This window comes from Papaver somniferum, chromosome 1 (assembly GCF_003573695.1).
Source record: "Papaver somniferum cultivar HN1 chromosome 1, ASM357369v1, whole genome shotgun sequence".
NCBI lineage: Eukaryota > Viridiplantae > Streptophyta > Magnoliopsida > Ranunculales > Papaveraceae > Papaver > Papaver somniferum.
In genome coordinates, this window is record NC_039358.1 from 141770721 (window position 1) to 141842809 (window position 72089).

Consider the following 72089-nt stretch of genomic DNA (forward strand, 5'->3'; position numbering starts at 1 on the left):
TTGCATACTTGAGTGGGTTATGTTCTAAAATCAGTTTCTTCATGAACTAATACATTTATATAATAAGGAATGCAATCTTTTGAAAACCGTGGATATAATGTTCATGAATTGATTCGAGTGAATCAAAATCGATTTTTCTTCAATTGCGTCTTGTATAATTCTATGAGAATATAAACAATTGAACAATTCTATAACTAGTTTCATTTGAGTTATTTGAACTAGTTATGGTTAAGATGAATACGGTTGATATGAAAGTGTTCATATGGCTAACTTCGGTTAACTATTGTTGAACCAACAAAGGTGCACATGTTTAGGTACAGTTACTAATATCTAAATGAAGTCACTTTTAATTTGTGTGTAACAAGCTAAGTTCGATCTAACGGTTGAAAGATATTAGCTTGAGTCTAATCAGGTTTTCATCTAACGGTGAATATTGAATGTTTTGTTATCAATGTAGCATTGATTGCAAATCCTGATTTGAAGACTATATAAGGGAGAACTCTGGCAACTGGGAAACCTAATCCCCACACCTCTTATGTGATAGTAGTTGCGACTAGAGTCGATTCTCCTTTAACCTTAGGTTTTTCACGGAACCCTATAGGTTAACGACTTGAAGACTTCATTGGGATTATGAAGCCAGACCCAACTATTTTCTTTGTAGTTGCGTATTCTGATATTTCCCTATTCTATCGTATTGAGTACTATCTTTTCTAAGATTTGCTCGAGGTTGATTCTCTGATAGGCAAGATAAAAAGTAGTCACAAACATCTTCGTCTCATCGTTTGTGATTCCACAATATCTTGTTTCGGTACCATACGATTAAGATTATTGTGAGGTGATTGACATTACTAGGTTTTTTTTCGGGAATATAAGTCCGGTATATCAATTGGTTCTTGTTCACCTTTATTTATCAAAAGACATAACAAAACTCATAGGTATCTGTGGGAGACAGATTTATCTATTCAATAGACTTTTCTGTGTGAGACAGATTGGTTTATCAAGTCTTCGACTTTGGGTCGTAGCAACTCTTAGTTGTGGGTGAGATCAGCTAAGGTAATCAAGTGCGCAAAATCCGACGTGGTTCTAGAGGCGTAAGGAACACGATTGTACCTTGATCAGTATGAGATTGGTTAGGGCTCAACTAAATTCCAGTCTGAAGTTAACTTGGAGTATGCTAGTGTCTGTAGCGGCTTAATATAGTGTAGTGTTCAAATCTGGACTAGGTCCCGGGGTTTTTCTGCATTTGCGGTTTCCTCGTTAACAAAACTTCAGGTGTCTGTCTTATTTTTTCCGCATTATATTTGTTTATATAATTGAAATATCACAGGTTGTGCGTAAGTTCAATCAATTGTGAATCCAACCTTTGGTTGTTGATTAAATTGATTGCCACTTGGATATTGGTTTTTGATAATGTCCAAGTTATTTCTTATATTCATTCGGGTTCGCAAATTCCTATTTGTTTTATTGCGGATTGAATTGAGAAATAGAGATATAACTCTTTGACATACTTTTCTTAAGATTGAGTCCGACTGTCTAGTTGATTCTCTTGAAAGTATATTGGAGTTAGTCCATACAGATTGCTAAACGAAATATTGTGTGGTTGTTAGACCCCCGCTTTTTCACTTAGTACTCAAGGAGATCCTGGTCCGAAATAAATTGAGAATCTTTTAATTAAGGTTTTTGGTTTTATATGCTTTAATTACCAGCAATTAAATGCATATCTCCAGAGAATAAAAATTAGTAATGTGCATTTACTAATTGGAGATTTTCTACTGAGATATTTCGGAAATTTTGGACAAGCATTTATTGGAATTAGGAAAACCGAATTTTTTTATTCATTGCATATATTGAGAATATTTTCTCTTTTGGAAATTCCTTGGTGTCCAAACATCCTTGGTCTATAAATACCTAAGTTTGCATTTCTAGCAAAGTATCTTAAGAGCCAGGCAAACTTCATTCTTGTTGTTTCTGGTGGAGCCGTCTATTTGGAGAGGAAAGTATCCTAATTGGGTGAAATATCCTACGACCGCTCGTTTAAAGAGTTATGTGGGATCAAGAAGCTCTACGAGTACCGTTGGTGGGAAACTAGATAATTGTAGTGTTATTAGTTTTCGATTGTTTTGATTAACTAACGATTGTTGAAACTTTGATTGCACCTAGTTTGTTTATTCTTGAGAATCTTCTCTTCTGATATAAGATTCACTCAAACTAAATCGAATTATAGACATGATCTTTAGAACTGTTTGTAGATATAAAGATATTTTATGATAATTCATTGTTAACAGACTCCGTTCTGTGTGTGATTGATCACAAGATATTCAAGTAGTGTTGTGCAGGTGTTTATTGAAGATCAAAGAAGATTTGAAGACGAAGAAGATTTAGTTCTCATATATTTGGTGTGCACGAATCTTGATCGGCTGGGATCCAACTAGAATCATATTTATTCGATTGATTAGTTGCGTGAGATCGGCATTCTCAATATATCTCTTTGAGATCTATTTTGATTGAGTGTGAATCTAAACTGGACTACTTTGGTAGTTATTGGATTGATTGATCTAACCAGGAAAATGAGTTTATTAGATTAAATGGAAGAGCCTTTGTGTATGACTTGAGATATCTTTATCTTGAAAGAATCGAAGAGTTGTTACCAAACATATTTATTGTTCGTTTACTGTTTGGAATACGATCCCAAGAAATTGTTCCAGTGCGCGCACTAATTGAAGTCAGAAGCGCATGGATACTGAGGAAACTAAGTGAACTAGGGATAGTTGCTTGGTCTCAACTATACTAAGTTGTTGTATATTTTGTATAGCGGCTTAATTCTGAGAGTATTCAATTCTGGACTAGGTCCCTGGGTTTTTTCTGCGTTTGCAGTTTCCTCTTTAACAAAATCTTGCTATGTCTTTTACTTATTTCCGCAATTATTATACACAAACATTAACTCGATATAATTGATAGTGATCCTATAGAGATTGGTTAAGTCCGAACCTATTATTAAGTATCTCACTTTGGTAGTTGTATTGTCTCGATCTCGTATCCATAGACAATCACACAAAGTGTGATGCCGATTTGTTGTATTGTCTCGACTTTGTCCATAAACGATATTTTCGGTAAGAGGACTTATAGGTGGATAAATAAAAGATTGTGGTGTATTTGGGTACCCTCGTGTTTTCAATTGGTATCAAAGCATGCAAACACGAAAATATGTAACAATCTGTGTTTGGTGCGATCCAACCTATAAGATCTGAATCAAAATGATTACAGTTGAACCTGTAAATGATTCAGTTAACGAAAAACAAGATGAAGAATCAACGCCTAATAAAATCATCCTATGTGAATCTACTGAACAAAGTGATCAGTATAATGAAGATTCTGATGACTGGCAAACTTGCGTTGAAAAACAACTTGATGAAATTTCCGAAGACGGTGACTCAGCAAATTGATCAAGATGTAGAAGAAGATATCTCTGTATTTTTTTCAATATTAGGTGTTGTTTCTACAAAAAGGCTATCCACCTCAGATGTTGTTGGACTCCTTGCTCCTCTATGCATAGAAAATAGGAAACTGAGGACGATCTTCTCTGGATTCTATTCTGGATATCAAAATGCTCGATATCTTCTGAAGGACTACAAAGAAAGCCTAAACTCAAAGACTCTCGATTATGAGAATCTCTACAGAAAACATTATCTGTTGAATAAGAAACTTATTGAAACTGAAGCAAGGATTAATTCTCAACAGGTAATGTGTGGAGAAAAGGATGAGTCTGATTCTTCCAAAGAGAGTCTTCTTAAGGTCGACCTTGTCAATGCTCTTGACAAAGTTAGGCTACTGGAAGAAGAAGTTGCAAACTAAAAAGGCTCAATGATAGCAAAACCAACTTGTCTTCCTTCTTGGAAACAGGAAGAAGTCACTGTAATATGCGTGGTTTGATATATCATGGAATCAATACTTCTTCAACCAACAAAGAAATAAAATTTGTAAAGGTTGCATGTTCTTCCACACTAGAGGATCTACCTAAACCAACTGATATTCCTGATCCTCCAAAGAGCTCAAGTGAGACTTTAAAGAAAATAGTTCCAGATGCAATCATGATAAGTATCCGATCAAATATCGACATACATGGAGAACATCTCACAAAGGTAATCCTAAAAACTATACTCCTCTCAGTAAGCATTGTTATTATTGTGGAAATAAAGGTCACATGCAAAGGAGTTGTAAAATTCGAAATATGCAGAATGCTCTATCATTTATTTCAAAAGAATTGAGTAAATTTATCTCAAAAAATTTCTCAGATCACCATTGTCCTAATTTAAGACAAAAGAATTATTCTAATAATTCGCATTCCTATCCTCCAATGTATATTCCTAAAAGGAAGTGATAAAAAGGTTAACACCTTTGTCAACAGGAATATGAGATCTGATGTTTCAACTTGGAAAAATAGAATGTTGCAAGAGATGGAAGATCTTCATCCCAAATCCACCTACAAGTGGATGCTCAAGTCTGAAGTGAAAGTTAAAAAGAGATCATCTAAAGAAAATGTTAAGAAAAACAATCATGTTGTGATCTTAGATAAAGATGATTATGAATGTCTAATTTTTAGACTCAGAAAGGATTTAAAAACATCCAGTGATATTGATTCACAGGTATCTTTCGACAATCTACTGCAAGGTCAAAAAAGAAAAAGGAAGTCAATAAGGAATCTCTGATTATACAAATCTTATTAATATGCGTTTATATATATATATATATAATATTTTTATGGTCGCATATATAAGATGGGCTTTTGATTTAGGCATCAAAAGGGGACTTTCCTTTCAGTATAATACTTCTGTATTTTGAAGGTTTCCTTAAACCTCTTTCGAAATATATAATATATGTTCGGATCTGTTCATTCTTCTTATAATTTTACAATGATCTATTCTTATGTAGAGAGTGAGGAAGATCTAACAGAAGAAATTTCGGATGTAATTAATCCTGCAGTTTTAAACCTCGTTCGAAAGTACTACACATTATTTCTTTCTTAGTAAAGGAAAAGGAATGTAGTGATGTTGTCTGTGATTTTTGTGTGGAAAAAATTGAGAGAATTCTTGAGTCAAGTTCCACATTCTTTGAGAAGGGAAATATGGATTATGTTCCAAATATTGTTCTTTTCCTATCAAGACAACTCTCTCAAAAGTCGTTGCTTTAAGCCTGTTCGAAGGAACAATGGAACTCATTGGGAGAAGAGATTTACTCAAAGATGATATTGCTGCTGCAAAGATGTGAATCTTTGCATATGAACATTGTATGGATAATCACAGGTGGCCTGAAGATTATGGAGAATATAAAAGAGGGTTAGATCACTATAGAAGGAATCTAACATAAGCTGAGAACCTTCTGAAGGAACTCTCTGAAAAGGCATACAAAGCGAAAATAAGATTAAATTCTTATTTAAAAGTAGGCTACTCGATGCATTAACCTTTGTGCAAGGTCTATTTTTGAATAAAACTATCATTATTTATGAATAAAATTATTTCTATATAATTTTTCTTGTGATAGTTACCGATTACATAGCCTGTAAATTAATGTTTATATTTTTGCTATGTGTATTCGGTTTATGGATGTCTGATTTCGGTTTTCATTAACCTTAATATTCGATCTCATATGATGTAACCCTTATGGTTTGTGTGGCTTTTTGATTTAGCGAGATTAAGTTTTATCCCATGTTGGTAGGCTTTATCAAAGGATCATAAGGTGTTCTGATTGAAACTCATATGTGAAAAGTCACAATATGTTGAATCAATTTATGTTTACATGAGTTATATTAAACATAAAATATGTTTCGGGTTTTCAACTTTTGCTATTGGCACGCATTAGTTAAAACTGTTTCAACCTTTCTCTGGTAAAGGTTGATTTTTTTGTTGTACTTGTTCTTGCAAGAGGATAACAACATATTGCGGGAGAGTTCTTACTTGAACTTGCGCTTAATGATATATCTATATGGGGAGAAGAGGTTGCTGAATCTCAGGTAATGAATTTGTTAGTTAATCATTGACCCGTTTAAGAAAAGCCTGTTAATATGCATATATTTTGCTTTTGCTTAACAAAATTTCAGTACAATTGATATGTTCCATTATTGTGTATGGATGTGTGTGTGTATGATTCAATTGTTTCCGGCTAAGAAAAACTGTGTCAATTTATTTGACTTATTGTTTGGCATCTTCTTTATTGTTGGGTATCAAGTGTTTTTGCTTAACGTAATTCTCTATGTTTGTTTCAATTGCTTCCGGTTAAGAAAATAATTGTGCAAGTCAATTTATTTTTGTTTGTATTTATTGTTTATGGCTTAACGAAATACGGGATCATTTGTTTAGTCCAAATCGATTCCGGATAAGAGAAACTAAGTTAATTATGATTTTAGTTAGACTTATCAAATCGGAGGATTCGGTTATTCAAGTCTAACCGAATGCCTTGACAAGAAAAACTAGTTAACTAACCTAGTGTTTGTCTTATCTAAAGATAAAGGTCTAAGTTGTTGTTTGAATAATTAGAGCCTAATGATGAGAAAAATAAAGTTAATTATGATCTTTGTTTTGGTCTTATCGAAATAAGCGATTGTATGTTTGCAATCGGTTTAACAAGGGAAATAAGTTTCTTAGTAAATTTGTTAAACTATTAGGGGAAATTTCTTCGGGCAATTGTTTCCTTGATAACATATTAAAACTAAATTACTTGTAGTTTCGGTTTTAATATTGGTTATCTAAAGTGGTATGTGAAACCTTCGTGCTTAACTCTTATAGGTTGTTTACAAGTCTTTTAGATTTGTAAGATCCTTTTGGTTTGTCCTTTATTTGCTCGAACCTTTGTCATTTTGTGACAAAAGTGGGAGAAATATATGGAGTAATCAAGTGATTTGAAATCACTAATGAAAAAACAATTTTGCTTAAACGTTATATCTAACAAAAGAGTAAAGCATTGACTAAGGGGGAGAAATATATCATATTGTTGTGTAATATTTCTAACTACAAAAGGGGAATAACAAAGATGTCCGGATTGAATATTTACCTATCTCACCTTTATGGGGGGGTATAAGCTTTTGTTATTCAAATGTCAACAACGACATTTATTGATTGAATATATGCAGGTTATTGTGTTGTTGAAACTTGGAATCAAGCATATGTAAAATGAATTATTATGTAATTTGTTTATCCATATGTAATAATAGTTTTGTCACTAAATTTGACAAAGGGGGAGATTGTTAGAGCATAGATCGGCTGAACACACCAAGCGTTGGTATGTCAAGTTTGGTTGTCATATTTTAGTGTGTCAAAACTCATTTAAAGTCGCCTGATTATATACTAGAGTCAACTTCGTTTAGGTTAGACTAGAAAGTCTAAGAATGTTGAGACATACAAGTATTACACCGAAGACCTGAAGAATGTGAAGAACAAGCGAACTACAACGAAAACATCATCCTTCCTCTTGAGGTTAGTAATGTTGACTTGAACTGTTTCATTCCTAACGTATCTTTCAAGTCGTGTTATATTGAAAACATAACTGCGAAGCTGTATATGCTGTACATATTGTATAATACTCTAGTGATGTGACATGGTCATATTTGTATGATCATAGTATTAGGTAATTAGACTACGAAGTATAACGCTTATCTTTTGAACTTCGTAGATATGACATCGACATAATCTTGTATATACTGTTATGATTATGTGAATGGGTTATGGTGAAGATTTCATCCTAGGAAACAATGTTTTACATTTGTTTAAAGGAAGTACATTCATGAACTTGATTTTATGAATCGAAAGAGAATCATTAGGTTTATTGGTACGGCTATTCATGCAAATCTTTGGATTACCAATATGTGTGAGATGGTAGAACCTATCATAACTTTGTTATGTATCTTGGTATAACTAATCACAAGTGCCTGACTTATGATTTGGTATGACTAGTTTTTATTAATTAGTGTAACTGATCCTAAGTAATCACCATGAGATGGTGTGATCGATATTTGTAATTGGTGTGACCGATCCTAGTAATTGGTGTGACCGATCACATAGTGTTGTGTAATCGATCCTTGTAATTGGTAACCGGTCCTAGTAATTGGTGTAACCGATCCTGGTAACTGGTGTGACCGATCACAAGCAATACCATGAGAATATGGTAACCGGTCCTGGTAATTGATGTAACCGATCCTGGTAACTGATGTAACCGATCCTGGTAACTGATGTAACCGGTCACGGTAACTTGTGTGACCGATCACAAGTATTTCCATATTAAGGTATAACCGATCCCAGTGATTGGTAGAACCGATTGAACCCATCTATGTGATTTGATATTTGATCAATCACATAGTTATCTTGGAATACAAGTGAAACAATTCTAAACTTGTTTAGAAGTGTGTTATAACCGATTCCAAGAATGTAAATCCATGTAAATATGAATAAAGATTTACAGTGAAAAGATGTCAACATACTTTGAACACATACAATAACTCTTATCATTTATTGTTCAAAGATATTCCTTAATACTCAAGGAGATCCTGGTACGAAATAAATTGAGAATCTTTTAATTAATGTTTTTGGTTTTATATGCTTTAATTATCAACAATTAAATGCATATATCTAGAGAATAAAAATTAGTAATGTGCATTTACTAATTGGAGATTTTTCTATTGAGAGACTTCGGAAATTTTGGACAAGCATTTATTGGAATTAGGAAAACCGAATTTTTCTATTCATTGCATATCTTGAGAATATTTCCGGTTTTGGAAATTCATTGGTGTCCAAACATCCTTGGTCTATAAATACCTAAGTTTGCATTTCTAGCAAACTATCCTAAGAGCCAGACAAACTTCATTCTTGTTGTTTCTGGTGGAGTCGTCTATTCGGAGAGGAAAGTATCCTAATTAGGTGAAATCTCTTATGACTGGTCGTTTAAAGACTTATGTGGGATCAAGAAGCTCTACGAGTACCGTCGGTAGGAAACTAGATAATTGCAGTGTTATTAGTTTTCAATTGATTTGATTAACTAACGGTTGTTGAAACTTTGATTGCACCTAGTTTGTTTATTCTTGAGAATCTTCTCTTCTGATATAAGATTCACTCAAACTAGATCGAAGTATCGACGGGATCTTTAGAACTGTTTATAGATCTAAAAACATCTTGTGTGTTCCATTGTTAACAGACTCCGTTCTGTGTGTGGTTGATCACAAGAGATTCAAGTGGTATTGTGCAGGTGTTTATTGAAGATCAAAGAAGATTTGAAGACGAAGAAGATTTATTTCTCATATCTTTGGTGTGCACAAACCTTGATCGGCTGGGATCCAACTAGAAACGGATTTATTCGATTGATTAGTTGCGCGAGATCGGCATTCTCAATATATCTCTTTGAGATTTATTTTGATTGAATGTGAATCTAAACTTGACTATTTTGGTAGTTATTGGGTAGATTGATCTAACTAGGCAAAGGAGTTTATTAGATTAAACGGAAGAGCATTTGCGTATGACTTGAGATATCTTTATCTTGAAAGAATCGAAAGAGTTGTTATCAAACAGATTTGTTGTTCATTTACTGTTTGGAATACGATCCAAAAGAATTGTTCCAGTGCGTGCATTCATTGCAGTCAGAAGCGCAGAGATACTGAGGAAACTAAGTGAATGAGGGGTAATTGTTTTGTCTCAACTATACGAAATTGGTGCAGATTTTGTATAAAAAAAGAGTTTACCATCCACCTGGATGGGCAAATGATCAAATTAACTAGGCTCCATTGGACTTGCTCTGAAAGATGGTTAGGCAAGCTGCACCTGAACCATGGGGGACTGTTGGCATAATAGAGAAGTACCGCTTGTGGTGCGGGTAACTTAAGCTTGCTATCCAATACACGGTGCCCATCCAAGTCTCATCACATCCGTCGGCAATCTTGGAGACAGAAAATTAGTTATCATGCTCAAGTTGAGCTCTTGATTTGACGGCAAATATACAAAATCCAATTTTACCATCTGAGATTTGGACAATCATCCTACCCTTAATCATTCCAATCAGGTTAAAAAATAAACAATGATGTCAAAATTAGTACTTTCCGAATCAATTAATTTCTTAACTTTACACATGTCATTCATTCATGAAACATGAAAGAAAAATAAACACCAACCATAAATGGAGAAGGTATGCGGTTTACTGGGCCCTCAGTCTTCGCATGTCCATACGACGAACGGTTTTGTCTCTTCCTTTCTCTCGTACTCTTCGTCTCTTTCCTTCCAAGAACAACAGGAAACAAAATCTAATCTGATTTTCGAGAAATAGATTAGTCAAACATATGCAAATTTGTTCAACATGATCAACCTTTGATTTCTCTGAAGGTATGCATTTCTTGACTTTCCTTATTTTCTTATTTTTCACATTTCCATTTCCTCTGTTTTTGATTACCAACTTAATTTGCATGTTTTATTTGATCTTCGGATTAGTGTGAATCCAATAAGTATTTCCACTGCCCGTTTGCTTACGGAAACATCGGCAAGATGTCCAGTTTCGTGGGTGTTGTTGTCTCGGATCCATGGCTTCAGAGCCAATTTACTCAAGTCGAGCTTCGTTCTCTTAAATCCAAAGTAAGAATTCATCTATCTTTCTTTCTCGTTTTAATTGATTGTTTTGAGCTTTTGACGAAGTGGTGTTTTATATGTGAATTTGTTGGGTTTTACAGTTCGTTTCACAAAGGACTCAATCTGGTAAAGTCACGGTTGGAGATTTGCCTCCAATGGTGGTAGGTTTAAAGGGTCTCCACGCAATGTTCACAGTGGAGGAGATTGCAGAAATCTTAGGCGAGTCGAATTCAGACAAGAGCGAGGAGATAGATTTTGAGACATTCCTTCGGGTGAGTCTATGAAATGTACAGGTGGCATGATCCGTAAGGAACAATATGCACCTTGCAATTGGAATAATAACCTTCAGAAAAATCAGAAATTGGACAAATTTTAAAGTTTTTTTTTTTCTGATTAAGCTGTATTGAGTCGCAGGCGTACTTGAATCTTCAAGCCCGTGCTACAGCTAGAAGAAATGAAAGAGGTGATCCAAGGATCGGAAGGTCTACAACATTTCTCAAGTCCTCCTCGACCACTCTTCTTCACACCATAAGTGAGACGGAGAGAGCTTCTTACGTAGCCCATATAAACAATTACCTTAAAGACGACAAGTTCTTGAAGAACTATCTTCCTTTAGATCCATCCAACAATAGCCTTTTTGATCTTGTGAAAGACGGAGTTCTTCTCTGGTATATACAATTGCCTGGACTAATGTGTGCTCTTTCAGGCTGCCTTTGATATGTGGTGTTTCCTTATATGTGGCTTTTTCGCAGTAAGTTGATCAATGTTGCAGTGCCGGGGACAGTTGACGAGCGAGCAATTAATACTAAACGAAAACTCAACCCATGGGAGAGGAATGAGAACCATACACTTTGTCTTAACTCTGCAAAAGCTATTGGATGTACCGTGGTTAACATTGGAACACAGGACTTGATTGAAGCAAGGGTGAGAAAAGCTAGTCAAATAGACCCGTATGAACATTGTTGATATTTTCTTTGAGAAATGATGTCTTGCTTGTCACTGAAATTGCTTGCATTTTGTTTCTTGTGTAGCCTCATTTAGTACTTGGATTGATTTCTCAAATTATAAAGGTATCACTTGAACTTCTTTTGTGTATTCCAAATTTTTTAATAACATGAAACCCGTAGGGAAGAAAATACAATTCATTGGAGGTGATGCTTACATTTGTAATTTTTTTTAATACCTACAACATGTATAATATTGGTGTTTCCAATATCAGATTCAATTATTAGCGGACCTCAACTTAAAGAAGACTCCTCAGTTGGTGGAATTGGTGACCGATAACAAGGTTAATCATAAACCCGTTTTGTTTATGAACATTGTTTTTTATGGTATCCAAACATCCTTAAAATTTCTTGTACAATTAAGGAATCACAAATTTTTACTATTCTGTTTCGTATTCCCAGGAAGTGGAAGAGCTTATGAGCTTAGCCCCAGAAAAGCTCTTGTTAAAATGGATGAACTTTCATCTGAGCAAGGCAGGCTATAAGAAACCTATCACCAATTTTTCTACCGATCTGAAGGTAAGAGAATAACAATCTTTTGGAAATGTATGTTCCATAGCATTTAGATATTAATTGATGTTGATTGGAGATCTGTCCTTAACTTAAGTCGTTTGTCTTTGACATTCTAGTCCTACTGCAATGACATTAGTCCATTTTTTCCCACTTCTGAAATGACAGTAGGACAACTATTTTTCATTTGCTTGAGTAATCTGTATCTTCTATATTTGAATGATACTCTACATACCCGCAGGATGGAGAGGCTTATGCATACCTGCTTAATGTTCTTGCACCTGAATTCTGTAACCCGACCACATTGGAAACAAGGGATCCGATTCAAAGAGCACAGATGGTTCTGGACCATGCAGAGAAAATGAACTGTAAAAGATATATAACACCTAAGGACATTGTTGATGGTTCGACAAATTTAAATCTTGCATTCGTCGCACATATATTCCATCACAGGCAAGAACATATATTTGCTTCTTCTTTTTTCCGGATACTATTAGAAGCTATTATACATTTTTTAGTCAGTGAAACCAACCATATGAGTCCTGTGGCAGATGCCTTGGGAACTATCCCTCAACTTATAATGATGTTTTCACCACTTCGTTGATTTTCTTTCTTGTGCAGAAATGGGCTGACAATGGACACCAACAAGATCTCCTTTGCAGAGATGATGTTAGATGATGATCAAGTGTCGAGAGAAGAGAGATGTTTCAGATTATGGATCAATAGTCTTGGAACAGAAACATATGTGAACAATGTGTTTGAGGATGTCAGAACTGGGTGAGTTTGCATTTTCTTACTTTATCACAGAGTTTGGATTATCTTCTATCCAAAAATTAACTGACATTCTATACATTTGATGCAACGCAGATGGGTTCTTTTGGAAGTACTGGACAAGGTATCTCCAGGATCAGTACAATGGAAGAAAGCAACAAAACCTCCCATTAGAATGCCATTTAGAAAAGTAGAAAATTGCAATCAAGTTGTGACGATTGGAAAGGAGTTGAATTTCTCTCTGGTTAATGTAGCAGGAAGTGATATTGTACAGGGAAATAAGAAACTTATATTGGGTATGTTCTCCCTCATCTTAACCTTGTGCAGGATGCATATATAGAATACGGTGTCATCATGTTAGTATTCATCTATAATAAGTAAAGCCAAATAAAATCTGAACAAATTATCGTGTCTCATCTCTATCTATTAGTGTCATAAGGTTATTGAGGGTTCTGAATTGATCAGAGATTGCAGTGACGATAAAGATTATTGTTTCAAGTTCGCTGAACTATAAATATTTTTTCAGCATTTCTATGGCAGTTGATGAGGTTCAATATGCTTCAACTCTTAAAAAACTTGAGATTCTCCTCTGAAGGAAAGGAATTGACTGATGTCGATATTCTAAATTGGGCAAATTCTAAGGTTAAGAAAAGTGGTAGACAAAGTCAAATGGAAAGCTTCAAGGTGCGAAACCGAACCTTAGCCTGGTCGGTGTGTCTGCATTTTATTTTATATCACTGGGCTCATGAAATCTGAAAATGTTATAGGATAAAAATCTATCAAGTGGGAGATTCTTCCTTGAGCTTCTTAGTGCTGTAGAACCCAGGGTCGTTAATTGGAACCTTGTCACGAGAGGAGTAACTGGTATGTTAGACTCTCTACACCTTTTTCATCTTGTGAGAGGTTGGCGAATTATGATTCTTGCTTAGAGCAGGCAAGAAAGTTACGGCATCATACAACTAACAGTTCTTTTTACCGCTCTTTTCTTAATGTGGTTCTGCAAAAATCGCAGATGAGGAAAAGAAGTTGAATGCTACATATATCATCAGTGTTGCACGAAAACTTGGGTGTTCCATTTTCTTGTTGCCTGAGGACATTATAGAGGTATGGAAAATAATGTAGCTACATTTATCTTTCTTGAGTGGGTGAAAAACACGAATATTGATATCAGTAAGTCGTATCATTTTTATCAAAAACTATATAACACTTCCATGAAAGTAATCTCGATATTATTATGCAAGCCTTTCATTTGCTGCAAGAATTCTTTTCAGTGCAAGGCATCTGGATCTGTGTTTGCACCTGGATCAGTTACAGGCCTAAACTTACTAAGGTTTTCAAAAATCTTTGTGGTTGCAGGTAAACCAGAAAATGCTTCTCACACTAACAGCCAGCATCATGTACTGGAGTCTCCAACAACCGGCAGACTCAGAGTCATCATCTGTTGCTGAAACTATTCCAGAATCACCAAATGCCGCGTCACCTCTATCAGAAAGTTCAACCCCCCTTTCAATGGATGTCTCAAAAATGACAATCAAAGAGGATGCATCGGATACCAACACACCCAAAGCAGAAATTGAAAATGAGTCGCCAAAGAGTGACTCTTGAAATCCCTATTCTTTTGTTCTCTATCTTTGAACTTTAGAATATTAAATGAAAATTGGCGTGAACCTAAGTTGGTAGATTCTCAAATTGTGTCCTTGTGATCAGCAACTGGTGGGCTGGTGTGGAGTTCATGTCAAGGCGTTTTGGTTACTTAAAACTTTTTTTTCTCTTTGAATGGGTGCAACGCTTGCACTGTTTCTTTTGATAAAGATAAAAGGTTTCCCGGGAATTTTATTTATTAATTTTTGTAATTATAGGTGTTGTATTTTAGATGTATTCACTAAATCAATAAAACAAGTTTGTGGATTATATAAAGATCATTTTTTTGTAGTAAGAGCATCATAATCCAAACGATGCTTAGTGACACTCATTTCATTTGCATTCGCACTCTTAACCACTTTTTCTTTTCTTTTCTTTTTGAAAGGAAGGGGTAAAACTTTATTAACGACTTACTAGCAACTTGTGCAAGCATTAATAAAGATTTATACCCCTAAATGAAGTCCACAAAAAAGAACAGAAAAGTATTTTAGATTTATGAGATGTATAAAAGTTTTCAGAAATTGGCAATACTGCTCTAGTCCCCGATCAGAAGAATCAGTAACAACATATTCTCTCTATCTAAAGAGGGGTAATAAAACCTCCCTTGGCATCCTTGAACCTTATTAGGCAACAGCAGCACACCTTGGGAGTGCTGGTACCACATCTTTTGAACAACATTATACCACTTTAGCCATCAAAACCCCACAGACAGCTACTATACACAGATGAATACGGCTTTTCAGCAACAGATACCACCATCCAATCCTCTTTCCACCATCAAACACTCAGATACCATCAATGTGATCATCGGTACATTCTCTTTCCGCTATAGTCATAAGCATCTCCAGTCGTTTGTCAAATAGAGCTGCACTTTCATCTCTCTTGTCAAGCTCAGCAGCTTCAGCTTCCAGCCATTTCTCCCGTAGGTCGTCAAGCAGATTTCCTTGGTTGGTATTCAGACCAGCTCCTGGAGCACTTGGAAGGGTGGTACGAAGCGAGGAATCTCCAGAGGGTGGTGGGAGTGTCAGAAGCATTGCCCTAAACTCTCGGGTGTCAGCAAAAGTCTCAAAGTTGCAAGCGATTAAATCAAGACAGTATTCGCGTATCTTCAAAATTCCATATCTAAGAATGCAACAAAACCACCAGAATAGCATTAGGTTTATAAAAGAAACGAAAAAAATGTGCATCATCTCAGTAACATATAGAAAATAATCCCGTACTTGGAATGCGACCCCATCTAAAAGTAACCCAAATGGGCTTTCCATTCTCCCTTTTGCTCTTCAATAGGGAATGCTTTTGTGTTTGAAATAGGGTTTTCCTCAGCTTTTGATAACATTCAGAAAAAAATGCCACCAACCACTGAACGACCCTTATGTTGCCTAATCCTACTGAGCGGAGTTGCCTAAAGAGGATGGCATGCTTGAACCCTACATCCTCAACTAATTATTGGTACTTGGACGATTTAGCTACTCTAACTTATAAACAAGTAGGAAAACAACAAAGTAGATAAGAAAAGACCATACAGTTCAGATAGTGCCAGCCAATGGCACAGCTCTGCGGGCGATACCATTTCCAAGTGTGGCAACAGTACATCAGCTACAGCACGTTTTAGAGGAAACAGTAAATATCTGGAGGCAGCATCAAACATTTCTTCTGCCTGCCCACATTCATAATGAGACAATGTTAATACATTAGGAAATCAAATATAAGCAGCATGTGAAGTGACAGTTTCCAATGAGTCCTGAGTTGGATGAATTAAACAGTATACCTGATCTGGGTCAATATCCTTCAAACAGTCGGTGTACCTAAATTTCCAAGAAAATCTTAGTAACAAGTCCATTAATAAATATGAAAGAAGAGAAACTATCACACCTACAAAATGAAGTTTATCGTCTGATAGCAAACTACTAAACATAATAGATGGTCTAAAAGCATTTAGTCGATGCTGTTACAATAGTGTGTTTATCCTCGACCACTATCAAGGCCCAATAGTGTTGAAACCAATAAGGATACTTCAAAAATATCTAGAATGAGTTCCAGAATGTGTCAAGCATAACTTGAGCACCAAGAATACGTACATATATTCGATCATCTTTTCGAAAGCCTCGGTACTTAAGTCATGTTCTTGAAGAACTGGAAGAGTTTTACTAGGTAATCCATCTTTTCCTTCAAGAAAATTTGTCATACGAGATAATCTTGCTTTGAAGTACTCAGATCGTGACGCCAAAATCACCTGGTGACAGCGAAAAATCCTTTCACCAACTCTAATGCATACATCTGCCAGGTCAGTTTCATATTTGGTTAACTGAATCGTTTCGATTCCGGATATTAGTGCATCAACTCCACTACCTACGTCTTGTTTCAAATTAGACTTGGCCAGGGAAGTTTGAAGAATTTGATGCAAAGCAGCAGGAAGTCGGTCTTTCTCCAGAAGTGACTGTCCCTGCAAGATGAACCGCTTTTGAGAGTTATCAATATCTCTTAGTGCCTTATAATCCGCATATCTTTGGTGAACCAATTCTTTCTCGAGGACCCTCTGTAGCTCTTCACACTTACAGACTTTGCAAATGCGCACGAGATCTTCCATATCATCCACAGCAATCTCAAGTCTGTCAGAATAGAAGAAATGAAAGAGGCTATAGAGGGCCGGGTAAGATAACTTTTCTCTCGCCAGCCTCACTTCCCTACGATCTCTCCAGGTAGTCTCAAAATTCTTCTTAAAGAATGGTGACCGAGCACTTAAGATGATCCTATGAGCTTCAATGGGTCTTCCATGCACGAAAAATACAACATCTGGAGGGAAATGACTGTGATTGGATCCATCACTTTGTGAAGGACCTGTTCATGCACCCTTTTCACTGTTCAGCTCAATGAATACATTACAACAAACAAAAGTCAACTTTGTTCATACATCACCTTTTTCCAACAATTCCAACTTATGCCGCAAAATTGATAAATGCACTGTTGGTTCATGAATTTGCTATGCAAGCACAACATAAAAAAATATAAATCCTTTCCATTTTGACGAGGTTACAATGCGATTCCAAGTCACCATTTCAGGAGCAATGGAAATACTCAGAACCCAGGTATGATAATTCATCAGTCAGACTCAGAACTCCATATTCAAAAACCCACTCATTGTAAATCTGGCATCTCTAGTTTTCTAACTACACGAACCTAGATACAGATTAAGCACCTAAACGAAATGAAATCCATAGACAAGCAGACGGTCAACTGGTAGCACTAAAGTTCCATAACTCATCCTACCTCATTATCTAATTTAGCTTTGTAATAAACTAAAGATTAAAACTATATTCGAACACAACAATTTGCAAGTAGGACAATCAACCAAAGGAAAACCTTATAATCGGTAAACTCACAAAGATGACTACAGAATTTTCACATTTCTTTATCTAAAATAAACAAGTTTGTACATAGCAGATGAAAAACTGACCTAGAGGTTGAACAAGGTGCTGTTCAAGATGTAGCTGATTAGCCCTGCAACTCAAAAAGGTATCTCTCAATGAAGATTGTAATGGTAACAATGGAGGTGGACGAGCTTCAAAAGCTTTTAACAATTTCCGAACTTTCAAATTCAAAGCAGAATAATGACATCTATCACCATCGAAAGTATGTTCAGAACAGATAGCACCATTTGCAAGTAACATTCTTGCTACATCAAGATGACCAGCTAAACAAGCATAATACAATGCAACTGAATCCCATTTATCTCTTTCATTAATATTAACTCCTGTTTCAATTAGATATTCAACTCTTTCTACGTCTCCAGCTCTCGATGCTGAGAAAATATCACCAGTTGGTACTTTCTTTAATGGCACTGAACAATTGAAATCTTCTGGGGTTAAATCAATTCCATCTAATTCTGAATCAACTGTCCATGATTTTTTGTTGGATAGCATTCTGAGGATTCCACTATTGATGTTTCTAGGGTTCTAATCCTCTCCTTCTGAGGAGATTAATTGGTACTAGTGCCTTTTAATTTTTAGGGATCCGGATAAAAGAAATTTTTGCACACATGAACGCATCATGTTCTTACACATAATAGGGCGGCCGTTTTATTCCGAGATGAATGTCTCTGACTCATTTGTAGTCTGACTCATAGATGAAACTTCCAAAAAAAAAAGCTCTGACGATCGGGCGACTGCCGAGTCAACTCATATCAAAATCGGTTTTTAAATCTCATGATTTTTCTTTGGTTCTTAGTTTTCTTTTCACTAATTTATGATTAGCAATCTCTTCTACATTTGATTTTAATTGATGGTCGTGGAATCACGCTATTTAAACCTCTCTAATTTCTCTCTGATTATTTAAAACTCAAAATTTTCAAATTCTGAATTTTAAATTTGCTAATGGGTTTGTGAATTTTACAGATATCTGATCAATCATTCTGTGGGATTACCAGTGGTGGATAAAGCATGAAGATTACAGTTGGGAAAATAATAGTGGTGTGGCCAGCAGTGGTGCTAACCATCTTCTTTGTGATGATGGTTCAATTTAGTAGTTCAGAAGGTTGTTTGATATTATCAAAGTATGAATCTTCGTCAAGCCGGATTGATAACCCAAGTAAGGATACAACTATTCATTCCTATCAAAATTTTCAATCAATTTTTCAATGGAAAAATCATCTTTCTCAACCAAAACTTCACATCAGTAAATCCAACCAGAAATTTCAAAAAAAATTGGCTCTCAAGCTTCAGTCAACTATTTTCCGAGATTTTAGTAATCAATCAAGAGAAATTCAGTCAATCCTTTTGTTACCATTCTATTCAAAATCTCTAAAATTTTATCCTAGATATTTTGGAACTGCTTATGGTTACAACCTTAATCTTGTTTGCTCCCATATCTAATCAAATCTAGGGTTTCCCAAAACAAAAGATACTTAACTAATTTTCCAAATATCCGCAAAAACTATGTCAATACCCATTGGTGTATTAATACTGAGGAAAAGATTGGAAAGTCACAATCCAAAAATCATTTTCTTAGAAAGATTCAGAAAATCTATCTCTTAGAGAAAACCATGTCTTCTACTCAAGGTGATCGTATCAATCAATTATCTAGGCAACTAAGGAATGCAAATATTGATTTATCTGCAAACCAAAGAAGAACAATGGGTTCATTACAGACAATCAATGAAGTTGCGGATCAATGGACATATGAAATCTTAGGGAAGCTGAAAGAGAAGACTAAAATGAAGATGAGAGTCATAAGATCGGAAATCAACTCTCTTTGGGGAAAATATCATAACAAAGAGATTAGAATTATGGATCACAATCTGGTTAGGTTAAACAGTGAAGCTGAAAGAGATGAAGTAATTGCAGATGGACCTTGATTAATTGATGGAGTCCTTTTCCATGTTCAGAAATACTACAATCATATTCCTCTGAAGGATTATGTTTTTGATAAGCAAGTTTTCACTATTCAATTCAAATACTTGAAGCTGGAGCATATGAATGTAGCTGTGATAGATGAAGCAATTGGATATATGGGAAATAAGATTTCAACTAAGCCAAAGAATTGCAGGCCACGTGCAGGAAATACTGTTAAATCTAGAATAGAAGTGGAATTGAAAAATTCCCTTCACATAGGAGGTTGGTGGAAGACTTTAACTGAAGAGGATGCATGGATCAGATACCATTGGGAGTTACAACCTAAGAACATCTGTCCAAAATGTTTTGTGATTGATCACAATGATGAAACTTGTGAGTATACCTCCCATTTACTCTATTTAGACTCCCTCACTAAAGCTGAATATGAAGCTCTCCTTAAGGAGGATGATGAAGCTAATAAGAAGAAAGATGACAGTAGTTCAACTAATTATATGGAAGAGGAGATGGTTGATGAAGGTAACATAGAAGATTCAATAAATGTTAGAAGGATGAGAAATTATAATCTCAACACTGAGCCAGCTATGAATCCCCACAATATCCACATTCAACTACCTGCAATTATTCAAGGACATGATACTACTAACTTGGACCATCAACACAACACTATGATGGAGTCGGATGAACCAGCTGCAATAGTTTCTGCACCCATAAATGATTGTGTCAGAGATACCTCTCTGTTAGAGCATAGCTCGGTCGAACTCGCATGTGTTGCTATCTCAAGCATGTTTTTCAATGTTAGTGATCAAAACTATGAGTCTTGATTTCTAGCCTACATAGCTAACTCTCAGACTAGGATAGAAAAGTGTAGTTGAGCTCAAGGACTTCCTGGCGATTCATCATACAACGACGAAGATCTACTCAAGGAACCGTGGAACTTCATCAACAAAAAGGTATGTGGAGACTTAAACTTATCTATCACTCAAAAGTCTATCTCTTCTATCTCCTACTTCTTATGAGACAAAAGTCGTATACTATATAGACTGGATCATACACATTTGATATTTCGAGCCGAGTATATCTCGCCTATCTATATCTTGAAATCATATGTTGGTAAAGCGTTTCGCTTTGATCAAGTTTATCTTCACCTAATGACGAAAGTCATGAAAAGTTTCAATTATTTTGAGAATTGCTCTGACGCGAAACGGTCTGTGAATAACTGCAATATAACATCCTCTGAGAATGTCTCAATGATTGGAATGAGAGTTTAGATTACATAACCATGTATTCCTTAATCCGAAGTTTTCGAACTTTGTTGATTGAGAGAAACCGGAGGAATTGGCTTTGCCAAGTCAGCGAACCCAGTTCGCGAACTGACGGAAGTTCTTGTACCGAGAATTTCTGTTGGGATTTTCCAAAAACTCGTTTGCGTGTAAGTCCACGAACTTATTCCGCGAACCTAGTCCGTGAACTGGCGAAAGTCTCTTTGCCGAGATTTTCTGTTGAGTTTGGAAAACTCCACCGGTTGTCTTAAGTCCGCGAACTTGTTTGTGAGCTTAAGAGGTTATGATATAAAAATGTGCTCTAAACATGAAACTTAAATTACTAAGGAATGCTTTATGAAAACCGTAGCTATAAAGTTCATGAGCCGATTCAATCGAATCGAATCGAATCATCTTTGTTTTAATTGTGTCTTGTATAGTTACATAAGACCTCATAGCAATTGAACAACTCTTTAACTAGTTCATTTGAGTCAATTGAACTAGTTATGGTGAAGAAGAACAAGGTTAATATGAAATGCTCATATGGTTAACCTTTTGGGTTACTATGTTGAACCAACATACACGTACACGTTTGGGCATGGTTTTCACAAACCCAGTAAACGTCTACCCAAGTGTGTGTGACAAACTAAGTTTTCGATCTAACGGTTGAGAAATATTAGCTTGAATCTAAATCAGGTTTTCATCTAACGGTGAATATGGATTTCTTTGTAACTAAGGCAAAACCCTGATTTGAAGGCTATATAAAGGAGACATCTAGAATTGTGCAAAACTAATCCCCACACGTCTGTGTGATACTAGTGCGCTCGCTAGAGTCGATTCTCCTTTAACCTTTGGTTTTCTTCTCTAAAACCAGGTTAACGACTTAAAGACTTCATTGGGATTGTGAAGCCAGACCGATACTACTTTTATCGTAGTTGTGTGATATGATCTTGCATCTTCTATCGTACGAGTACAATCTTTGATTGGCTTGAGATCGTAAGAGTTCTCCGATAGGCAAGATAAAGAAGTCACAAACATCTTCGTCTCACTGTTTGTGATTCCTCGACAAACCGCATGTGTAGTCAGAAAGGATTGTAGAGAGGTGATTGATTAATCTAGGCTGTTCTTCGGGACTATACGACCGGATTATCAATTGGTTCCTGTTCACCTTGATTTCATATCTTAAGACGGAACAAAACCTAGGGTTTATCTGTGGGAGACAGATTTATCCTTTGATAGACTTTTCTGTGTGAGACAGATTTGTTTATTATCAAATCTGCGATTTTGGGTTGCAGCAACTCTTGGTTGTAGGTGATATCAGCTAGGGGAATCAAGTGCGCAGTATCCTGCTGGGATCAGAGGCGTAGGAGTACAACTGTACCTTGGATCGGTGGGAGACTGATTGGGGTTCAACTATAGTCCAGTCCGAAGTTAGCTTGGAGTAGGCTAGTGTATGTAGCGGCTTAATACAGTGTGTATTCAATCTGGACTAGGTCCCGGGGTTTTTCTGCATTTGCGGTTTCCTCGTTAACAAAACTTTTGGTGTCTGTGTTATTTCTTTTCCGCATTATATTTTATATAATTGAAATAATACAGGTTGTGCGTTCGTGATCATCAATTGGAAATCCAACCTTTGGTTGTTGATTGATATTGATTGATCCTTGGACATTGGTCTTTGGTACCGTCCAAGTTATTCCTTGTATTTGATAAAGACTCTCTATTGATTTTAGCTTGAGTAAAAATCAAATCAAGAGAGAGATATTAACTCCTTGAGATACTTTTATCTAGATTGAGTCTGACTGTCTAGTTGATTCTCTAGCAAAGTATTTCGGAGTTAGTCCATACAGATTGCTAAGCGAAATATTGGGTGGTGTTGTTAGACCCCCGCTTTTTCAATTGGTATCAGAGCAGGCAAACACGTTTAAGACCTAACAAGTTCGTGTTTGTAGCGATCTGACTCTATGGACAAGAGTAATATCTCTGACAACGCAACATCAGTACAGGACTACTCAGATAAGTTTCAAAGATCTGAAACCACTGAGGAAAACTCCTTCTCGTCTCCTTCATCCGAATCTAAATTCAACTGGAGGAAATCTCTTGATGAACAGTTGGATGATCTCTCGGATGATAGTGATTCTGAATAAGGACAGAGTCTTGATGAGGAAGTTTCTCAATACATCAAGTTGTTTAATCGTGAATTGAAGGAAACAAGGATAACTGCTTGCTTGAGAAAGTATACGGGTCCTCTCTGTCAAAAAAATAGAAAGTTGAGAAAACTCTTCAAAGGTTATGATGGTGGATACAAACTGTTACAATCTACCGTTAAAGATCATGAAGAAGAGGTTCGCTCAAAAAAATCTGAATGTGATAATCTTCTTCGTAACCTCTGTATATTAAAATAGAGGCTTTCCGAAACTGAAGCAAGATGTGAATCTCAACAGAAGAGTTTCAACGACAAAGAACGCAGTCTTCTTATCAAAGAGAAATCCTTGGAAACCAAACTCACTGCTGCTCATAATAAGGTAAAATCACTATAAGAGAATCTAAATAGGTTCGGTTCTAGCTCTACAAACTGTCTTCTATGCTGGGAGCCTGTAAAGAACATCATGACAAACGTGGTCTGGGATATAAAGGAACAGACACTCCTAACAGTGGTAAGACTAAGTTTGTTAAAGCTGTTAATATTTGTCAATGTGAAGAACCTGTGTCAGCTTGCAAAAACGAGGATTCTACTTCTTCTAAATCTTCTCAAAAGAGAACTACTGAACGTAAGTCCTTCAACTTCTATTACTGCGGAAACAAAGGAAACTCTGAGCGAAGGTGTCGTCTTCGGATAAGGAATGAAAAACTTCACAACATTCTTAATTGGATGTCTAAATAAGTTGTTGAACCTATATCACAGATTGGAATCAACCTTGTTCGATCTCAAAGGATATACTGTGATAAGGCTTTTCCTAGTTATGTCTTCAAACCGAAGGATGCCTATAATGGTGGAAGGAAAGACAGCGAAAGTGTGACAGGTGCTGTGAATCAGTCTGGAAGAAGAAAAAGGAACAAAAGAAAGAAAAACGAGTTAAGTTCCTCTAATTTTCTCAAAAAGGACTGTGAATCCAATTCAGATTTCTTACATGTCAATAATTGAGTCTGATATGAAGATTCACATAAACAAACTAAGACGGAATATCAAGAAAACATGGAATGTTGTTAACCCAGGTACTTCTAAATCGTCTCTTGATAATACTTCTTCAACTAAACCAGGTAGTTTGTTTAATACCGATGAAAAGGAAAAAGAAGAAGTAAACAATGATGAGCAAGATGCTCATCTCATTACACCCTGACATGTTCATGTTGCATCTCTTTTTAATTTTTGTCCTGTTAAAAATGGATGCTCTTGATTCTCAGGATTTTGCATCTTGAGAAAGCTGTCAGGATTGTACTGCATTCTATGTTACTTTATTTCTGTTTGCTCCTCAACATCTATTTTTTTTTCTTTGGGATTCCTGCTCTTTCATAGGCCCGTTTCTCTAGTACACGCACCAACCCTCACAAACGTCATGTTTCCTAGGATTTGATGGAATTCCTTATATATATAATGTGTTCCAGAGGTACAAAAAGATTCTCTAAAAATCTTTTTGGTGCACAATGGAGGGAAGCAACAAGTTTGATGATGTTGAGCTATGTCCTATTGATATCTCATGCTTTCATGCTCTTGATCATGAAAACGAAGACAAATTACCTGTTCAGATTTCTTCACAACTGGTAGGAAATCTTCTTGGAGACTTTAAGGTCGTAGGCGAACAACTTGGTATCGCAACACGGAATCTATACTACCTAAAAGACGAACTAAGGAAGGCAACTGAGGAACTCGTTCTTGTTCAATCCTTTGTTGCAGACAGGATTTAGTTTTTCGTCTGATCTTGGGTCTAGTTGGTTGCCTAGTATGTCTTCTTTTTGGATTAGTTGGAAGAATAACTAGTGTTTTCAATAATGATGATTGTGACTACACATAGCTATTTTTGTTTTCATCTTCTTATGTTATTTTTTAGGTTTATTGGTTTCTAAATTCTAAAAATATTTGGAGGATGATGTTATTGCAGTATTTATCGTTATGATTTTATGATATTTCAATTTGATTATGGGATATGTATTGTTTGCGTCCGTGAACTTCAAGATCCCATATGGTGTCAAAAGTAAAGTCGTTCATGAATTGGTATTCGTATTAATGAAAGGACGAATGGACTTTTGACAATTACAAAAGTTATACCTATGCAGTCATGTATTTGATGGAAAATAGGATAAAATCTTTTGTTTGACAAGGATAAAGTCTATTATGTCATTATGATGGAAAATAGAATAGATCCTTGTATGTTATCCACGGTATTGATCTTCATTGATCCATTTTGTTATGTTTTACCGTGAAGGCTCCATTGTGTGTCTTATGTTGGGCACGACACAACTAAGTCGATTATTCTTATTGGCTTTCCTAGTTGTTCCATAAGATGCTATATGTTGAGCATTATGAACTAAATTAACCATCTTGGTTGGTTATTTAGTTATTTGCTCCGAAAGTCTTCTTTTTTCAAGCAAATCCTTTGACAATTAAATTGATTACTTTTGTGATTAGTTTGGTTGTTTGTTTTCCAATTAGACTAATTATAAGTTCTCTTATAACTAGTCTAGTTGAGTTTTCATATATTCCACAAGTTCTTGTGTTGAGTATATGAACGGCTATACAAATCATGTTCTATTGGTTGATGTAGTCGTATATTCCGCAAGGTTTTTCCTTATGTTGAGTATGTGAACGATTAAGTTAGTCGTCTCCGTATGATTTACCTTAGTCGTAGCTCCGTAAGTTTACTTATGTTGAGCACCTTCAATTAAATTGATCACTTTTGTGGTTTGATTTAGTTGTGTATTCCAATTAAATTAACCATGGGTTTTCTTGTGATTAATTTGGTTGAGTTTGGGATATAGAAAATCATTTCTACGGTTTTTTTTGTGTCCAATTTAAAAATCCTTCTTTTCTTTCGAAATTAAGGTCGCTCTTGTTGTTCTATCGGGAATGACATCAAATGGGGGAGAGTTCTTTTGAACATATGCTTAATGGTAATATCTTGCGGGTTGTGCGGCTGTGGAATTTTATAGGGGTTATCTTGTATCTTAAAACTCCTTGATGAATGCATTTAGCTTCGACTTTATGATTGCATCTAAATTAAGTTGGTATTTATTTTTCTTTTAGTCTATGAAATGTCTCTTGTGGAAATTTCATTATGATCCCGTTCTTGTACCTTTGCCAATTTTATTGACAAAAAGGGGGGAGAAATATTGTAGTTCACACTACAAATACATATGGTTTTTGGATCATGGTGTAAGGGGGAGTGGTTTCCATGATCGAGATGGAGTATTGACTAAGGGGGAGTGATACATATCACCATACTATTATTGTTAAAGTCGTGATACAATTGGATTTTGATGTTACATAATAATACTATGACACAGTATAATAATGATCGAGAATCTCGATTTCTCTCATTGTTATAGCTACGGATCTTCAACAACGGTGATGCTAAACTTACAACCTTTGGGATCATTAGAGTACTTGGAAGGACGAAGATTTCAGGGAATGTTGAATATTAGACTATGGAATAGGAGCCACTAAAGTTTATCTTTTTTGTATTCCATATGTAGTAATAGTTTTGTCACTAAAATTGACAAAGGGGGAGATTATTAGAGCATAGCTCGGTCGACCTCGCATGTTTTTCAATGTTAGTGATCAAAACTATGAGTCTTAATTTCTAGTCTACATAGCTAAGGTCTCGGACTAGGATAGAAAAGTGTAGATGAGCTCAAGGACTTCATGGCGATTCATCATACAACGACGAAGATCTACTCAAGGAACCGTGGAACTTCATCAACAAAAAGGTATGTGGAGACTTGAACTTATCTATCACTCAAAAGTCTATCTCTTATATCTCGTACTTCTTATGAGACAAAAGTCGTATGCTATATAGACTGGATCATACACATTTGATATTTCGAGCCGAGTATATCTTGCCTATCTATATCTCGAAATCATGTGTTGGTAAAGCGTTTCGCTTTGATCAAGTTTCAATTACTTTGAGAATTGCTCTGACGCGAAACTGTCTGTGAATAACGGCTATATAACGTCCTCTGAGAATTCTCAATGATTGGAATGAGAGTTTAGATTCCATAACCATGTATTCCTTAATCCGAAGTTTTCGAACTTTGTTGATTGAGAGAAACCGGAGGAATTGTCTTTGCCAAGTCCACGAACTCAGTCCGCGAACTGACGGAAGTTCTTGTACCGAGAATTTCTGCTGGGATTTTTCAAAAACTCGTTTGAGTGTAAGTTCGCGAACTTAGTCCGCGAACTGGCGAAAGTCTCTTTGCCGAGATTTTCTGCTGAGTTTGGAAAACTCCACCGGTTGTCTTAAGTCCGCGAACTTGTTTGTGAGCTTAAGAGGTTATGATCTAAAGATGTGCTCTGAACATCAACTTAAATTACTAAGAAATGCTTTATGCAAACCGTGGCTATAAAGTTCATGAGCCGATTCAATCGAATCGAATCATCTTTGTTTCAATTGTGTCTTGTGTAGTTATATAAGATCTCATAGAAATTGAACAACTCTTTAACTAGTTAATTTGAGTCAATTGAACTAGTTATGGTGAAGAAGAACAAGGTTAATATTAAATGCTCATATGGTTAACCTTTTGGGTTACTATGTTGAAGCAACATACACGTACACGTTTGGGCATGGTTTTCACAAACCCGGTAAACGTCTACCCAAGTGTGTGTGACAAGCTAAGTTTTCGATCTAACAGTTGAGAAATATTAGCTTGAATCTAAATCAGGTTTTCATCTAACGGTGAATATGGATTGCTTTGTAACTAAGGCAAAACCCTGATTTGAAGGTTATATAAAGGAGACATCTAGCATTGTGCAAAACTAATCCCCACACGTATGTGTGATACTAGTGCGCTCGCTAGAGTCTATTCTCCTTTAACCTTTGGTTTTCTTCTCTAAAAACAGGTTAACGACTTAAAGACTTCATTGGGATTGTGAAGCCAGACCGATACTACTATTATCGTAGTTGTGTGATCTGATCTTGAATCTTCTATCGTATTGTAGATGGTGGATTTTCGACAAAGGATAAATTCGTAAACTCATAATTATACGAAGCTCTGATTCAGCAATCAGATGTGAGTATCGAGACACGGGTCTCTCATCGAATTCTCAACGGAGAGTACTTTCTCTCAGAGTACATGTAGATATGCAGTCTCACGACTGGACAACGACATATCTCATGAATACTGAATACTTTCAGTGATTATTTCTATATAGCATCACGAGATGGACGGCTCCTAGACAGCTTCCTCTGCTAGTATAGAGCGATGACGTCTTCTGGAACAAACAACAAGTTTACCCTGACTATATAAAGGATATAACTTACCGGCAAGCTCGTATCAAGATAATTAATGCTCCTAGACAGCTTGCTATGCTAGTATAGAGCCACAAAGTTAATTATTCCTAATTGCAATCGCTCCTATTCCATGGTCGAATCCACGACTGGTCCCATGGAATGACAATAACAATTGTTCTGATTCTATGATCGAATCCATGACTTGATCTCATAGAATAGCAATAACTATATTATCTCATTACTCCGATTTCATGATCGAATCCACAACCGGTCTCATAAATGGTAATAGATAAACCTTAATTAATCGGATTCTATGGTCGAATCTACGATCCCATGAAATGGTAATGCTCATTTTTGTGAATTGTTCTGAATTCGTAGTCGAATCCTCGGCTGATCCTATGAATTAATAATAAACATCTTATTACTCAGTTTTGTGAATTATTCTCCACTGAATTCCACAATTAGTAATAAATAATCAACAACCGGGCGTCGAGCAACCTCTAAGTAAGCCCCGATTCAAATGGTGAAGGTGTATTCAATGATGATACACTAACAGTCACCGCACGAACGAGTATTTCAAAAATACAACGAAACGATGAACCTATGCAAAATAGAGAAGAAAATAATAAATAATTAAAAATATTGATCAGAGTGCTGGGAGCACGGACACACGACCGACCGACCGTGTCGTGGTCAATCCCACGCCAGTTTTATATTTTTAGTGCATTTTTATTATTTTCCATGATTTAATGAATATCCTCTCGTTTTATCAAATCTCCTTCGTCTCGAGGAAACTCCTCGGTTTCATGGTACTTCCATAAATCCATAAAAAATAATATAAAATTAAGGAAAGGAGTGTGGGGCGTGACCATTTGCCAACCGGCCATGCCTTGGTCCCAACCGGTCCCACATCCACGGTTCCTTATTATTTATTATTATTATTATTATTATTTCTCTAATTTCATGAAAAAACTCCTTGATTTCATGGTATTTTTGCACAAATCATCAAATAATAATAAAATAATATAAATTATGAAAACTTGTGGGACCGGGTCTTGGCCGGCCGGCCATGCCCTAGCCGGTCCCACACGCCCCTTTGTTTTATTATTTTATTATTAGTTTTCCTTGAATTCATCAAATTCTTTGATTTCATGGTATTTCTCTCAAATTAGGAAAAATTCCCTCAAATCATCAAAAATACCTAAAAAATATTAAAAAATTATGAAAACTCGTGGGACCGGGCCCAAGCCGGCCGGCCATGCCTCCACGGTCCCACACGCCCTTGTTTTTTTATTTTAATATTTTTTGCTTCCCTGAACTCATGAAAACTCCTTCAGTTCATGGAAACTCCCTAAATTCATCAAATTTCTCAAAATTCATGAATTTTTCATAAAATCATCAAAATATTATAAAATTAGGGAAACTCGTGGGACCGGGCCCTAGCCGGCCGGCCATGCCTTCCACGGTCCCACGTGCCCTTATTTTTATTATTTTAATATTTTTTGCTTCCTTGAACTCATGAAAACTCCTTCAATTCATGGAAACTCCCAAAATTCATCAAATTTCTCAAAATTCATGAATTTTTCATAAAATCATCAAAATATTATAAAATTAAGGAAAAGGCACCACGGGACCGTGGTCATGACCGGCCGACCATGCCTTGACCACGGCGGTCCCACGCCTCCTCATTTCTTATTTTATAATTATTTTTCATCATCTCATGGTGTTTTCCTCAGTTTCGTCAAAACCCTAATTTTGGCATATTTTCTCGAATGGATGCTCGATTGCACGCCAGAAAATATCAAAATTCTCAGGACTGAGATGGGGACGCCTTGAGGACACGAGCACGCTATCTTGACCGACCAAGATTGGCTCTTTGGCTCACGGAAGCCGGTCCCATCAATTTTCACAGTTTTGACCTAATTTGCACAATTGCTCGTATTAGGTCCAAAACTCTTCCAAACACTTTCAATTTTCATGAAGTGATATTCAGGCGGTCACGTGACAACCCAGGGCCGGTTTCATGACTCCATGGTCGGTCCCTCGCCTCGTCATAATTAATTAGGTTTTCTCACCTAAGACGAGCTTTTTAGATAAATGATTAAGCCAGCATTTAATCATTCTTCCACCAACAAATCGTCAACTCTTCAGGAGTTCTTCGTATTTGGCTCACGTGAGCATATGGACACTACATGGTTGATCCACAGTCCCATGTAGTCGCTCCCTCCTTCGTCCCATGGTTAAAATTCCGACGAACCATGAATTGATCATCAATTGATCAAATTAGGGTTTCTGAATCCAAGGGTCATCATTCAAGATTCCAACCTTAATAATTTTACGACGACCTCATGGTCATTAATCTTATTAATTATGCTCGGTTCAACAACCAATACTTTAATTAATATTTTGGTCACGCTGCCAATAATCCATCAGATGAGCAACACTTGCTCAGACGATCAAATATTCAACAATTCATCACATGAGCAACACTTGCTCAGATGATAAATATTTTCTCAAACCAAGGAATATTGGTTCAACGATCAATATTCAACGATCCACGAATGAGCAATACTTGCTCACCTCATCGTAAGAACTATACCTCTGTCTCATGACATGTTCAATTCATGAGTTTCAGAACATAATGTTCAACTCAGCAACTACATGGACTCAATCGTCCCATCAAACCAAGAAGTCATCAATTGACTAAAAAACCACGAGACGTCAATCGTGTCACTTGGGGGGATATCACTTAGGGTTTTGGTCTGGCGGTCTACGACACGTGTGTTCAAATACACGATGGAATGTGAGCAAGTCGTGCAATCAGTTGAAGGAATTCACGAGGTAGTGGGTGGAAAATCAACCAAGTCTCCACACGTTGAGTAACTGGTTTCAAACACGATCTCCACTTCCCCACTCCTTGATTCCATCAACTGTCACACTTCATGGAATCATGGTGTCTACAATTCCAGCAATATAAATAAGTCTCAAAATCATGATTGAATCATCATCAGTATCATTAATCTCACGTCAAACTGACAACACGAGATCATCAACTCATCAATTGAGAAACTACTCTAAATTGAGCAATTTCAATCACTCAGAGCTTATCGTATTCAGAATTCATACACCACAATCTTTGATTACCATCGATTCCACACATTTCTCAGCTTCCCTCCTACAGATCAACCCATCCTCTCTTGTGACCGAATTTACTCTGTAAAGGTCATTGTCTTGATTTAGGCCGGATTACTACAGATTGATCTCTCGAATCTAAAGCACCCCCTTTGCAGCGGTGCATCTGTATGAGGTTTAACATTTCGCTCGGTTCGAGGAGTCTCCTCCGCACGGTCGTCTCCTCAATTCCTTAAAAACCAGCAAATCGTTTTTCCCCATCTACAGATTGGCGACCACAGTGGGAGATCATTCTCTCGGTTTCAATCTAACAATCTCACAAGATGGTTGGTCTTAGGACTAATCCAACTAATTCATATCAGAATATTTCAAACGGCGACATTCCCCATGTTATATCTGGCGGCATGGAAGGCAGAGGGGTCCCGACTTTGGCAGAGTTGGCTCAAATCCTAGAGGTCCATACCAGGAACATGGACCTGATGAAGGAGACGATAAACCACATCTTCGACTTTCTCATCAAATTAACATCCGAGTTAGGCGATACCTCCGCTCCAGAAGTCTCAACACCGGGGACTGAAGCATCATCTGACCCTCGAATCAACAGCTTCACCACATACGAGAATCCGGTGGAACAAGAGGTCACACATTTGATCAAAAATCTATGTGAACTCCTGCACTTATCCAGGGATCAGCGCACAGACACATTTTCAGCACTCAACCAGATACCATCCAGCGTGCAAATAACGCCACCAACACCATCAGTTGAAGAAGTCTCCCTAGTGCCTGAGCATTCGATCGACAACATCTCTTTTGGAGAAGAAGATCGCATGACGGATGAAGGACACAATCAAGCATTGTATGTCGCTGGTTTCATCAAAGGAACCGAATTTAGAAGAGCTCTTGTTGACACCGGTGCTTCTACCAGCATTGTCACCATGAAGACTCTCAGGATGGCCAGGTTCCCACAAGGTAAAATCGTTTGTTATCCCATCCTAATGACAGGATTTGAAGGAAGTCAAAGCCACACATATGGATATGCATACATAGATTTGACGGTAGGGCCGATTTGATCGAAAGCAAAGTTTCATGTGATCGAGAAAGAACCTGACTACCATATAATACTGGGACGCCCATGGCTCCATGATAATAAGGTGGTTCCTTCAACATACCATCAATGCATGAAGGCCCTGCTCGACAACAAGATCGTTCGCATTCCGGCTTCATCCTCTCCTTATGCTCCCATCTATGATACTGAGTTCCTTCAATCTCAAAAAGGCATCCCGGAACCGCCAAGCAGGATTCACAATACGCCACTTCCAAACTGGAAGACTATCGAGAAGGCTGATAACGATCCGTCATCCTCAGCTGCTAAAGTGATCAAGTCACCTACTACACTGAATAAATGCCATAATGATCAAGTCTCAACTCCAGGGAAAAACTTCACGACCGATCGAGACGTAGAAGGGAGAATCGTTTAGCGCCGACGGAAAGATTAGCAATTAATCGGGGAGAACGATGAAAAGTCTCCCCACCATGAAGAATCATGTCAGAGTGAGCAATCACTTGAAGAAGTCCAAGATGCCCCACAACAACTACAGGAAGGCACTGACTCTACCACTGACGATCTTGAAACAATCAACATTGGGGCTGAAGACGATCCAAGGCCAATCCTGATCAATTCAGCGCTATCACCAGAGGAGCGGACCGAGCTGGTGAAATTATTAAAAGAATATCAAGATGTCTTCGCCTGGACGTACGAAGAAATGTCGGGTCTGGATGACAAACTCGTCACCCATCACCTGCACATCATCCCTGGTTCCAAAGCTGTCAAACAACCGCCCAGACAATTTAGACACGAAGTCGAGGAGCAAATCAAGGTCGAAATCCAGAAACTGTTGGCAGCAGGGTTCATCAAACCTATTCTTCATCCAACATGGATAGCAAATATGGTACCTGTTAAGAAGAAAAATGGTCAAATAAGATGTTGTGTCGACTTCAGGAACTTGAATAAATGTTGTCCGAAGGATGATTTCCCTCTACCAAACATTGACATGCTCGTCGATGCAACCAGAGGTCATGGTATGTTCTCATTCATGGACGGCTATAGTGGGTACAACCAGATCAAGATGTATGAACATGACGCCAACAAGACTGCGTTCCGTACTCCCATTGGGAATTTTCACTACACCGTGATGCCCTCTGGATTAAAGAATGCTGGTGCCACCTATCAACGAGCCATGACTGCCATATTCTATGACATGACGCACAAGCAAGTAGAAGACTATGTTGACGATGTGGTGGTAAAATCGAAGACTCGAGCATCTCATCTCGAAGTTCTAAGGCAGGTGTTCGAAAGGTGCAGAGAATACAAATTAAAAATGAATCCTTTAAAGTGCGCATTCGGAGTTTCTTCCGGAAAATTCTTAGGATTCCTGGTCACAGCTGAAGGGATCAAAGTCGACCCCGACAAGGCAAAAGCTATTACCACCATGCCTCCTCCACGTACCGTGAAGGAACTACAGAGCTTTATGGGCAATGTAAATTATATTCGACGCTTCATTCCTGGATTAGCTCAACTCATTGCTTCGTTCACGCCTCTGCTGAAGAAAGGAGCAAGCTTCACCTGGACAGTTGTTCAACAAGAAGCTTTCCATAAAATACAACAGATATTATTGTCACCGGCCGTCATGAGGTCTATAGTGCAGGGACGAGCTCTGATTCTTTACACAGCCTCCAGTGACGTCGCCATCGGCGCACTCCTCGCTCAGGAAGATGACAAAGGCGTCGAACGACCGATTTACTACTTCATCCGCACGATGAGAGATGCTCAACTCCGATACCCAAAGGCCGAAAGGGCATGCCCGGCATTGGTACATGCAATCCAGAAGTTCAGACATTACTTACTATCTAACAGGGTCGTACTCATCTCCAAAGCTGATCCCACAAAGCCATCCTTGATAGGAAGACCAGCGAAGTGGCTACTCCAGATGTCAGAATTTGACATAGCTTGCACGCCACCTAAATCCATCAAAGGTCAAGCGGTCGCAGACTTGCTCGCTGCTTTTCCAGGGGAAGACACAACAACACTACATGAATAAGTACCCGACGAATTCCCAGACATCTTAGTCATCAAGGAAGAAACATGGCTTCTATACTTTAATGGATCCGCCACCCCTAGTAGTGACACCGGAGGAGCGGTCATAGTGTTGGTGTCTCCATCTGATGAAGTTTTCTCACATTCGTTCAAGTTGGATTTCCACTGCACCAACAACTCAGTGGAATATGAAGCCTTCCTATTAGGATTATCCTTGGCCAAGCAAACAGGAGCAACACACCTCGAGATAAGGGGAGATTCAAAATTATTGGTCAACCAGATGAATGGAACGTATTCTCTCAAAGAAATCACACTTTCTCCATTCAGAACCGAATCTCAGTGACTATTGACCTATTTTGTTGACGCAACGATCGTCCATACTGGACGGACTAACAACATGCATGTTGATTGCCAAGAAACTCTCGCCTCCAAGCTGAAATTCGAAGGGCACAGAAAACGATCACTGTACAAAGACGTACAGTATCATCAACTTGGCCCACTCAGATCGAAGACATTCCAGCAAACGATTGGCCAGCACCCATCATTCATGAATTGAGCAGCTCTATTTCAGAAGGCTAAGTCAGCCTCAAGGAATTGAAAAACTACTTCTTTCTTCATGGAGGGCTATACTATCGAAACCCTGATGGATCTCTATCACGATATCTTAGGAGCGACGAAGCGGAAGAACAGCTCAAACGCATACATGAGGAAGTCTGTGGGCAAACGTTAGTGATAACACTTTACAAAAAGCTTCAAAGAATGGGGTACTACTGGCCATCCATGGAGACTCAATCGAGAGATTTACAAGGATCTTGTCCTGATTTCCAAACACCTCCTCATCACTTGGAGGTTTTGACGATCCACCACACTGGGGACTGGAGGGAGCCTTACATCAAATACCTTCGGGACAACGAACTACCACTGGAAAAGAAGCAAGCAGTCAAACTCATTCAGAAAGCTAAGAGATTTGTCCATCTCGATGGGATCTTATACCGCAAAAGCTTTGGTGGAAATTTACTAAGGTGCTTAGCCGAACATGAAATCCCTACAATCCTGAAGGAAGTACATGATGGAGAACATCAAGGAAAGAAGAAACTATTTCTTCAAATTCATGAGAAATATTATTGGCCAACCATGGAAGATGATGCAGACGCACACGTTCAGAGGTATCACCAATGACAAACTCATGGTAATCTCATCCACACTCCTTGTCTCCTATTGAATTATGTGAATAGCCCGTGACCTTTCTACAGCTGAGGACTAGGTATTATTAGGAAGATCAATCCAGCATCTTCAAAACAACATGAATACATCATCACTGCGACAGAGTACTTCACCAAGTGGGTCGAATCTATTCCTCTTCGAAGCACCACTGGAGTTACGATTGTCGCCTTCATCAAAGAGCACATAATATGCAGATTCGGAGTTCCTAAGCATATCATCACAGATAACGGAACTCCTTTTGCCAATCAAGATGTTGAGAAGCTTCTCAATAAATATGGGATCAAACAAATCTTCTCCACGCCTTACTATCCACAAGGAAATGGTCAAGCAGAAAGTACCAACAAAACTTTGGTCAGGATTATCAGTCAGACGATTCATGACAATCCTCGATCATGGCATGAGCAATTACCCATGGCTTTATGGGCTTACAGAAATGCTTCAAGGATCTCGATCGGTACTTCGCCATATTCCCTTGTCTATGGAGCCGATGCCATACTTCCAACAGAAATCAAAGTTCCCTCAGCCAGGATTGCAGCATCCGGTGGTGTACAATGGGATGAGGCCGAAATCTGCAGATCAAGAATCGCTGAGCTAGATATGCTGGAATCAAGGAGAACCAAGGTGGAAAAATATGTGGAGCTACAACAAGAATCTCCAGAGCCTACAACAAAATGGTAAGACCTCGAACATTTCAAGTAGGAGATTTGGTATTAAAGACGGCAAAGCACATTCAACAAGACATGTCCGCTCCTAAGTTCTCTCCTAAATGGGAAGGGCCATATGTTGTTATCAAAGCAGTGTCTAGCGGATACTACAAAATTTTAGCAATCAATGGAGGAAAGGAAGGAAACATCATCAATGGCAAATGGCTCAAAGCTTATTATGCCTGATCCATGAAACAAACTACCTCTTCATCATTTCAAGCATTTTCAAAAATGTAATTTCATTCCTCCAAAGAGCATGCGAATGCTCCTTTGTTCATTAAACATTTCAAAATGAGCAAAATTCGTTCATACCATGATCAACTGTTTCACCTAACTAGAAACTCAGATTTACTAAAAAAAAACAACCACAAATGCTCACTCAGAGCAAACCATCCAGCAACGGATAATCCCTGTAAGAAGCCTCGTCAAGCTTCTTCTGAAAAATCTTGGTCTTTGAAGTCTTCGACCGCTTTCTCAACCCTTGCTGACTCCAGAGCCAGTATCCTCTCCTCATCCAGTAAAGCTGCATTCATGGAAATTGCATCAGCAGCCTCTGCGCCTTATGAACCTTGATTATCTCAAGACGACGGAGCCAGCTTACATTGAATCGCAATATCTCACAATTCGAGATCATTTCATCCCATTGGTGCAGCTCATGGTTTTTGACGTCTCGCAAGTGCATCTGATTCATTTCCTCGATGATCGGCAATAACCCCGCTACCGTGGTTAAAAGGGTTGGAAGAAAACCTTTCCACACTTCTGTGGTGGCAATGTGACCATACTTCTTCCAGATCTTGGTGTACAGAGATACATGACATTTGGGAACCACGAATCCGCCGACCATTTCATTGTCTGGGAAGGTATTAATCAATGGGGCTTCGAATAAAAGTCCAGCGGTTGGGTATTCACGAGCATGGACACCGTCTCCGGTCTCCACGGATCCTCAGAATCTTCACATGCCTGGTTGCTGCTTTCCTCAACCTCAACCACGGTCACGGACTTTCCACTCTTTCTTCGTCTAGCATCGACGACGACGGACATCCGCCTACGATGAAATGAAAGAGTGTTAATCCCGGGACTCAGTACAATCTCAAGAGTCATAGTTTACTTACAGACGATCCAGCTTCAGCACGAGCCGATCCATACCGGGCAGGAGCTCTAACAGTCCGCTTAGGCCTTGCATTATGAGGAGTAGCATTCTTCTTACAGTCCTACGACAAATCATTTCTTGTGATCAACAATCGAACAGAGACAAGAAAGGAGAAGAAGAAGAAGTGTACAACTTACTGAGATAGACGTTGCATTTCACGCTTCGACTGAAGATCATCTTGAGAAAAATGCTATTGCTCGACATGACGGCAAGGAGGTAGGATCAAAACTTCTCTGCACGATGAAACTGACTCAGGAATGGAAGAAATATTTGCGTGGATCATAGATTTGGAGTCTTGAGATATATATATATCAGGCGATAGTCATGTAGTCAACTCAATTACGAGTTCACTGAAACCCTAGCTTCAAAGATCGATAGAGACACGGAGGAAAATAACACACTGGGGACTGAACATCACGGGTCAAAGGATAGGCCACGGCCTTGTACACGTCATGAATTCTCGGCCGTGTGTTATGTTACTTCTCATGAAAATCGACAAGTCATGATGAATTTGGATATATGGCATGGTCCATGTCATGGATTAGAAGAAATCGACGTTAACAAAATGTTCATCATTCAGAAGAAAAGTCTAATTGAAGTAAAGTCGTTTAAACAGTCAAAAGAAAGATATCACTATGAAGACTAAAAAGGGAATGCTCTACCATCTACAAGAAGATGGAAGTAAAACTACTCGTCGGACTCATCCGAATTGTCAGCTTCATCGTCACTGTCCTTCTCGGAATCATCTTCTTCAGAGTCACTGTCAGGATCATTGGTGAAGTCCGTGGACGGAAGATAACATCATCATCTGAATCCGAATTATCTTCTGCTGCAGCTTCAGCTTCAATTTTCTTCATCGTCCTCCGATGCTCTCTTTCATATCGATCAGGCTTAATGTAACGCTCGGATGGTTCCCATGTGATCTCTCCTTCAGAAGCATCAGCATCAGAAGGCACCCCATCCAAGAATTGACGCTTCTCCTCAACCCTCTGTCTCTTACGACGGGTGCGATCTTTTTCACGTTGACGGGCATCCTCCTTTTTGTCTTCAGCTCTTTTCTTTTCGAGTTCAGCAAAAGAGACTCTTCGCTTACCCAAAGGAACATTAGGCTTCGCCCCTTCTGGGTAACCCTAGCCTTCGATTTCGCTACAGGAGCGTCGGAATCCTCATCAGAAGAGCCAGAGGAAGAAGAGGAATACCAGTAATCGTAATTGTGTTACTGTTGGTCGACATTTTCTGGAACCGGAAGATCAAAGATTACTACCATGTAAACAAACCAACATCAGAAAAAATGGTAACTCTTAACTCTTACCTTTTACACTTCCACTAACAATAGTGATAGTAATACTAGAGTTAACACCTCAAAATCGTTCGTCTCTTCGAAAACTGCAAAAAACGAAACTTTATTTAATTTCGAAACTGATTTTTCATGAAATCACGGACACAATTTTCATAATGTGAACATTCACACAACTGACCTATGAAGTTTACAACAATAAAATATTTCATCATAAATATATTGTCTATCTTCGAAGGTTCCTCAAAACCCACGTTTCTGTTTTTCAAAAAACAGCAATTAATGCAACTTGCATACATAAACTCTCAGGATTTTATTAATGAAAACAAACTCATGAAATAAAATATATATCATATTTTCACAATATATGTCACGGCTGCATACATATATAAAAAAAAATTATTTTCCTTCGTATCGTCGTTATTTGTCTTTAAAACGAAGGTTTATTTCAAAAAATATTGTGAAAGCTCACATCTCATACATATGATAAAGTTTTGTATTTACATGAAAGCTCATAAGCAAAATTTTATCACTGGACACAAGTTCATCATACATATTTTCCTTCGTGTCATCGTTATTTGTCTTTAAAACGAAGGATTATTCCGATTTCATGAAAATTCACTTCTTTTATGATGAAACCTTGGTATACATGAAAGCTCATACACTAAGTTTTATCACTGGACCTAGGTTCATATAAAAAAAATCTCTCCTAAATCAGGGATTATAGTTAGTTTTCAAAACTAACGATCGAACGAACATACGTTTTCAAAAACGAGGGTTTTTTCATAAAACTCACACTAATACACACATGTATATATAAACTCAAGCATGAACAATTCATGAAATCATAACATCAGCAAAAAAAAAAAAAATCGTGCACCTGTCGGCGCCGGCCGGAAGTTGGCCGACGGTGGCTACGGCCGTCGGTCGGACGGAGGTGCTCCGACGAATTTTTCTGCTTCTTTCCCTGGCGACGTGAAGGTGTGATGAAGTAAAGGGAGCTACTGGTCGTGGAAAATAATAAAAAAAGAAGGATTAATTCCCTTTTAATTTTTATTTCCAAAACCTAATTTTACAAGGTTTCCTTATTGGGCTCGGCCCGCAAATCCTAAACGACCATGGTCCCATCATCCAAACCAGCGGTTCAACACCAATTTATGCTCATCAAACGATGCTCCAATCATGACATTGAAGCCTTCATCAAGTCGTGGTTTGCTCATGCTCTAAATCCGGTAACATCTCAACTTACGACTAAGTTCAATTACTGGTATTATTATTTATGGCCGGAAAATCACCATTTAATGCTGACTGAGGAACACAGCTTTCCTCAGTAAGCAGGGGACTTAATGTAGATGGTGGATTTTCGACAAAGGCTAAATTCGTAAACTCATAATTATACGAAGCTCTGATTCATCAATCAGACGTGAGTATCGAGACACGGGTCTCTCATCGAATTCTCAACGGAGAGTACTTTCTCTCAGAGTACATGTAGATATGTAGTCTCACGACTGGACAACGCATATCTCATGAATACTGAATACTTTCAGTGATTATTTCTATATAGCATCACGAGATGGACGGCTCCTAGACAGCTTGCTCTGCTAGTATAGAGCGATGACGTCTTCAGGAACAAACAACAAGTTTACCCTGACTATATAAAGGATATGACTTACCGGCAAGCTCGTATCAGGATAATTAATGCTCCTAGACAGCTTGCTCTGCTAGTATAGAGCCACAAAGTTAATTATTCCTAATTGCAATCGCTCTATTCCATGGTCGAATCCACGACTGGTCCCATGGAATGACAATAACAATTGTTCTGATTCTATGATCGAATCCATGACTTGATCTCATAGAATACAATAACTATATTATCTCATTACTCCGATTTCATGATCGAATCCACAACTGGTCTCATAAATGGTAATAGATAAACCTTAATTACTCCGATTCTATGGTCGAATCTACGATCCCATGGAATGGTAATGCTCACTTTATTATTCTGAATTCGTAGTCGAATCCTCGGCTGATCCTATGAATTAATAATAAACATCTTATTACTCAGTTTTGTGAATTATTCTCCACTGAATTCCACAATTAGTAATAAATAATCAACAACCGGGCGTCGAGCTACCTCTAAGTAAGCCCCGATTCAAATGGTGAAGGTGTATTCAACGATGATACACTAACAGTCACCGCACGAACGAGTATTTCAAAAATACAACGAAACGATGAACCTATGCAAAATAGAGAAGAAAATAATAAATAATTAAAAATATTGACCAGGGTGCTGGGAGCACGACACACGACCGACCGACCGTGTCGTGGTCAATCCCACGCCAGTTTTATATTTTTAATGCATTTTTATTATTTTCCTGATTTGATGAAAATCCTCTCGTTTTATCAAATCTCCTTCGTCTCGAGGAAACTCCTCGGTTTCATGGTACTTCCATAAATCCATAAAAAATAATATAAAATTAAGGAAAGGAGTGTGGGGCGTGACCATTGGCCAACCGGCCATGCCTTGGTCCCAACCGGCCCCACATCCACGGTTCCTTATTATTATTATTATTTTATTATTTCTCTAATTTCATGAAAAACTCCTTGATTTCATGGTATTTTTGCACAAATCATCAAATAATAATAAAATAATATAAATTATGAAAACTTGTGGGACCGGGCCTTGGCCGGCCGGCCATGCCCTAGCCGGTCCCACACCCCTTTGTTATTTTTTATTATTAGTTTTCCTTGAATTCATCAAATTCCTTGATTTCATGGTATTTCTCTCAAATTAGGAAAAATTCCCTCAAATCATCAAAAATACCTAAAAAATATTAAAAAATTATGAAAACTCGTGGGACCGGGCCCAAGCCGGCCGGCCATGCCTCCACGGTCCCACACGCCCTTGTTTTTATTATTTTAATATTTTTTGCTTCCCTGAACTCATGAAAACTCCTTCAGTTCATGGAAACTCCCTAAATTCATCAAATTTCTCAAAATTCATGAATTTTTCATAAAATCATCAAATATAAAATTAGGGAAACTCGTGGGACCGGGCCCTAGCCGGCCGGCCATGCCTTCCACGGTCCCACACCCTTTTTTATTATTTTAATATTTTTTGCTTCCTTGAACTCATGAAAACTCCTTCAATTCATGGAAACTCCCAAAATTCATCAAATTTCTCAAAATTCATGAATTTTTCATAAAATCATCAAAATATTATAAAATTAAGGAAAAGGCACCACGGGACCGTGGTCATGACCGGCCGACCATGCCTTGACCACGGCGGTCCCACGCCTCCTCATTCCTTATTTTATAATTATTTTTCATCATCTCATGGTGTTTTCCTCAGTTTCGTCGAAACCCTAATTTTGGCATATTTTCTCGAATGGATGCTCGATTGCACGCCAGAAAATATCAAAATTCTCAGGACTGAGAAGCGGACGCCTTGGGGACACGAGCACGCTATCTTGACCGACCAAGATTGGCTCTTTGGCTCACGGAAGCCGGTCCCATCAATTTTCACAGTTTTGACCTAATTTGCATAATTGCTCGTATTAGGTCCAAAACTCTTCCAAACACTTTGAATTTTCATGAAATGATCGTCAGGCGGTCTCGTGACAACCCAGGGCCGGTTTCATGACTCCATGGTCGGTCCCTCGCCTCGTCATAATTAATTAGGTTTTCTCACCTAAGATGAGCATTTTGGATAAATGATTAAGCCAACATTTAGTCATTCTTCCACCAACAAATCATCAACTCTTCAGGAGTTCTTCGTATTTGGCTCACGTGAGCATATGGACACTACATGGTTGATCCACAGTCCCATGTAGTCGCTCCCTCCTTCGTCCCATGGTTAAAATTCCGACGAACCATGAATTGATCATCAATTGATCAAATTAGGGTTTCTGAATCCAAGGGTCATCATTCAAGATTCCAACCTTAATAATTTTACGACGACCTCATGGTCATTAATCTTATTAATTATGCTCGGTTCAACAACCAATACTTTAATTAATATTTTGGTCACGCTGCCAATAATCCATCAGATGAGCAACACTTGCTCAGTCGATCAAATATTCAACAATTCATCACATGAGAAACACTTGCTCAGATGATAAATATTTGCTCAAACCAAGGAATATTGGTTCAACAATCAATATTCAACGATCCAACGAATGAGAAATACTTGCTCACCTCATCGTAAGAACTATACCTCTGTCTCATGACATGTTCAATTTATGAGTTTCAGAACATCATGTTCAACTCAGCAACTACATGGACTCATCGTCCCATCAAACCACGAAGTCATCAATTGACTAACAAACCACGAGACGTCAATCATGTCACTTGGAGGGATATCACTTAGGGTTTTGGTCTGGCGGTCTATGGCACGTATGTTCAAACACACGATGGAATGTGAGCAAGTCGTGCAATCAGTTGAAGGAATTCACGAGGTAGTGGGTGGAAAATCGACCAAGTCTCCACACGTTGAGCAACTGGTTTCAAAAACGATCTCCACTTCCCCACTCCTTGATTCCATCAACTGTCATACTTCATGGAATCATGGTGTCTACAATTCCAGCAATATAAATAAGTCTCAAAATCATGATTGAATCATCATCAGTATCATCAATCTCACGTCAAACTGACAACACGAGATCATCAACTCATCAATTAAGCAACTAATCTCAATTGAGCAATTTCAATCACTCAGAGCTTATCGTATTCAGAATTCACACACCACAATCTTTGATTACCATTAATTCCACACATTTCTCAGCTTCCCTCCTATAGATCAACCCATCCTCTCTTGTGACCGAATTTACTCTGGAACGGTCATTGTCTTGATTTAGGACGGAGTACTACAGATTGATCTCTCTAATCTAAAGCACCTCCTTTGCAGCGGTGCATCTGTGTGAGGTTTAACATTTCGCTCGGTTCGAGGAGTCTCCTCCGTACGATCGTCTCCTCAATTCCTTAAAAACCAGCAAATCGTTTTTCCCCATCTACACGTACGAGTACAATCTTTGATTGGCTTGAGATCGTGAGAGTTCTCCGATAGGCAAGATAAAGAAGTCACAAACATCTTCGTCTCACTGTTTGTGATTCCACGACAAACCGCCTGTGTAATCAAGAAGGATTGTAGAGAGGTGATTGATTAATCTAGGCTGTTCTTCGGGAATATAAGACCAGATTATCAATTGGTTCATGTTCACCTTGATTTCATATCTTAAGGCGAAACAAAACCTAGGGTTTATCTATGGGAGACAAATTTATCCTTTGATAGACTTTTCTGTGTGAGACAGATTTGTTTATTATCAAGTCTGCGATTTTGGGTTGCAACAACTCTTGGTTGTGGGTGCGATCAGCTAAGGGAATCAAGTGCGCAGTATCCTGCTGGGATCAGAAGCGTAGGAGTACAACTGTACCTTGGATCGATGGGAGACTGATTGGGGTTCAACTATAGTCCAGTCCGAAGTTAGCTTGGAGTAGGCTAGTGTCTGTAGCGACTTAATACAGTGTGTAATCAATCTGGACTAGGTCTCGGGGTTTTTCTGCATTTGCGGTTCCTCGTTAACAAAACTTCTGGTGTCTGTGTTATTTCTTTTTCGCATTATATTTTATATAATTGAAATAATACAGGTTGTGCGTTCGTGATCATCAATTGAAAATCCAACCTTTAGTTGTTGATTGATCCTTGGACATTGGTCTTTGGTACCGTCCAAGTTATTCCTTGTATTTGATAAAGACTCGCTATTGATTTTAGCTTGAGTAAAAATCAAATCAAGAGAGAGATATTAACTCCTTGAGATACTTTTATCTAGATTGAGTCTGACTGTCTAGTTGATTCTCTAGCAAAGTATTTCTGAGTTAGTCCATACATATTGCTAAGCGAAATATTGGGTGGTGTTGTTAGACCCCCGCTTTTTCACTCTCAGGTATACATATCATCTCATAGCTCTTTTAAATTTTTTAGATACTTAAAACTCTTTAAGATAACTATGAAGATTCTCTGCTGGAATGTGCAAGGTTTAGCAAAAAAAAGTTTATAAAAGATCAATTAGTTGTTTTGATTAGAAAACAATCTCCTAATTTTTTGTTTTTAACTGAAACAAAAATTGATAAAAATAGAATGATTGATCTAGCTAAGTCTTTAAATTATTGTAATCATGATTGCATAGATAGAGTAGGTCTAGGTGGTGGCCTCCTTATGATGTGGAAATATGGTATTCAATGTGAAGTTCAAGATAAAACCAATAATATCATCAATGTGTCTGTAAACCTTCATCCTGCTAAACCAAATGTTTTGGTTTCTTTCATGTATGGATCTACTTATACTGATATTAAGAAAATACAATGGGATATCATGACTAGTATAAGTGATAATATCATGCAACCTTGGCTTGTAATAAGGGATTTACATCTTCATACTTTAGATGATAGATTTGTTCAGAACAAAATAAATGAATGTGGTCTTATGGATTTAGGTTACATTGGGAGAGACTTTACTTGGTCTAGAAACAATCTAGGTATTGGTCTTAGAATTTCTAGGATTTATATGGCATTGGGAAATCAACAGTGGTGTAATGAATTTCCTAATGCTAGGTTGCATCATCTTGCTCAAGCTGGATCTGATCACCGTCCTATAATGCTGCAAACTGATCAAGTTGCTAAGAATCTGTGGAGACCTTTTAAATTTTTTGTAATGTGGATTAAGCATGTTGGTTTTAAAGATCAACTTGAAATTGCCTGGAATACTAATACAGCAGGGTCTCTTGCTCATCTTTTGATTGAATAACATAATTCTACAAGAAAAAGGTTGTCTTACTGGAATAAGATTAAATTTGGTGATATTGATAGTAACATTAATGCTCTTCAGGATCAGATTCATAGAATTCAGAATGAACCAATATCAAGTACTCAGCATGATAGGCTAAGTGACACAGATAAACAATTAGAACTTTGGTTTAATATCAAAATAGAATTCTATAAGCAAAAATCTGGAGACAGATTCATCATAGATATGGATAATAACTCTAGATACTTCCATACTCTAGCTAATATAAGAATGTTTAGAAAAAAATATTGATTGTTTATATGATGTGCATGGTAATTGGTATGATAAAAGAGATGATATAGCCAATATTCTGGTCATTCATTTTAGTTGTGTGAGTGGTTATACTTTTCAGCATGTACCTGAGAATATTTTTGATATAATCACTAATGATTTGTCTGAGGATTTTGCCAGAATTCCATCCACTGATGATATTCTTAAAGTTGTTAAAGACATGGCATCTTGGAGCCCTCCAGGCCCAGATGGCTTTCAAGCTGGTTTTTTCCAAGCTAACTGGATCATTGTTGGTAATGATGTAGTTCAGGCTGTTCAAAATTTCTTTATTACTGGTCACATGCCTAGAGAGTTTAATAAGACTTTCTTATCTTTGATTCCTAAGGTTGACATTGCTAAATATCCTGCTGACTTTAGACCTATAGGTTTGTGCAACACAATCTATAAAATAATTTCCAAGATATTAGCAAATAGGATTAAACCTCATCTCAAGAAAATCATTACACCTTATCAATATGCTTTTGTTCCAAGTAGAGCCATTCAAGATAACATAATTATAGATCATGAGATGATTCATATTATGAAGCATAAGGAAGGTAACACTAGTACAATGTCTCTAAAATTGGATTTATCCAAAGCTTTTGATAGGTTAGAGTGGCCTTTTCTTTTAGGAATGCTTAAGAAAGTTGGTTTCCCTGAGAAATTTTGTAAATACATTGAACAATGTATTTCAACCACCAAAAATTCTATTCTCCTCAATGATTCTCCCACTAGTGACTATTGTCCTACTAGAGGCTTAAGGCAGGGGTATCCGCTATCCCCCTATCTCTTTATAATTTCCATAGATTACTTATCCAGACTTCTTGTTAATGCTGCAACTAACCATGTTATTTCTGGTGTTAAGGCACCTAGAAATGCTCTTGCAATTGCTCATCTTTTATTTGCAGATGACATTCTCATCTTCACTAAAGCAGATATGCACAATGTGACAGGTATTCTGGATACTCTTGAGTATTTTGGTAAATTCTCAGGTCAGTTGTTGAATTTTAATAAATCTAGTGCTTATTTTAGCAACAACATTAGCCATCACACTGGAACTGACCTTTCTAGAGCTCTTGATATGATTGAAATGAAAGACATTGATAAATATTTAGGTGTTACTCTTTTGATATGAAGAGATAAAAACAAAGCTTTCAAACCTATTATTCAAAGTTTTAGTGCTAGGCTAATTCCCTGAAAGGAAAAAATATGAATCATGCAACTAGATCTACCATAGTTAAGCATGTTTTAAATGCTTTACCCACTCATCAAATGAGTGTTTTTAGAGTCCCTAAAAACACTATTACTCAATTGGACTTCATTCAGAGACAATTATGGTGGGGTAAAGATGGTAGCAATAAAGGCATATACTTTATAGGATGTGACAAACTTCAAATCCCTAAAGCTCTAGGAGCTCTAGGTTTTAGAAATCTAGAACATCTTAATGCTGCTTTGCTGACTAAAGTAGCTTGGAATGCTTGTAATGATCCTGATTCTGTTAGAGCATTGCTCGGTCGAACTCGCATGCATTGCTATCTCAAGCATGTTTGTCAATGTTAATGATCAAAACTATAAGTCTTGATTTCTAGTCTATTATAGCTAAGTCTCGGACTAGGATAGAAAGTGTAGCTGAGCTCAAGGACTTCATGGCGATTCATCATACAAGTAGAAGAACCACTCAAGGAACCGGTGGAACTTCTCGACAAAAAGGTATGTGAAGACTTGAACTTATCTGTCACTCAAAAGTCTATCTACTCTATCTCCTACTTCTTGAGACAAAAAGTCGTATGTTATATATATATATTTAGATTATACACATTTGGTATTTCGATCCGAGTATACCTCGCGTATCTATATCTCGAAATATGTGTTGGTAATATTTTCACTTCGACCAAGTTTATCTTTACCTAGTGACGAAAGTCATGATACGTTTCAATCATCTTGAAAATTGCTTTGACGAGAAATAGTGTAACAACTATATAACGTCCTCTAAGAATGCTTAAATGATTGGAATGAGAGTTTATATTGCAAAACCAATGATGGACATAAGCATTGTTGTGGAAACACATTTATGTATAAGTCCTATTCCTTGAACCAAAGTTTTCGAACTTTGTTGATCAAGAGAAATCGGAAGAATGGCTTGTTGCCAAGTCCGCGAACCCAGTCCGCGAACTGCCGAAGTTCTCAAACCCGAGAATTTCTGCTGGAGTTGACAAACTACTTGCGTGAGCTAAGTCCGCGAACCGGCGGAAGGTCTCTTGCCGAGATTTTCTACTGGAGTTTGTAAACTCTGTCGGTTGCTTAAGTCCGCGAACCTAGTGTGCACACTTAAGAAGGTTATATATCTGAAGATGATTTTTGAACTTAAACTTTAAAAAGACTAAGGAATGCAGTTTGCAAACCGTGGCTATAAAGGTTCATGAACCGATTCAAGTGAATCAAATCATCTTTGCTTCAACTGTGTCTTGTGTAGTTACATAAGATTTCCTTGCAATTGAAAAACTCTCTAACTAGTTCATTTGAGTCATTTGAACTAGTTATGGTGAAGAAGAACATGGTTTATATGAAATGCTCATATGGCTAACCTTTTGGTTAACTATTGTTGAACCAACAATGTACATGTTTGGGTACGGTTAACAAACCTAGGAGCGTGCAGTTCATTTGTGTATAACAAGCTAAGTTTTCGATCTAACGGTTGAGAAATATTAGCTTGAATCTAAATCAGGTTTTCATCTAACGGTGAATATTGATTGCTTTGTTACCAAGGCAAAACCCTGATTTGAAAGACTATATAAATGAGACATCTAGTATTGTGCAAAACTAATCCCCACACCTTACCTGTGATACTAGTTTGCGTACTAGAGTCGGTTCTCCTTTAATCTTTAGTTTTCTTCTTCTAAAACCAGGTTAACGACTTAAAAACTTCATTGGGATTGTGAAGCCAGACCAATACTACTTTTATAGTAGTTGTGTGATCTGATCTTGCGTCTTCTATCGTACGAGTACAATCAGATTTATTGGCTTGAGATTTGATATCTCCGATAGGCAAGATATAAAGAGTAATCACAAACATCTTCGTCTCATTGTTTGTGATTCCACAACATCTTGTTTCGCTACCATACGATTAATATTGTTGTGAGATGATTGATTAATCTAGGTTGTTCTTCGGGAATATAAGACCGGATTATCAATTGGTTCCTGTTCACCTTGATTATTATCAAAAGACGGAATAAAAACTTTAGGGTTTTCTGTGGGAGACAGATTGATCCTTTGATAGACTTTTCTGTGTGAGACATATTTTTTTATTGTCAAAGCCTGCGATTTTGGGTCGTAGCAACTCTTAATTGTGGGTGAGATCAGCTAAGGGAATCAAGTGCGCAGTATCCTGCTGGAATTAGAGGCATAGGGAGTACAACTACACCTTGGATCAGTGGGAGACTGATTGGGGTTCAACTACAGTCCAATATGAAGTTAGCTTGGAGTAGGCTAGTGTATGTGGCGGCTTAATACAGTGTGTGTTCAATCTGGACTAGGTCTCGGGGTTTTTCTGCATTTGCGGTTTCCTCGTTAACAAAATTTCTGGTGTCTGTGTTATTTCAATTTCCGCATTATATTTTTTTATCTTTATAATTGAAATAATACAGGTTGTGCGTTAGATCAATCAATTGGAGAATCCGACCTAACGGTTGTTGATTGATATTGACTGACACTTGGATATTTGTCTTTGGTACTATCCAAGTTATTCCTTGTATTTGATTAGTACTCGCAGTTTCCGTTTGAGGAAATCAAATCAAGAGAGAGATATAAACTCGTTGATATACTTTTAATTGATTGAGTCTTGTTGATTCTCTTAAAAGTATATTCGAGTTTGTCCATACAGATTGTTAAGCGAAATATTGGGTGGTGTTGTTAGACCCCCGCTTTTTCAATTGGTATCAGAGCAGGCAAACACGTTTAAAGACCTTACAAGTCTGTGTTTGTAGCCATCTGACTCTATGGACAGAAGTGCTATCTCATTAAATGCACCGCCAGATCCAGGGATTCCTGAATTCTCTTCTGTAACTGATTTAATTAAATCCGTAGAAGAAATTCTGTCCAGACCACCACCTGGTTTAAAAACTCTTGAAATCTTTTCTGGAATTGAAAAGAAACTTGAAAGCCTGTCTTCTGACGTTGATATATTTCTCCAGAATGAGCAGGAATCTCTTGAGAGGCTAAACCAAGCTGTGACAAATAATATTTGTGTAGAGGTTGATATTGATTCTGTCATCAATAAGTGTTGTGCTTCTCTTCTTGAAGGGTCTAGCAATAACCTGCAAGTTTTGGTCCAAGAGAAGTTTAAATCTCAGTCACACGAATACCTCGTTACACATAAATTTTGTCTTTACCCATTTCCTGATATGTACTTTCAAGATGGCTTCAGACAAAACTTTTATCAATCTCTGATAAAATGGAAAAAGGGAAATCAGATCTTCAAAAATCTCTTAATTCTGATAATGCTCTTTGATAGTTCTATGCCAATTGTGTTCTGGGATGGTCTCAGTTTTTCTAGATGTAAGAGCTGTTGGAAAGAAGCTCTCTCATGGTGTTATGATGTGCAATTACTGTTAGACTCATGGTGCACCTTGTACCAAACACTTCCTTGGTTAACACACGTGTGGTTCGCACACGTTGTTTCAGGAACCGTCTCATGAACGAGTCTAGTATCCGAACGTGTCAAATAGTTTGTTTGACATCTAAAAAGAAAATTTTCTCCTTCTCGTTCTCTTCACCATCTTCTTCAATTTGAGAACTCAAGAGAAAAACCAAAAGTTCGCATATTTCTCCCTCCCCTTTCTTCTCTCAATCTTCTTTCTAATAGATGGTACCATTGGAATCAGAAGAAGACACTGCTTCTTGGGTCAAAAACTGTTTGTTCTTCTAAGTTCGTGTTTGTAATTCACTATTAGCACCAGTTCGCAAACCAAGTAAGTTTTCAATTTCGTTCTTGTATTCTTTGCAATCATGAGTAGAAGAAGAACTAGGCATGTAGGGAGTTAAATCCAACAAGCTAGAGATGAATCATTATTTGACCCGAGTCTCGATGCTGGGTTCATCAACCATGCCGCTCGCCAACTGTACCTAGTACTCAAAAACAAAGCACCCATATGTGAAAGGTACTATGATGCATCCAAACTAGATGTTCCCGGTTTGGTTGGTTTTTTCAATAAGCATGATTGGGGAATAATACATAAACCTCTAGGGAGTGTTCGTGTTGATATGGTCGCTCAGTTTTATGCTAATATTCATGATGAAGACATTGTTCTCTGTTCTTTCAAAACCATGGTTGGAGGCACTATTTTTATTGTGAATCGTTATGTCATCTCCGACCTGCTTAGTGTGCCTCTAGGAGGTGAGAGATATCCTCCTCCTGAGTTTGGTAGAATTCCCTTAGGAGTATTGTCAAACAGGTTGTTTGATAAAGACCTCTCTCGAAATAATGGTAAGGTTTATGTAAGAGGAGCAGGATTGTTTCTCAAAGTTGCAGTTAAACTTATTGTGGCAAATATGATGCCCAGTACTTGTGACAGCAACTCTTGGACCAGGGGACCTATTGAGTTCATCTACTACACTGTTGAAGAGAGAAACATTGACTTCTGCGGAATCATTATTGATCAAATGATAAGTGTCAGACACAACACAGGAAAGAAACCAGGTTTCCCTTGTCTCATTTCAAGAATTTGTGCTAACTCTAATATTCCTGTCTTTGGCTCTGATCTTGGAGGACCAACTGTGATGACTATGTCAAGCATTGAGAAGATGAGGCCCTCTACAGTCAATTGGTTCCTGTTCACCTTGATTTACCTAAAGACGGAACAAAAACTCTTGGGTATTTCTGTGGGAGACAGATTTATTCAATCCTATAGACTTTTCCGTGTGAGACAGATTTGTCTATCAATTCTTCGACTTTGGGTCGTAGCAACTCTTGGTTGTGGGTGAGATCAACTAAGGGAATCAAGTGTGTAGTATCCTGCTGGGATCAGAGACGTAAGGAGCGCAACTGTACCTTGAATCAGTGTGAGTTTGATTAGGGTTCAACGACAGTCCAGTCCGAAGTTAATTGGTAGTAGGCTAGTGTATGTAGCGGCTTAATACAGTGTCGTGTTCAATCTGGACTAGGTCCCAGGGTTTTTCTGCATTTGCGGTTTCCTCGTTAACAAAATTCTGGTGTCTGTGTTATTTCTTTTCCGCATTATATTTTGTTATATAATTGAAATATCACATGTTGTGCGTTAAGATCAATCAATTAGAATATCCAACCTTGGGTTGTTGTTTTACATTTGAAAAAGCGGGGGTCTAACAACACCACCCAATCTGTATGGACTAACTCCGAAATACTTTGCTAGAGAATCAACTAGACAATCAGACTCAATTTAGATTAAAGTATCTCAAGGAGTCAATATCTCTCACTTGTTTTGATTTACTCAAGCTAAAAAACTAGCGAGTCTTTAATCAAACACAAGGAATAAATTGGACGGTACCAAAGACCAATATCCAAGGATCAATCAACAACCAAAGGTTGGATTTCCAATTGATGATCTTAACGCACAACCTGTATTATTTCAATTATATAAAATATAATGCGGAAAAGAAATAACACAGGCACCAGAAGTTTTGTTAACGAGGAAACCACAAATGCAGAAAAACCCCGAGACCTAGTCCAGATTGAATACACACTGTATTAAGCCGCTACAGACACTATCCTACTCCAAGCTAACTTCGGACTGGACTATAGTTAAACCCCAATAAGTCTCCCACCGATTCAAGGTACAGTTGTACTCCTACGCCTCTGATCCCAGCAGGATACTGCATACTTGATTCCCTTAGCTGATCTCACTCACAACTAAGAGTTGTTGCAACCCAAAATCGTAGACTTGATAATAAACAAACCCGTCTCACACAGAAAAGTCTATCAAAGGATAAATCTGTCCCCCACAGAAAAATCCTAGGTTTTGTTCCGTCTTAAGATATAAAATCAAGGTGAACAGGAACCAATTGATAATCCGGTCTTATATTCCCGAAGAACAGCCTAGATTAATCAATCACCTCTCAACAAGCCTTCTTGACTACACAAGCAGTTTGTCGAGGAATCACAAACAGTGAGACGAAGATGTTTGTGACTTCTTAATCTTGCCTATCGGAGAACTCTCACGATCTCAATCCAATCAATAGATTGTACTCGTACGATAGAAGATGCAAAATCAGATCACGCAACTACGATAAAAGTAGTATCGGTCTGGCTTCACAATCCCAATGAAGTCTTTAAGTCGTTAACCTGGTTTTAGAGAAGAAAACCAAAGCTTAAAGGAGAATCGACTCTAGCGAGCGCACTAGTATCACACATACGTGTAGGGATTAGTTTTGTACAATGCTAGATGTCTCCTTTATATAGCCTTCAAATCAGGGTTTTGCCTTAGTTACAAAGCAATCCATATTCACCGTTAGAATAAAACCTGATTTAGATTCAAGCTAATATTTCTCAACCGTTAGATCGAAAACTTAGCTTGTCACACACACTTGGGTAGACGTTTACCGGGTTTGTGAAAACCATTCCCAAACGTGTACGTGTATGTTGGTTCAACATAGTAACCCAAAAGGTTAACCATATGAGCAATTCATACTAACCTAGTTCTTCTTCACCATAACTAGTTAAATTGACTCAAATGAACTAGTTAGAGAGTTGTTCAATTGATATGAGATCTTATGTAACTACACAAAACACAATTGAAACAAAGATGATTCGATTCGATGAATCGGCTCATGAACTTTATAGCCACGGTTTGCATAAAGCATTCCTTAGTAATTTAAGTTTCATGTTCAGAGCACATCTTTAGATCATAACCACTTAAGCTCACAAACAAGTTCGCAGACTTAAGACAACCGGCAGAGTTTTCCAAACTCAACAGAAAATCTCGTCAAAGAGACTTCCGCCAGTTCGCGGACTAGGTTCGCGGACTAAACACGCAAATGAGTTTTTGGAAAATCCCAGCAGAAATTCTCGGCAAGAGAACTTCCGTCAGTTCGCGGACTGAGTTCGTAAACTGAGTTCACGGACTTGGCAAAGCCAATTCCTCCGGTTTCTCTCAATCAACAAAGTTCGAAAACTTCGGATTAAGGAATACATGGTTATGTAATCTAAACTCTCATTCCAATCATTGAGACATTCTCAGAGGACGTTATATATCCATTACTCACAGACCGTTTCACGTCAGAGTAATTCTCAAAGTAATTGAAACTTTTCATGACTTTCGTCACTAGGTGAAGATAAACTTGATCAAAGCGAAATGCTTTACCAACACACGATTTCGAGAAAAAGATAAGTAGTGAATACTCAGCTCGAAATGTCAAATGTGTATGATCCAGTCTATATAGCATACGACTTTTTGTCTCATAAGAAGTAGGAGATAGAATAGATAGACTTTTGAGTGATAGATAAGTTCAAGTCTCCACATACCTTTTTGTTGATGAATTTCCACGGTTCTTTGAGTTGATCTTCTTCGTTGTATGATGAATCTCCATGAAGTCCTTGAGCTCAACTACACTTTTCTATCCTAGTACGAGACTTAACTATAATAGACTAGAAATAAAGACTCATAGTTTTGATCACTAACATTGACAAACATGTTTGATATAGCAACGCATGCGAGGTCGACCGAGCTATGCTCTAACAATCTCCCCCTTTGTCAATTTTAGTGACAAAACTATTAATACATATGGAATACAAAAAAGATAAACTTTAGTGGCTCCTATTCCATAGTCTAATCTTCAACGTTCCTTGAAATCTTCGTCCTTCCAAGTACTCCAATGATCCCAAAGGTTGTAAGTTTAGCACCACCGTTGTTGAAGATCCGTATCTATAACAATGAGAGAAATCGAGATTCTCGATCATTATTATACAGTGTCATAGTATCATTATGTAACATCAAAGTCCAATTGCATCACGACTTTAACAACAATACTATGGTGATATGTATCACTCCCCCTTAGTCAATACTCCATCTCGATCATGGAAACCACTCCCCCTTACACAATGATCCGAAAACCATATGTATTTATAGTGTGAACTACATTATTTCTCCCCCTTTTTGTCAATAAAATTGGCAAAAGTAAAAGAACGGGATCATAATGAAATTTCCACAATAGACATTTCCCACTTTAATTTAGATGCAATCATAAATCCGAAGCTAAACTCATTCATCAAGTAGTTTTAAGATACAAGATAACCCCTATAAAATTCCACAACCGCACATCCCGCAACATATTACCATTAAGCACAAGTTCAAAAGAACTCTCCCCCATTTGATGTCATTCCCGAAAGAACAACAAGAGCGACCTTAATTTCGAAAGAAAAAAAGGATTTTTTAATTGGACACCAAAAACCATGGAAATGATTTTCTATATCCAAAACTCAACCAAATTAATCACAAGTAAACCCATGATTAATTTAATCGGAATACGTAACTAAATAAAACCACAAAAGTGATCAATTTAATTGATTGTGATCAACATAAGAAAACTTACGTAGCTACGACTAAGATAACCACACGGAGATGACTACCTTAATCGTTCACATACTCAACATAAGGGAAACCTTATGGAATATACGACTACATCAACCAATAGAACATGATTTATATAGTTGTTCATATACTCAACACTAGAACTTGTGGAATATATGTAAAACTCAACTAGATTAATTACAAGAGAACCTATAATTAATCTAATTGGAACACACAACCAAACTAATCACCAAAGCAATCAATTTAATTGTCAAAAGATTTTGCTCGACAAAAGAAGACTTTCGGAGCAAATAACTAAATAACCAATCAAGATGATTAATTTAGTTCAAGAATGCTCAACATATAGCATCTCATGGAACAACCAACAAGGCCAATATTAATCGACATAGTTGTAAGGTGCTCAACATAAGATACACAATGGAGCCTTCACGGTCAAACATAACAAAATGGATCAATGAAGATCAATACAATGGATAACAAACAAGGATCTATTCTATTTTCCATCACTATTTGCATAACGACATAATAGACTTTATCCTTGTCAAACAAAAGATTTCATCCTATTTTCCATCAAATAAATGACTGCATAGGCATAACTTTTGTAATTGTCAAAAGTCCATTCGTCCTTTCATCAATACTAATATCAATTTATGTACGACTTTACTTTTGACACAATATGGGACCTTCAAGTTCACGGACGCAAACAATACATATCCCATAAAAATATTACAATACTTCAAAACAGATTAATACTGCAATAATATCATCCTCCAAATATTTTTAGAATTTAAAAACCAATAAACCTAAAAAAATAACATAAGAAGATGAAAATAAAAATAGATATGTGTAGTCACAATCTTCGCTATTCAAAACGCTAGTTATTCTTCCAACTAATTCAAAAGAATACATACTAGGTATCTGAAAATATCCTCAGTTTTCCTTGATAATTTCTTACCTCTGAAATGGTCCATCAAAGTATGAGTCACTGATATCCTTGATCCTGTTGACTGTAGACACACCATGTTCATAAGTCAGAACATTAACTTTCCGATCAACAGCGCGAGCATAATGACGAGCCTTTGCACAATCAAGGATAATTTTCTTCTGATTTCTGATCAAGATATTTTGAGTACCAAGGATTTCGCATGTCCATCAATAAGCTAGTTTATCTGCAATTGAAGGTTAGCCAGTTCGTTCTTAACTTCATTATGAACACGAATCAGATCCTTGACAGATTCTCCAATCCAAGAGTTATACTCTTTTCTTTCAAGCATCTTCTTCAGTATAAACTCTTGACCATAATCACATCCTTTGAGTTCATCCTCAACCATAGGGTTAACTTCTTCTTTGGGAACAGTTTTCATATAGCTCATTTCTGAAGAAAAATGAAACACGTATAAGAGTTATATATGTTTGTGAATGCCCTGGCTAGAAACCCTAGAGTTCCTTGAGGAGATGCGGACGTTCGTGGGTCGACCAAAAGACAAATGACCCTAAGAGGAAATATTTCACACTGTGCAGCTTTCAAAGATTCTCCATCCCAAAATGTCATAGTGACAAAAGAAATGAAACTAGAGAAGAGCATTACATCAAAAGATATACAAGCTAGAGAAAAATAGCACAATACTTGAGCATCTCTCAAATCCTTATCCTTGTATCTCTCAAGTTAGACACAAGAATAGAACATTCTGTTGTTAGGTAGCAGAGGGAGACATAGTCTCACCATAGGTTCTGAGAGAGTAGTTGTAATTTCCTCTAGGATATCTTATCTCAGCATTTCTTGTCCTTTCACTGCAGCTTCCAGGAAAAAGGGTGTGTCTCGCAGTCCTTCTGGGAATCACTGGTGAGAAACCTTTCTGATAACAAAGTTTAGGACCTCTAGAATAGGTTTTAGGGGATTTTCCGAAATTGGTCTCCACACACTAGACTTAGATTTACCAGATTTGTTCTTATAAGCATAGGGCATGCTTTCATTGGTAGCCCGAGAGTTTACAAATGTCCTGTAATGATTTCTTGGAGAGAGATCATTTTTATAAGATGCCTGGTTTCCTGTGAAAGGGACCTTCACTGTAGCAGTCGTCCGACTATTTACTCCATTGATAGTAGAAAGAAGCAATTTGTGAAGTTCAGAAACACGTTTCTTTATGGCAAAACAATGGATAGCATAGTGATTTCCTTTTCCACATAAGGTACAAATTCGTGGAGGAGAAGCAATAACCGGTACTTGTTTAAACTTCATATCCACCGGAGAAGATTGTAAGTTATGAAAACTTTTCTTGACACAATCTTCATCTGGAGAAAATTTCATTCTGTACATTAACTCATGAGAATTAGTTTGTGCAGAAGAATTTTTCTTTAAAACAGAGTTTTCCTTTTACAAGGATTGCACTATCCATGGGCTATGACAAGTGATGCTTCCAGTTTCTTTTTCTCAACACGAAGTCTGTCAAGATCAGATGAATGCGTCTTGATCAAACATTTTTCGCTAATTGAGCCTTCTTTAACCAGCTTTTCAAGATCATAAATCTTTTCAAGCTGTATATTGTTTTTTTGAAGAAGTTTCTCAATTTCCTTAGAGAATGACCCTCTAATGTTATAGAGTACCTGTTCACGATCAATAGATTTTTCAAATTCATCAATGAGCTGTACATGATCCTTGAGATCAACAAACTTTGTAGAATGTTTTGAAATTCTGGTGAGCTCCTTTTCAGCCTTTGCCATTATGTCCAATGTCTCATTGGAGGAAGAATGACCAACACAGGATGGAACAATCTTCTTACCTCGGGATTCGGAAGAATCATCTAAGGAGTGACCCTTTGAGGTATTTCCAAGACACTTGACAAAGTTGACAGCTTTAGGAGGCATTTTTGGTATGCGTATGAGATTCTATCCACAGACTCATATTGCCACAAACATAGACTTATAAGGTCTTTAACGTGTTTGCCTGCTCTGATACCAATTGAAAAACCGGGGGTCTAACAACACCACCCAATATTTCGCTTAGCAATCTGTATGGACTAACTCCGAAATACTTTGCTAGAGAATCAACTAGACAGTCAGACTCAATCTAGATTAAAGTATCTTAAGGAGTCAATATCTCTCACTTGTTTTGATTTACTCAAGCTAAAACAATAGCGAGTCTTTAATCAAACACAAGGAATAACTTGGGCGGTACCAAAGACCAATATCCAAGGATCAATCAATATCAATCAACAACCAAAGGTTGGATTTCCAATTGATGATCTTAACGCATAACCTGTATTATTTTAATTATATAAAATATATTGCGGAAAAGAAATAACACAGACACCATAAGTTTTGTTAACGAGGAAACCGCAAATGCAGAAAAACCCCGGGACCTAGTCCAGATTGAATAGACACTGTATTAATCCACTACAGACACTAGCCTACGCCAAGCTAACTTCGGACTGGACTATAGTTGAACCCCAATCAGTCTCCCACCAATTCAAGGTACAGTTGTACTCCTACTCCTTTGATCCCAGCAGGATACTGCGCACTTGATTCCCTTAGCTGATCTCACCCACAACTAAGAGTTGCTGCAACCCAAAATCGCAGACTTGGTAATAAACAAATTTGTCTCACACAGAAAAGTCTATCAAAGGATAAATCTGTATCCCACAGAAAAACCCTAGGTTTTGTTCCGTCTTAAGATATAAAATCAAGGTGAACAGGAACCAATTGATAATCCGGTCTTATATTCCCGAAGAACAACCTAGATTAATCAATCACCTCTCAACAGTCCTTCTTGACTGCGCAAGCGGTTTGTCGAGGAATCACAAACAGTGAGACGAAGATGTTTGTGACTTCTTTATCTTGCCTATCGGAGAACTCTCACGATCTCAAACCAATCAGTAGATTGTACTCGTACGATAGAAGATGCAAGATCAGATCACACAACTACGGTAAAAGTAGTATTTGTCTGGCTTCACAGTCCCAATGAAGTCTTTAAGTCGTTAACATGTTCTTAGAGAAGAAAATCAAAGGTTAAAGGAGAATCGAATCTAGCGAGCGCACTAGTATCACACAGACGTGTGGGGATTAGTTTTGCACAATGCTAGATGTCTCCTTTATATAGCCTTCAAATCAGGGTTTTGCCTTAGTTACAAAGCAATCCATATTCACCGTTAGATGAAAACCTGATTTAGATTCAAGCTAATATTTCTCAACCGTTAGATCGAAAACTTAGCTTGTCACACGCACTTTGGTAGACGTTTACTGGGTTTTTGAAAACCATGCCCAGACGTGTATGTGTATGTTGGTTCAACATAGTAACCCAAAAGGTTAACCATATGAGCAATTCATATTAACCTAGTTCTTCTTCACCATAACTAGTTCAATTGACTCAAATGAACTAGTTAGAGAGTTGTTGAATTGCTATGAGATCTTATGTAACTACACAAGACACAATTGAAACAAAGATGATTCGATTCGATAAATCGGCTCATGAACTTTATAGCCACGATTTGCATAAAGCATTCTTTAGTAATTTAAGTTTCATGTTCAGAGCACATCTTTAGATTATAACCACTTAAGCTCACAAACAAGTTCGCGGACTTAAGACAACCGGTAGAGTTTTCCAAACTCGGCAGAAAATCTCGGCAAAGAGACTTCCGCCAGTTCGCGGACTAAACACGCAAACGAGTTTTTGAAAAATCCCAGCAGAAATTCTCGGCAAGAGAACTTCCGTCAGTTCGCGGACTGTGTCCGCAAACTGAGTTCGCGGATTGGCAAAGCCAATTCCTCCGGTTTCTCTCAATCAAAAAAGTTCGAAAACTTCGGATTAAGGAATATATGGTTATGTAATCTAAACTCTCACTCCAATCATTGAGACATTCTCAGAGAACGTTATATAGCCGTTATTCACAGACCGTTTCACGTCAGAACAATTCTCAAAGTAATTGAAACTTTTCATGACTTTCGTCACTAGGTGAAGATAAACTTGATCAAAGCGAAACCCTTTACCAACACACGATTTCGAGAAAAAGATAAGTAGTGAATACTCAGCTCGAAATGTTAAATGTGTATGATCCAGTCTACATAGCATACGACTTTTTGTCTCATAAGAAATATGAGATAGAATATATAGACTTTTGAGTGATAGATGAGTTCAAGTCTCCACATACCTTTTTGTTGATGAAGTTCCACGGTTCCTTGAGTAGATCTTCGTCGTTATATGATGAATCACCATGAAGTCCTTGAGCTCAACTACACTTTTTTATCCTAGTCCGAGACTTAGCTATAATAGACTAGAAATCAAGACTCATAGTTTTGATCACTAACATTGACAAACATGCTTGATATAGCAACGCATGCGAGGTCGACCGAGCTATGCTCTAACAATATTCATTGACACTTTAACATTGGTCTTTGGTACCGTTCAAGTTACTCCTCTTATTCAATCGGGCTCGCATATTTCTATTTGCTGATTGTGGATTGAATTAAGAGTTAGAGATATTAAACTCTTTGATATACTTTACTCTAGATTGAGTCTGACTGTCTAGTTGATTCTCTCGAAAGTATATTGGAGTAAGTCCTCTCAGATTGCCAAACGAATTGTTGGGTGTAGTTGTTATACCCCCGCATTTTCAATTGGTATCAGAGCAGGAAAACACGTTTAAGACCTCATAAGTCTGTGTTTGTAGCGATCTGATTATGGACGAGTCTATCCCTAATAACGTACATGTTCATAAATTACCAGATGATTTTCAAAGCTTGGATTCACCGGAGAGGACTGTCACATCTAGGTCAGTATCTAAACATTCTCTTAATGTAAAACATGTTGAAGTCTGGGAAACACGCCTAAAAGAACAGTTGGATGAACTTTCTGATGAAGGTGATTCAGATATTGATGGAGATGTTGATGAGGAAGTCTCTGAGTATGTGAAGGTTTTGAATTCATTAGAAAAGAAGAAGATGACAACTTCTCATGTCACTCCTCTTCTGACTCCTCTCTGTCGAGAAAACAAGAAATTGAGAAGATGTTACGCAGGTGTTTATGTTTCGAATCTTTCTAACGAATAGATCCTCAAGGATTCTGAGGAAAACCTACGTATGAAGTCACATGAATGTGATAATCTATATCAAAAGTATTTATTGTTGGAAGGGAAACTTGCAGAATCTGAAGCAAGGATTAAATCCCAGCAAACAAGTTTTGACGACATAGAAAGCGCTTATCTCGCTCGAGAAAAACGCCTTGAGGTTAATTTAACAGCTGCTCTTGATAAAATCAAGATGTTGGAAGATGACTTGAAAATTTTGAATTCCAGTTCAAGCAAATTAACCACTATGCTAGGAGCAAGTAAAAATCATCTTGATACACGAGGATTGGGCTATAAGGGAATAGATGCTCCAAGTACTAGCAAAGAGGTAAAATTTGTCAAGGCTAGTGATTCTTCTCAACGAAAGGTTTCCACTAATGGAAAAAGTGAAATACTTTCACCGGAAGTTAAGGTTCGAAAGGGCAAAGTATATCAACCTCCAAAGTCAGCACACACGGATCGAGGTAAGAACATTCCTTATGTTTGTCACTATTGTAGAAATAAAGGTCACCTGGAAAGGAGATGTCGTTTCTGTATAAGGAATGAGAAACTTCATGATGTTCTTGTTTGGGAATCACAAGAAGTTGTGAAACCAAGATAATATGTTAAGACTAATCCCCTTAACACTACAGGTTGTAACTGGCCAACCTTTAGGAAAAGGAATCAGTCTTGTGATAAATCTAGAATTGCCTATAAACGTCATACGAATTATTTTCACAATCGTAATGGTTATCAAAAGGATAACTTCGTAAAGACTAAGACAAAATCTGATGCTCCCAATTGGAGAAAGACTAACTTTCAAAAGAATATTCAATCCAATTCTCTTCCGAGAAATCTTGAAGAGAGTAATGGAAAGAAGGTTCTGGTTGTTCCTAAAAGCACTCAGAAGTGGGTACCAGAGAAAGCCAATGATGCTTTGAGTGTGAAAAGGAATGATCTTCCAGAAAATTCCATGACTATGGAGAAGGCAGTATCCATGATGTTGGAACTTAACAAGTTTTTTGGAAAAATGGAATTGGATGTGAGCAAGACATTGTTCACCCCAACGCAACTTGATTGTGTTGTAAGTGAATCCTCTCCAAGGAATGCCCTGCTATGTATACGGTGAGGGAAGCACGAGAATTGGGGCACACGGATTATGTTCGGTAAGGCTGTAGAATTCGACTAGATTCTTCTAAAAATGTATGTCTATAAACCTAAGCAAGATTTACGTTTTTATTTTCTTAGAATACTTATAATGATCCATGTACCTTGCTTATTGTTCATTTCTACCCGACTTGATATATGTTTAAGGTTCTTAAAAGTTTAGGTTTGAAAATAGTAGTTCGGTATATTTGGACTTCATGGTACACCTACCTAGTATGCATAACATCATTTAAAATCAAAATCTAGGGGTTTAAGTACGCATATCTGTTTGCATACTTCTCCGGGATACGAAAATTCGTTTGCAAACCCATATGCATACTTGACGTCGATATTCGGTAAATTTGTTTTGGTCGTAACTTCTTCGTCCGAACTCGGAATGACCTCATTATTTTTGCATTCTATTACTATTTGAATTATCTTCAAAATGGTGATGACAAATACTAAATTTGAATTAGTTGAGGTTGGTCTTTGTCCCGTATCTTATTTTTGAGTAATTTGCTCCGTTTTGTCGCAATTGTTCTACTTCTGTTGGATTTGGGCACTTGGATTCTTGGAGTAATTATCTTATAAGCTCATTTGTAGCTTTTACAAGAATGATGTTGGTGAATCACGAAGAAGGAAGTTCAAGAATAGGCAGTAGTACGCATTGCTATGGGATTCTTGAATATTCACAATCATCTTATGTGAACTATGATGCATGGTCTTTAATGACTTTGTATGTTCTTATTTGTTAATAAAATCTTTTTATACACCTTTGGTAACCACTCTTGGTGTATATCCATGCGAAAAATATTGATTCTACCTTCAAAGGACAAAGATTGTTTTTGCAGTTTTAATCTTTATGATTCTATATATTGCAAATTGTTATGGGATATGTTGTTTACGTCTGTGAACCTGTGACTGTCCCATACTTGTTCAAAATTTATCTCTATTATATGTCGGTATGAAAGTATTGATAAAATATAGAATGAACTTTAGATACTACAAAAGTTAAAGCCTTTTATGTCATTATTTGATGGAAGAAAGGATAAAACTTTTGTTTACAAGGATTAAGTCTATTACATGTCATTGTGCAAATAGTGATGAAAAATATAATGAATCCTTGTCTATTCCGCAGTATTGGTCAATCTCTGATTCACATTTTTGTGCATATACTATGTTGCTCCATAAGTTTTCTTATGTTTGAGCATGACCAATTGAATTGATCATTCTCTTGTGGTCAGTTTAGTTGTTGCTCCGTAAGTTCTCTTATGACGAGCATGACCAATTGAATTGATCACTTTTTGTGGTTAATTTAGTTGTGTAATTTCACTTGAATGAATCATGGGTTTTCTTGTGGTTAATTTAGTTGTGCATTTCGATTGGATTAATCATGAATTCTTTTGTGAATAATTAAACTGAATACTTTGGACTCAAATTCATGTTTTCATGTGATTTGGTTATGTCCAAAGAAATCCTTCTTTTCTTGTGAAAGTAAGGTCTCCTTTGTTGTTCTTTCGGGAATGACACTTTATGGGGGAGAGTTCTTTTGAACTTCTTCTTAATTGCCAAATCTTTGTGGGGAGTGCGGCTGTGGAATATTAGGGGTTATCTTGTATCTATATTAACTCCTTGATGAATGCATTTAACTTCGGCTTTATGATGGAATCTAAATAAGTTGATATGGTATTCTCTTTTAGTCATGAAGTATCTATGTGGAAATTTCATGAGGATCCCACTAGTTTTCGTACCTTTGCCAATTTGTATTGACAAAAAGGGGGAGAATTATTGTGTAGTGTGATACTACGAATACATATGGTTTACAGATCATTATGTAAGGGGGAGTGGTTTTCATGTTGAGATGAAGTATTGACTAAGGAGGAGTGATACATATCACCATAGTATTGTTGTCAAAGTTGTGATACAATTGAACTTTGATGTTGTGTAATAATACTATGACACTGTATAACAATGATTGAGAGCATTTTGTTTTCTCATTGTTATCGCTACGGATCTTCAACAACTGTGATACTGAACTTACAACCTTTAGGACCATGGAGTACTTGGAAGTGATGAAGATTTCGAGTCGCGTTGAAGATGCCAAGGAGATCAAGCATTTGGATGAGAAGCTACAATTTCTATCTATTTTGTAATCCATATGTATTGATAGTTTTGTCAATAAAATTGACAAAGGAGGAGATTGTTAGAGCACTGCTCGGTCGAACTCGCATGCCTTTCTATCTCAAGCATGTTTGTCAATGTTAGTGATCAAAACTATAAGTCTTGATTTCTAGCCTATTTATAAATGTCTCGGACTAGGACATAGATAGTGTAGTTGAGCTTAGATTTCATAGAGTTCATCATTTGAAGACGAAGAACTACTAAAGGGAGCTTGTGGAACTTTTTCGACAAAAGGTATGTGGAGACTTGAACTCATCTATCACTTAGAAAGTCTATTTCTACTCTCCTATATTGAGACATAAGTCGTGTTACGATATAGTTTTCTCTATACACATTTGAGATTTCGTGTTGAGTATATCTCGCTTACATATTTCTCAAAATATGTGTTGGTAAGCTTTTGCTTCGACCAATTTCATCTTACATCATGAGAAAATTGCCGAGTAACATCTTACATGGTTTGTGTGATACAATCATTTGGTGTAAGACTTGGAATGTTTCGATAATGATTATTTCAATATCTTGAAAATTGCTTTGGTGCTAATACTGTGTGAAAACGGCTATTCTCATTATAGAAAGAATGTTTCAATGATTGAAATAAATAGTTGAGAATGTAACCATGTCTGGATATAAGTATATATAGTGTGTTCGCACATTAGTATATAAATCCACAAACCGGGAGCCAAGAGTATGCATATGTGTGTATACGAAATTTGTCAAGGAGACAAGATAAGTATGCGTATCCGTACGCATACTGGTGGAAGTTTTCGAACCGAAAATATCTGCTGGGTTTGGAAATTACAACCTCCTAAACTAGTCACCTTAAGTATGCGTATCCATACGCATACTGGCGGAGGTTTTCGAACTGAAAATTTCTGCTGAGTTTGGAAACTAAACAAACTCAAATCCGGTTGCTTAAGTACGCATACCCGCATGCATACTTAAGCTGGTTACTTTGTCAAATCGGTCAGTTCATGGACTTAAACATTTAAATCATAAGGAATGCAATCTTTGCAAACCGTGGCTATAATGTTCATGATTGATTCAAGTGAATCAAACCGATTTGGTTTCAATCGTGTTTTCTATAGCAATTGAACAACTCTTTAACTAGTTTCATTTGAGTCATTTGAACTAGTTATGGTTGAGATGAATAAGGTTGATATGAGAGTAATCATATGGCCAACCTCGGTCATAAACCTAAATGAGGGTACATTTCATTTGTGTGTAACAATCTAAGTTCGATCTAACGGTTGAAAGATATTAGCCTGGTTGAATCAAGGTTTTCATCTAACAGTGATTATTAAATGCTTTGTTACCAAGGTAACTTGGATTGCAAATCCTGATTTGAAAACTATATAAAGGAGAACTCTAGCAACTGGGAAACCTAATCCCCACACCTCCCGTGTGTTACTAGTTACATAACTAGAGTCGATTCTCCTTTAACCTTAGGTTTCTTCTCGAAGCCCTGTAGGTTAACGACTTGAAGACTTCATTGGGATTTTGAAGCCAAACCCAACTATTTTCTTTGTAGTTGTGTGATCTGATCTTGTTGTTTCTATCGTGTTGAGTGCAATTGAAATAATTGGCTCGAGATTTTATATCTCCGATAGGCAAGATAGAAAAGTAATCACAAACAACTTCGTCTCATCGTTTGTGATTCCACAATAACTTGTTTCGCTAGTCGATTTAGTTTATCATGAGGTGATTTATAATTCTAGGATGTTCTTCGGGAATATAAGTCTGGGTTATCAATTGGTTCTTGTTCACCTTGATTTATCAAAAGACGGAACAAAAACCCTTGGGTATTTCTGTGGGAGACAGATTTATTAAATCCTATAGACTTTTCTGTGTGAGACAGATTTGTCTATCAAGTCTTCGAATTTGGGTCGTAGCAACCCTTGGTTGTGGGTGATATCAACTAAGGGAATCAAGTGTGTGGTATCCTGCTGGGATCAGAGACGTAAGGAGCGCAACTGTACCTTGAATCAGTGTGATATTGATTAGGGTTCAACTACAGTCCAGTCCGAAGTTAATTTGTAATAGGCTAGTGTCTGTAGCGGCTTAATACAGTATGGTGTTCAATCTGGACTAGGTCCCGAGGTCTTTCTGCATTTGCGGTTTCCTCGTTAACAAAATTCTGGTGTCTGTGTTATTTCTTTTCCGCATTATATTTTGTTATATAATTGAAATATCACAGGATTGTTCGTTAAGATCAATTAATTAGAATATTCAATCTTTGGTTGTTGATTTACATTGATTGACACTTGAACGTTGTTCTTTGGTACCGTTCAAGTTATTCCTCTTATTCAATCGGGCTCGCATATTTCTGTTTGCTGATTGCGGATTATATTAAGAGTTAGAGATATTAAACTCTTTGATATATTTTACTCTAGATTAAATCTGACTGTCTAGTTGATTCTCTAGAAAGTATATTATAGTAAGTCCTCTCAGATTTCCAAACGAATTGTTGGGTGTGGTTGTTAGACCCCTGCATTTTCACTTATAATACATCCAAGGGAATTGCATCGGAATATGGTCATCCATGAGACATAATGGACAAATCTCTTTTGCTTTTATACATAATATTTGTTTTCTTTTTCTTTTAGAAAAAACGGTTGATGGTGTTGGTTGAAAATGATTTCGGTAGGTTGTGTTTATGTTAGAGCATAGCTCGGTTGAACCCACCAAATATTGGCATGTCAAGTTTGGTTGTTGTAGATGGTGGATTTTCAACAAAAGACAAAACCGTAAATCACGATACTGCATGCTTCTAACACGGATTTTAGGCATGTGATGATTCATATTTTACGAAGCCATGATGAATATGTCAATCACGATACTGCATGCTTCTGAATCAAAACTCATGAAAAGTACCAAAACATACAGCAAAAAAGAAAAAAAGACTTACCTGGTCGGCGTCGGCCGGAACTTGACCGGACGGCAAACGTCGATGATCGGCGGCGACTGAAATCTGGCAAAGAACTTTTTTCCCTGTTGCAACTCGCGTGAGAATGGTGAAGAGAGGGAGGTGCTTGGTAGATCAAAAATAAAAGAATTTTAGGGATTCTTTCCTTTTATATTAATTTTGTTTCCAAAACCTAATAAAACACGGGTTTCCTTTTTTGGACTCGGGCCCATAAATCCCAAATCGACCAAAACTGGACTTTTGACCGACCAAATCAGCGATGGTTCATCTCTCCGTGCTCACGGAATCACACTCTATCACACTATCAGGGTCCTCACCCGAACATTTGCTCGTACATGACACCATTGGAGCAAATCGAGGATTCTGAAAATGCCTTTGTAGACCGAGTTCAACCACTGATCTCGTCGACTGAAAATCACCATTTAATGCTTACTGCAGAACATGACTGTTCTCCACTAAGCAGGGGACTTAATGTAGATGGTGGATTTTCAACAAAGGACAAAACCATAAAATCACTAAACTGCATGCTTCTGACACGACTTTCAGGCATGTGATGATTCATATTTGACGAATCCATGATGAATATGTCTTTCGAAAAGCCTCCACTAGCTGAGCGTTCGATCCCTGGCATTTCATTGTGCCCTCTATGTAGAATAACGTAATTGGGAGGTTCTCCGTAAGATTGAGAGCAATAACGCCTTCAGGACGTCGGTGATACTCATTGTTCCCTGACTACATGAGAGAGACCCCCCCTCTACATAGAAGAACGATTGGGCGGTTCTCCGTAAGATTGAGAGCAATAACGCCTTCAGGACGTCAGTGACCCTCACTGTTTCCTGACTATGTAGAGATACTATGTATAGATCCAGGCGGTTCTCCGTAAGATTTAGAGCAATAACACCCTCAGGTCGTCAGCGAACACCCGTGTCTCCCTGACTTTGCACCATTCAGAATGGATGTGACGCTAATATCCTTTCTGCAATAGATTAATTCTGCCGTGACATTCACCACTGAATTCCCAGAATGATCTATTTTTGCTCCTATTCCACGGTCGAATCCACGGCTTGATCTCATGGGATGGCAATAAACAACTATATTATATTATCTCGTTACTCCGATTTCATGATTGAATCCACGACTGATCTCATGGAATGGTAATAGGTAATTTTATTATTCCGAATTCATGGTCGAATCCACGGCTGATCCTATGGATTGATAATAAAAAAACTATTCACTTTTATTACTCAGATTTATGAATCATTCTCCATTGAATTTCATAAATTAGTAATAAATACTCAATAATCGGGCATCTGGACTACCACTGAGTAAGCCCCATAAAATGGTGCAAGTGTACTCGACAATGATGCACGAACGAACACCCAAATGCACGAATGAGCATGCGAAAACATGGAAAAATGAGGAATCCTGCATAAAATAGGAGAGAGAAAATAATAACATTAAAACAATGAAGAAGAGCCCATGGGCCAGGCCCACCGGCCGGCCAGCGATGCCTTAGCCGTGGCCGGTCCCATGCTTCCTCCATTATTTTTCCTTTTTTTTGTTTCTTTCATGAACTCATGAAGACTCCTCCATTCTAACAACTTTCCTTGTTTGAGCAAAACTCATGGTTTCTCCATATTTTCATGGTTTCTCCATATTTTCGTGGTTTCATGAAAAATAATCATATAAAATAGGAAAAGGTGTTGCGGGACCGCGCAACTTAGTCGGCCGGCCATACCCTAGCCGTGGACGGTCCCACACCTTGCAATCCCTAATCTTTCATAAATTGTTATTTTTCTCATCTTGTGAAACTTCCCTGTTTCAGCAAAAATCATGGTTTCTCCATATTTTCTCAAATATTGTGCAAACCATGAAAAAAGCCAAAAGTCAACATGGTCACACGACCGACTAGGTCACTCACCAAAATATATTAAAATATTATTATTTTAATATTCACAAAATATTGATCAAACGAGCATACTTGCTCATTCGAGCAAAATCGAGGATTTCAGTCAAAGATCGAACTCTTCTGAAAACCCAAAATATTGCTCGAACGCACATCAGAAAATATTGAAACTCTCAGTACGGAAACACAGACATCGTGGTAACACATGCATGCCTTCTTGACCGACCAAGGTCATCCCTAGGGCTTGCACAAAGCCGGTCCCACACGTTTTCACACTTTTGACCTAATTTGCGCAATCGCTCATATTGGGTCCAAACTCTTCACAACTAACTCAGAGTTTGTGCAAACGCCCATTAGAGGTCCCACGAACACCAAGGTCCGGTCTCATGCCACCTTGGTCGGTCCCTCACTTTTCTATGATTAGGTTTTATCACATAATGCTCAATCCAGCACTATTTCAATAAATGATGAAACCGGCATTTAATCGTCATTCCTTCACCAACTGGCCAACTCAGGACCCTGGTGTATGCTCACTCGAGCAATTGGGCATCACATGGACGTCCATAGTCTCATATGGTCGGTCCCTCCTTCGCTCATGACCTATTTTAAGCAATTCGTCGACTGATGAGCAATTGATCAAAAATTAGGGTTTTCGAACAAAGGTTCAATAAATCATTATTCTGAGAAAGTTCAAACACTAAATAAATTTATGTTGATCCATCAAACAACACGCGGATTAATGATATAATTTTCGGTAATCTACCAATATTTTAATTAATATTTTATTGGGTCACATCACCAATAAATAAATAATTCGTCGAATTGAGCAATACTTGCTCAGTTACTCGAATATTGATTCACTATCAATATTCAGTAATTTATCAGTAATTCGTCGAGTCGAGCAATACTTGCTCAATTGATCGAATATTAATCCAACTATCAATATTCAGTAATTCGTCGAATCGAGCAATACTTGCTCAATTGCTCGAATATTGATCCAACTATCAATATTCAGTAATTCGTCGAATTGAGCAATACTTGCTCAATCGACCAACTATCAATATTCAGTAATTCGTCGAATCGAGCAATACTTGCTCAATTGCTCGATCCAACCATCGATATCTAGTAATTCGTCGAACAAATTACTCGAATGTTCTACTGAGCAATTCAGCATTCATGCTCAATTCAACAAAACCTAGACTCATTGTCTAATCAATCAACGTGACTACTCAAATACATGTCTGTCATGCAGACTCCACGATTCGTGAGACATCAATCACGTCACATGGGGGATATCAATTAGGGGTTTGGTATGGCGGCCTACGGCACGTGGATTCATCCACGATGATAATGTGAGTAAGTCGTGAAACGGTTGAAGGAGTTAGCAAAGCAGTGGGTGGACGGTTCACCAAGTCTCCGCACGACCTGGAACTGGTTTCACCACGATCTTCCACTTTCCCACTCTTTCACTCAAGAAACCGTCACACTTACAGGGATCAGGGTGTTCATCATTCTTGCAATATAAATAAGTCCAAATCGAGGACAACCGATCATTATCATCATTCGTCAACAACTCGATAAAAACTTATTCACAGAAATCAACTTCAGCAGTTCATCAAATTTGCGGAAACCTTCAACACATCCACAATCCTTGATCATCATTGATTGATCCCACAAAATTCTCAGCTTCCCTCCTAAAGATCAACCCATCTCCCTCTTTGTGACCGAATTTACTCTGGAACGGCCATTGTCTTGGTTTAGGCCGGATTTCTACAAATTGATCTCTCGAATCTAAGCACTCCCTTTGCAGTGCATCTGTGTGAGGTTCAGCAGTTTGCTCGGTTGAGGAGTCTTGTCCACACGCTCGATTCTTCACTTTCCTAAAAATCCAGCAAACCGTTTTCCCCATCCACAGATTGACGACCACAGTGGGAGATTAAGCTCTCGGTTGCAATCTCTCATTTTCACAAAATGGTTGATCTTAGGTCAGGTTCATTTACCAATCCTAACCCAAACAATGCTAGCACTAGCAACAGCGGTGGTACTCCAAAAACCG

The 72089-nt window shown here is 37.6% G+C and overlaps 2 protein-coding genes across 2 annotated transcripts; one reads left to right on the top strand and one right to left on the bottom strand.

The window, feature by feature from the left end:
* Positions 1-10188: 10188 nt before the first annotated feature.
* On the top strand, positions 10189-14794 carry LOC113302914 (fimbrin-4-like). Its single transcript, XM_026551883.1, has 15 exons — positions 10189-10352; positions 10458-10598; positions 10694-10864; positions 11007-11260; positions 11345-11516; positions 11624-11662; positions 11812-11880; positions 11999-12115; positions 12348-12559; positions 12728-12883; positions 12974-13173; positions 13404-13561; positions 13645-13741; positions 13890-13981; positions 14234-14794. Exons 2-15 carry the CDS (start codon positions 10512-10514, stop codon positions 14480-14482), a joined length of 2073 nt encoding a protein of 690 aa, XP_026407668.1. The 5' UTR covers positions 10189-10352; positions 10458-10511; the 3' UTR covers positions 14483-14794.
* Positions 14795-14988: 194 nt separating this feature from the next.
* On the bottom strand, positions 14989-18575 carry LOC113302925 (BTB/POZ domain-containing protein At2g04740-like). Its single transcript, XM_026551891.1, has 5 exons — positions 17973-18575; positions 16597-17356; positions 16287-16323; positions 16042-16175; positions 14989-15640 (listed from the first exon to the last, which is right to left on the bottom strand). The coding sequence occupies exons 1-5, from the start codon at positions 18436-18438 to the stop codon at positions 15304-15306; spliced, it is 1734 nt and encodes a 577-aa protein (XP_026407676.1). The 5' UTR covers positions 18439-18575; the 3' UTR covers positions 14989-15303.
* Between the last annotated feature and the right edge of the window lie 53514 nt (positions 18576-72089).

Coding starts and splice junctions, on each gene's coding strand:
- LOC113302914 (XM_026551883.1), top strand. CDS start 10,512: ATGTCCAGTTTCGTGGGTGTTGTTGTCTCGGATCCATGGCTTCAGAGC. Junction 12,884..12,973: donor TTTGAGGATGTCAGAACTGG/GTGAGTTTGCAT, acceptor GATGCAACGCAG/ATGGGTTCTTTTGGAAGTAC. Junction 13,742..13,889: donor TGTCACGAGAGGAGTAACTG/GTATGTTAGACT, acceptor CAAAAATCGCAG/ATGAGGAAAAGAAGTTGAAT.
- LOC113302925 (XM_026551891.1), bottom strand. CDS start 18,438: ATGCTATCCAACAAAAAATCATGGACAGTTGATTCAGAATTAGATGGA. Junction 16,324..16,596: donor GAAAAGATGATCGAATATAT/GTACGTATTCTT, acceptor TTGGAAATTTAG/GTACACCGACTGTTTGAAGG. Junction 16,176..16,286: donor AGGATATTGACCCAGATCAG/GTATACTGTTTA, acceptor GAATGTGGGCAG/GCAGAAGAAATGTTTGATGC.